This window comes from Vigna umbellata, chromosome 1 (assembly GCF_029865625.1).
Source record: "Vigna umbellata cultivar VRB3 chromosome 1, Vumbellata_1.0, whole genome shotgun sequence".
In the NCBI taxonomy this organism is placed as follows: domain Eukaryota; kingdom Viridiplantae; phylum Streptophyta; class Magnoliopsida; order Fabales; family Fabaceae; genus Vigna; species Vigna umbellata.
Window position 1 is genome coordinate 109,847,772 of NC_142165.1, and position 70,884 is coordinate 109,918,655.

Sequence of the window (70,884 nt, forward strand, 5' to 3'; positions counted from 1 at the left end):
TTTTCATTAATAAATAACTACAAAAAAATTAGTTGAATAGGAAATAGAAAATATTCAATAATATCATAAATAAATAAAGGTACAGTTAAATGATAACGTAAATATTTTTAAGAATTTAGAATTTATTACCTTTTAGAATAAGTTTCTCTAAAATATAATAACTTACAAGAGAGCATGCCGCTATATTTAGTTTAATCGTTTAGTCATTAAGGCTGTGTTCGCATGAATCGAATTTACTGTTCATGCGAATTTGCGAGCGAAGAATTCAGCTCGTTATGCGTTCGGTTGGAGTGAAATGCGCGGACGGATTTGCGATGAAACGCGGGATGGTTGCACTGTTCAGTCACCCGCGGTTGTGAAGAGATTTGCGCGGATTGTGAGCGAAATTTCGCGTGTGCCCTCGGTTAAGAAACGCTGGAAACGCGTAACCGGTTACATGTTCGCGTAACTGGTTACACGTTCGCGTAACCGGTTACGAGTTCACGTAACAGGTTACGCGTTCGTGTAACCGGTTACGCGTTCGCGTAACCGGTTATGCGATTTCCTTTTTTTTTTCAAGTTTTTTTATAATTATTTTAATATTAATAAAATTAGATATATTATATTTTTTAATTTATTTTTAATAAATTGATTATTATATTTTCTAATTTTTTTTAATAAATTGATTATTATATTTTCTAATTTATTAAAAAAAATTGATTATTTAGTTTTTTTAATTTTTAAACATTAATTTTATAAATTATTCATAATTTTTTTTCTTTATAAACATTTTTACAATTAAATATAACATTTATAAATAACATTTTATAACTAGGGACATTTTGGTAATCTTTAATTTATATCAATTAAACTAATTTTTAAAATCTATCACATCAATCAAATCCTACACTAATTCTCACAGACTTTACTTCCAAATCCACTCTCAATTACCCACAAATCCACTCAAAAAAACAACAAAAAAATTACCCTCAAATCCACTCAAATCCACTCAAATCCATTCAAATCATCTCCCCCAAATCATCTCCCCCAAATCACTCCAAACGAACACAGCCTAACTGTCAGTTGGTGTAATAATAACTGTATGTTTTGTTTAATTGTTTTGGTGTACAATTATCTCGAAGTTCTAAAGTATTTTTAATTAATTTGTATTTATCTTGTAATACAAGAGAGTTTTTGCATTGAAAATAGAGAAAAAAAGAATGTAATTTTACACGATGGAAATACATGATATGTTAATTCAATTTGTATTGTTTTATGTGTTTTATGTTAATTCATCTTCCGTAGGTGTGATTTAAAGTCACGTAATGGATTCATTTTGGCACATTGTTCATGATAAAAAAATATTGATAATATACAGGTGGATATAACTCTCATCTTAAAAAGTTTTTATAAGATATAAAATTAGATTTAAACTTTATTTTCTAATGCAATTTCAGTATTATCTTATGAGTAGTTAATAATTCTAGTTAAAGTAAAACTATCTCAAGTTGTCTTTCACTAAACATAACATTGATTTCAATTAAATTAAATTTTCATAAAGCCTACAGGATTAGGAGTATAAAACAAATAAAAAATAAATCGATACAAATAAGAATAAACGTGTTAGAATGTTATGCACAAATTAAATAAAAATAAATGATAAATAAAACTAAATGTTAAACTACTTAAATGTCTATTGTGATAATTATAATAAAGGAAGAAACTTTATAGGTATTTTGGTGTTTTAAAACAAAACAAGGAATATTGTTATGCAATTAAATAAACAAATGGAAAATGGATTAAAAGATTTAATTCGATTATAAATTTGATTTTTTTTTTTTTAAATTGTGATTCTTCATTAATTTGTAAAAGATTGTTACTCAATGTAACTTAAAAACTAGAAAACTTAAATTAAATTAATTAAAGTAAATATTTAATTAATTTTTAAGAACCTTCTTCCTTTTTATATAGTATAAGATTAATAATTCAATTTATACTTTACTCCTACCAATTTTTATATTCTTTATACTTATTTTTTTTTTATTTAGCAATGAGTTGTTAAATATTGAATTAACTAGGATATCATTGATACATTCATTTTAGTTTTCTCACTATGTAATATAGAAATGAAAAAAACTAATAACACTTATTTTGTTTTATCGAATACGAGTGTTCTAATTATCTCAGAATTTATTATTTAAAATTACAAAGAAACCAATTTTAGAGGCTTAACACTCTAAGAAAATGTTACAAAACACGATGAATAAATAATGGCGTGTTTGGACTAAAATAGCTGCGCAAACTACACCTAAGAGAATAGATCATTCAAATACCTCACTTAGGTCTCTCCTTTTATAGGTTGAGTGAGAGACCTATATGCAATTTTTGTAGATAACCTTTAAATGTTTAGAAAATATTCAAAGATTTTTCTGTGCTTTTGGAGATTTGAAAAGATTTAGTCCAGATTCGAAAAAAAATAGCAAATTTTGCTTATATTTTTTAATATAATTTTAAAAAATATTTATGAAGTTAAAAAATTATTTTCAACACATTTTTATATTTCAAACTAAATTAGCTATTTAAAATAATTCCTCGTTAAAATAACATTTTAAAGCAGAAAAATAAAATAAAAAGGATAAATTAAAAATTAAAAGGGTTTAAAAATTTTAGGGATTTTATGGTTTTTAGGGTTCATGGTTTAGGGTTTAAGGTTTGGAGTTTGGGGTATAAGGTTTAGGATATATGGTTTAAGGTTTAGGGTTTAAGGGTTTGGGTTTAAAGTTTAGGGTTTTTAGTTTTGGATATGAGGGTTTTGGGTTTGGGGTTTGGGGTTTGTGATTCGGGGTTTGGGGTTTAAGGTTTTTGGTTGAGGGTTTGGGGTTTTGAGTTTAGAGTTTAGGGTTTAGGGTTCGAGGTTCGGGGTTCAAGGTTTGGGGTATATGGTTTTAGGTTTATGATTTAGGATTTACGATTTAGGGTTTGAAGGTTAGGGATTAGGGACTAAGGTTTGGGGTTCAATGTTTAGGGTTTAGAGTTTAGGGTTTAGGGAATATGATTTAGGGTTTAGGGAATATGATTTAGGGTTTAGGGTTGGGGGTTTAGGATTCGAGGTTCAGGGTTTAAGGTTTATCGTTTAGAGTTTAAGGTTTGGGGTTTGGAGTTTGAGGTTTGAGGTTTAGGGTTTTAGGTTTAGGATTTGAGGTTTGGGGTTTAATGTTTGGGATTTAGGGTTTTGGTTAAGGGTTTTTGTTTAGGGTTTAGGGTGTAGGGTTTATGGGTTAGTGTTTAGGGTTCAGGATTTAAAATTTAGGGTTTAGGTTTGAGGTTTAAGGTTTAAGGTCTAAGGTTTAGGGTATACGTTTAAGGTTTAAGGTTTAGAGTTTAGGGTTTAGGGGTTTTGGGTTTGGGGTTTGGCGTTTAGGGGTTTGGGGTTTAGAGTTTAGGGTTTAAGGTTTATGGTTGAGGGTTTGGGGTTTGGTATTTGGGGTTTAGGGTTTAAAGTTTAGGGTTCAGGGTTTAGGGTTTGAGGTTTGGGGGTTGGGGTTTAGGATATAGGGTATATGGTTTAAGGTTTATGATTTAGAATTTAGTGTTTAGGATTTACGATTTACTATTTAGGGTTTAGGGTTTGGGGTTTGGGGTTTGGGGTTTGGGGTTCAGGTTTTGTGGTTTAGGGTTTAGACTTTAGGAGTATAGTTTAGGGTTTAGGGTTTGGGTTTTGGGGTTCGGGATTCGAGGTTTAAGGTTTAAGGTTTGTCGTTTAGAGTTTAGGGTTTGGGTTTTGGAGTTGGGGTTTGGGGTTTGGGGTTTTGAGTTAGGGTTTAGGGTTTGAGGTTTGGGATTTGAGGTTTAGGGTTTGAGGTTTAAGATTTGTGTTTAAGGTTTAGGGTTTAAGATTTAGGATAAGTGTTTTGGTTCATGGTTTAAAATTTAGGATTTAGGGTTTCGGGTTTGCGATTTTGGGTATAGGGTTTAAGGTATATGTTTAAGGTTTAGAGTTTGGGGGTTTAGGGTTTAGGGTTTTTTCGTTTAGGGATTTTTGGTTTAGGGTTTTTTAGGGGTCTTTGTATGGGGTTTAGGGTTTGGAGTTTATTATTTAGGGTTTGGAGTTTGAGGTTTGGGGATTAGGATTTGGGTTTTGGATTTTTTGGTTTGGGTTTAAAATTGAGGGTTAAGGTTTAGGGGTTGAGGGTTGGGGGTGGGTGGTCTGGGTCTATGGTTTGGGGTTTAGGATCAAGAGTTTAAGATTTAGGATCTAGGGTCGATGGTTTAGGGTCTATGATTAAGGGTTTTTAGAGTTTAGTGTTTTAAATTTTAAGGTTTTACGTCTTTAGGGTTTAAGATTTAAATTGTGTGGTATAGGATTTATGGTGTATGGTGTAAGGTTTATAATGTAGGGTGTAGGGTTTATGGTTTAGGATTTTGAGTGTAGAGTTTAGAGTCTAAGGTTTGAAGTTGGGAGTTTAGGGTTTCAGATTTTGTGGTTTAGGGACTTGAGGCTTGGGTTTATGGTTTACAATTTATAGTTTTTAAGGACTTTGGTGCAGTGTTTTTAGGGTATGGGATTTGGGATTTAGGATTTTTTTAGCGGTCTTTTTTAAGGGTTTTTAGGGCATAGTGTTTTACAATTTAAGATTTTAGGTGTTTAGGGTTTGAGGTTTAATATGTGTGGTATAAGGTTCAGAGTGTGTGGTATAAAGTTTATAATGTAGGGTGCAGGGTTTAGGATGTGGGGTATAAATTTTATAATGTAGGGGTCTAGGGTTTAGGGATTAGAATTTTGAGTGTAAAGTTTAGGGTTTAAGGTTCATAGTTTAGGGTTCAGGAGTTAGTGTTTATGAGTTAGGATTTGTGATTTACAGTTTAAGTGTTTAATATTTTTTTATTTGGTGTTTGGGGTTTGGAGTTTGGGTTTTGGGGTTTGGGGTTTGGGTTTGGGGTTTTGGGTTTGGGGTTTAAGACTTGAGTTTATGGTTTAGGATTTAAGGTTTTTTAAGGATTTTGGTTTAAGATTTGGGGTTTGGTGCATCAAATTTTATGGTTTAGAGTTTTTTAGGGGTCTTTGTTTATGAATTTTAGAGTTTAGGGTTTTTGGTTGGGGTTTATGGTTTTGTATTTTTGGATTTGGGGTTTAAGGCTTAAGATTTATGGTTTAGGATTTGAGGGGTTTTGGTTTAGGGATTTTAGGGTATTGGGTTTGGGGTTTGAAGTTTGGGACTTGAGTTTATGGTTTAAGGTTTATTGTTTTTAAGGTTTTTGGTTTAAAGTTTAGAGTTTTAGAGTTTGGGATTTCAGCCTTAGGTTCATGATTTAGAGTTTTTATGGATCATTGTGTAGGGTTTTTAGGGTTTGGATTTGTGATTTGGAGTTGGGGTTTTGTGATTTAGTGTTTTAGGTTTGAGGTTTGAGGTCTGGGATTTTGGTGGACTAGGGTTTGAGGTTTATAATTTAGGGTTTTTTAGGGGTTTTGGTTTTAGAGTTTGAGGTTTGGGTTTATGATTTAGGATTTATAGTTTTAGGATTTTGGTGTAGGGTTTGTAGAGTTTGGAGTTTGTGGTTTGCTATGAGTTTATGAAACATTAAAAAATAAAAATATAAGATAAATACATAAGTGTAAATACAAATAAAAAATAAAAAAGTAACAAAAATGAATCATTTTCAGTCCATATTGTCTAACTATTGGAGTGCCAATTCAATGAGAAAAGATTGGATTAGATTAAGCCCACGTAACCTAAGCATAAACATTAAAAATATGAAGAAAAAAAAACTGAATTGGGACAAATCTAGTCCATATAACTAAAAATATGAAGAAAAAAAACTGAATTGGGAGAAATCTAGTCCATATAACTAATTTTCAAGGATGCAAACCTAGTAGAAGAAATGATTCAATTAGAGAAATGGAGAGATGAAATGGAGAGATGAAATGGAGAGATTAAATGGGTCAAGCCCAATTTAATTTCTGATTTTTTTTCTATTTTTTATTAATAATAATATTATTATTTACTTATTATTATTATTATTTCTTATTTATTTATCTATTCTGAAAATGGTTCTAAAAAGCAAATATTAATATAAGTTTGGACTTTGTGGTTTGCGATTTGACTTTATGAAACATTAAAAAACCGAAATATAAGATAAATATAAGTGTAAATACAAATAAAAAGTAAAAAAAAAGAAATAGGTCACTTTCAGCTTATATTGTCTAAGTATTGGAGTGGTAATATCACAATTAGATTCAATAAAAAAGGATTGCATTAAATCAAGCCAACCTAAGCATGAAAACATTAAAAGTATGAAAAAAAGAAAACTGAATTGGGTCAAGTCTAGCCCATATAACTAATTTTCAAGGATGCAAACTTAGTAGAAGAAAGGGTGTTTCATCCTCCTCCTCCAAGGACTTCATCATGCACTTCCAAAGTTTTCTTAAATGCCTTTAATGCCCTCCATTAAAATATCATTAATTTTTAATAAAGTGAAAAAAATCTTTGACCAGATTCTTTGACACAATTTTCTCCTTATAAATTATTTCTTGTATTCATCTTTCTGTTTCTGATATCAAGGATGGAAGTCTCTCCTTCCTTTCTCCAATTTTCTCCACTCTTCTCCACTATCTCCATCTTTCTCCAGATAAATCCACATATCATCTTCTTCTGGTTTTATAGTTTAACTTTTTATAGATTTTTAATAAACTTAAAACTACATAAAATATTATTAAAACTTTTCATATTAATTTTAAATATCAATTTAATTCTAATAAATTAAAAAACGTCATACAATATATTTTATAAAAAATTAAAAAAAATTAAAAACTAATAGAATAAGTTAATCATTTATAATTAAATTATAAAATCATAAAATAATACAATAAATTAAACATTTATAAATCATCAAATATACTTAAAAAAACACCAAAATAAAAATACTTAAGATTACCTAAAACAAATTTTAATTTTTTCATATCATTTTTAAATAAATGTATTTTTTTAATAAATTAAATAAATTCATACAAATTATCTAATTAAACATTTAAAAATAATATAATAAAAAAATTAAAATAATCTAATAAAAATTTACAAATAATATATTATAGAATAAATTATTTATTTATAATTAAATTATAAAATATAAACTAATACAATAAATTAAAAATATATAAATAATCTAATATACTTAAAAAAAACACCAAAATAATAATACTTAACACTACCTAAAAAATATTTTTAATTTTTTCATATAAATTTTAAATAAATATACTAATTTTAAAAAAAGTTTAATGAATTAAATAAATTCATACAGATTATCTAATTAAATAAACAAACTTTTAAATTTTAAATCAATATAATATAACATTTTAAAAAAAACAAAGTTTTACATTATAAATAATATAATTAAAACTTTTAAAATAATTTTAGATTTTAAAATAATATAATACAATTATAAATAAAGAAACTTTGAGCAAAAGTATATCCTATCGGATATGGAGATGCGAGACATTTGTCTCGAACAGTGAAATCCGACGAATTGTGCTTCGGATATAGAAATAGAATGGGAAAGCGATCTTGAAATCCGATTTTTCTTTTATCAGATTTCGGCATTTCATAAAAAAAAATCGATTTTGATATTCGATCAGATTTTAATATCCAATTGTTTACATATTTTCATATTTCACTACAATATACGAGTTTAAAAGTAAATATATACATCTGTTTCCAGAATCTTAAAAACATAATTTCTCTTTTCAAATGCCAATTACCACCACCTTTATCTATCTCGAACCACCATCTCTAGCTACTTAAAATACGAACAAGCTCAACAAAAAACCCTTTCAATTTCTCTAAGGCCTTGTTCACTTGAGTGGATTTGAGAGAGAGTAATTGAAGGGATTTGAGAGGATTTGAAAATAAATTTTTTTGTTGTTTATTTGAGTCAATTTGGAGGTAAGTGAGAATGAATTTGGAAGTAAAGATTGTGACAATTAGTGTAGGATTAGATTGATGTGACAGATTAAAAAAATTTACTTCCAGTTTTTATTCTAGAGTTATTATTCTCCCAGTGAAGGCACGAGAATGAAGAAAAAGTATATATTTCATGTTGCTTCAATTCATGTATCATTGAGTTCATCAATCATTTCAATCAAATTAACTCAATACACAACAACCTAATTAATTATGAGGATATTTATTTATGGATTTTGGAGGCGTAGGATGAAACCTTTAGAGGTTTTTGGAAATGTAGGATGTAACCTTTGAAGGTGCAGGTGAAACACTATAGAAGAAATGATTCAACCAGATAAGAGTGTTTCATCTTCCACCTCCAAGCCTTTCATCCTGCACCTCCAAATATTTTCATAATACCAACATTACCCATACTTAAAACACCATTAATATTTAAAACAATTAAATGGTCAAAGATTCTCTCCCAGTTTTTATTCTAGAGTTATTATTCTCCTGCTCATTTGAAAGTCATTCAGCTCATTGTCTCACTTTCTCTCTTTCTTTCCTCCCTCTCTCTTTCGCATCTCATTTTCCAGGTGCCACACACACCATAGTTCGTCTTCTTCCACTGCTTCCACGCACACACAGACACCACAGTACCACAGCTTCGTCTTCTCAAGTAGTAGAGGTTCGTCTTTGCCATTTTGGTGTTGTTACGGTCGACGCTCGCTTCATCTCACTGGTCAAAGGTTGGTGGATTCCTCTACCATATTTATTTTGGTATTTTCATGGTTGATCTATGCTTAATCGAATACGCAAACGCGAAGGGGGTTGAATCGGATCTGGATATTCTATTGAGCCTACATCGGATGTCCATATCCGATGTAGGCTAAATCGAATATCTAGATCCGATTCATCCCCCATCGCGTTTGCATATCCGATTCACAACCTCTTAATTTTTTTTTAATGATTTAATGGTTCCCTTTGGTTCTGCCTATATTTTTGCCATAATTTAAATCAGGTTTCTGTCCTTTTAGGTTGGCAGGGCAAGTCTAGCTTTAATAGAAGAGCAGAAAATAAAGCTTTCTATTGCAAGAGTTGTGCTTTTAAATCCATCCATTCTTCTTCTTGACGAGGTTACTGGTGGACTTGATTTTGAGGCTGAGAGAGGTCTGTTCAGGAAGCTCTGGACCTGCTAATGTTGGGACGGTCAACGATAATAATTGCTTGAAGGCTTAGTCTTATAAAGAATATTGATTGTATACCTCTCATGGAGGGTGGTCAACTTGTTGAAATGGGTACACATGATGAGTTACCGACCTTGGATGGCTTATACTCAGAGCTCCTACCCTACTATGTGAAGAAGCCATAAAACTTCCCAAGAGGTTTATTACCACCTCAAATCACAGTTCAACTTTTGTCATGCACTTTTTTGTGTTTGTGAAGAATACAACATGACTTTTAAGATACAAATATTATGACTATTAAGGTGACAATAAGTTTGTTAATGTTTTACTATAATAATAAACTAATAATTGTTACACAATGGTTGATTTCACTGTTTTTTTTTATAATTTGAAAGATTTCATCATTTGCTTATGAAAAATCACCTTTTCTTTGGTCATCTAGGATGCCTGTTCGAAACTATAAGGAGACTGTAACTTTCCAAATTGAGAAGGATTCTTCAGAGAGTCACAGCTTCAAAGAACCTTCATCTCTTAAAATGATAAAGTCACCCTATCTTCAAAGAGTTTCTGCCCTTTTTCGGCCTTCGGGTGGCTTTTTTAATTCACAAGAATCACCAAAATTTCGGAGCACACCATCAGAGAAGATAATGGAAAATGGACAGTCTTTAGATTCAGCAGACACAGAACCATCAATTAAAAGGCAGAATAGTTTTGAAACGAGACTACCAGAGTTATACAAGATTGATGTTCAATGTGTGCATAGACAAAAGTCAAATGGTTTTGTCCTAGAATCTCCTGTTTCACCTCTTTTCACATCTGATCCTAAAAATGAACGCTCTCATTCACAGACTTTTAGTAGGCTGATAGTCATTCTGGTGATCTTTCGATGAAAATGATTTTTGGTGATCTTTCGGTGAAAATGACTGAAACAAAGGAAAAATAACAATGTTTCACCTTGTGTATCAGCTTATATCTCTATTACCCTTTTTTGTATTATTCATTTGTGTATATTTCACTGTGAAATTAAAAACAATGTTTCACGTGTATTTGTTTGTGCTTGAGTAATCAATGGGCTATAATTATTGTAATCTGACAGTGTCTTTGCAGGATAAACAATACAATTAAGTAGAATCGAATATGGAGATCCGATAGAGTCCGTTTCGAATTTTGATATCTGATGTGCACATATTTATATCTCATGGTGTGCATGAGGTGTAGTTAATGGTTAGCACAAATTTTTTAATAAATATTAAATTAATAGATAACCACCTTATTAATTAGGGATATTTTAGGAAATTAGAGGTATAGGATGAAAAGCTTGGAGGTGCAGGATGAAACATTCCCAGATAGGGATGACAACGGGTCGGATCGAGCATGGGTAGTGCCTACTCGCAACCCGACCTGCCGGATAAAATCGTATCCGTTACCCAACCTGCTACCCACCGGGTACCTGCGGATACCCACAAAAAATAAAAAGAAATTATTTAATATATTTTAAAAATAAATATACAAATATATATATATATATATATATAATATAAATTAAATTAAATGTAAATTAAAATTTAATTTTAATTAAATTTAAACTAATAAAATATAATTTTATGTTATTTTTAATTAAATTTAATTAAAAATATATAAATTATTTTTTTTAATTTTTTGTGGGTAACGGGTACCCGCGAAGCGAGTAGTATACTACCCGTACCTGACCCATTTAGAAGCAGGTATTAAAATACCCGCTACCCGTTAATTACTACTCGCCGCGAATTTTACCCGCAGATAGTCGTGTCCACGGGTAAAATTGTCATCCCTACTCCCAGACAAATGGAGAGATTAAATGGATAAAGTCCAATTTAATTTCTGATTTTTATTTTTTTTATTAATAATATTATTATTATTTACTTATTATTATTATTATTATTATTATTATTATTATTATTTCTTATTTATTTATCCCTATTCCGAAAATGATTCTAAAAAACCCTGGTAGCACACATCTCATCCTCCATTAACCTCATCAGCCGTCACAAGCCACGGTCAACCTCTCTTCGCGAACCAGCACCGCAAAAACCTTCAGACCACCATAGACCGCCATGAAAACCCTCGCGCCACCGCAAGAAGAAGCCAAGTTACCTTCAACCTCAGCCAAATCGTCCAAACCCAAATCACAACACAAAACGCGAACCACCAACTGCGCAACCAACGCACCACCATTAACGAACTTGACTTCTTCTCCATAGCAACGACCGTGACCACCTGCAGAGTAAAACCCCCAAATCGCGAATCCTAAATTGCATCTTTATCTTCCTCTTTGTAACCGCGAGCTTCCATATGCCTTGGAACCGCAACCTAGAGCTTCCTCAAGAAGCTCAACCTACAAATAATTCAAAAAACAGTGGACTTGTGAAGTTCAATAAAAAAACAAAGAAATTAAAAAAATAGCCTAATAATTTTTAATTAAGTTTTCATTTTTTTTAATTTCCTTTATGATTTTTAAAATTTCTAACTAATTTGCAAAATTGACATTTTTTTCACTAGTTTTTTTTAATTTTTAGTGAAGTTTTCATTGCACTTATTATTATTATTATTATTATTATTATTATTATTATTATTATTATTATTACTTTTATTATTTTAATTTTTAATTTTTATATTTTCTCTGTTTATGTAATTTTATCTTTTATTCGTTTGTGTAATTTTTCTAAAAAAAACATTTTCTTCAGGAAATATTGAGATTATTGAGATTTTTATATCTGTGGGTACCGCTTTCATTTACATGTCTAACAAACTTATTTTCGTGTCCTTTTGAATTGTAAACATACGAATTAAATAAGATTTTACGGAACATTCAACTATGATTAAAAAAAAATGGACCTATAAAACCAAAATTAAAAAGAAGTAAAGAAAACAAAAGAATTAAAAAAAATGCCCTAATAATTTTTAATTAATTTTTCATTTTACGTTTTTTTTAATTTCCTTTATGCATTTTTTAAATTTTTAACTAATTCGAAAAGTCGATATATTTTCTTTTCATTAATTTTCTTTAATTTTAAAAATTTACATTGCACTTATTACTATTATCTTACTTTTTAATTTTACTTTTTTTATTTTTTCTTTTATTTTTATTTTTACTACTTTGATATTTTTTCAGTCGAATAAAATTGGACGTTGGCATAAGGTTTTAGGGGGTGTAGGGTGCAGTTCAAAGTATATTTATTTTATATTTTCGCTCTTTGTATAATGTTTTCAAAAAAACCATTTTTTCCAAAACCTAAAAGGAAAGCTTATATAATACTCATATTTTTTCTCTCTGTCGATACCCTTTCATTTCCTTATGTCACGTTTCCATTCTTAACAAATTGTCTAACCAACTTATTCACGTGTTTCTTTTTGAATTGCAAACACATGAACCAAATAAGATTTTGTTAAGGAAAGAAAAAACCAAACGCTACATTTAATTGTGACTGAAAAATAAAAGGACCTATGAAGCCCAAATAAGAAAAAAAACAAGAAAAGAAACACATGCAAAGGGTGTAAGTGTAGGAAAAATGTAGGAAGGAAGGTGTAAGAAGGACATGCGAAGGGTGTAAGGTTGGGTAGGGTAGGGTGGGGTGGGATTGGTAAGGTTTTGTTTGGGTCGGTGGAGTTAGAATGGATTGGGTTGCGTTGGGTGGAGTTAGGTTAGGTGGGGTTGGGGTGGCTTTTTTTCAGTCGGATAGGATAAGTCGTGTTAGGTTGGATTGGGTTTGTTTGGGTCGAGTCGAATTGGATTTAGTTTGATTGGATATGGTTTGATTGGGTGAGGTGGGATGAGTGGGGTTGGCTTAGGTTGAGGTGGGTTAGGTGGGATGAGGCAACCCAATCCAACAGAATTCAACCACTCTTCACTCAATCTTAAAATAATATTATTCAAAAAATAATATATTTATTAATAATACTGTGAAATAAAAAATTACTTCTTGTATGAATTTTGTTCTTAATTAACTTAAATCATGATAAGTATTCCTAAAAATTAGTTACACTTAGGGTTAAGATTATTATTAGGGTTATGATTATGGTTAGAAATAAAGTTGGGACTAAGATTATGGTTATAGTTAGTTGTTAGGATTATGATGAGGGGTGAGGGTGAGGATAAGGTCGATAGTTATAGAGTTAGGGTTAGGATTAGTAGTAGGGTTATGGTTATATATAGAGTTATGATTAGGGTTAGAGTAAGGATTATGATTAGAGTCATGGATATGATTAAGGATTAAGTAGAAAAATTGTTACATGAGCACAAATGTTGCAACTTTTCTCACGTCAAAGCTTTTGAGATAATTGTTGCTTTTGAGATAATTGTTGCTTTTGAGATAATTGTTCCTTGATAGCAGCAACTCTTTCTACAAATGATAAAAGTTAATTTTAATTACATTTGAGTATAAGCATGAACATGATGTAAAAACAAGATAACAAAGGGGTGGCATACCCAAGATATCGTATAACGAAGGGGTGGCATACTCAAGGTATCGTATAACGAAGGGGTGGCATACTCAACAACATACTTTTTAAGACCCCCCAATGCCATCATCACAGTAAACTCTGAAACCATTAGAACTAGTTTAATCATTTAAACAAGAAAAGCAAAAGCTTTCAGCTGTCATACCCATTCAATACACCAACCAAGAGCACTAGCAAGGAAAATCTCGTCATCATTTAATGCATGTCCTTCTTTCAACAGTCTGTAGCTGTCAATGACTGAGAGTCCCCGGTTCAACTTTCCTGCTGTTATAATCCATCTTTTTATCAATACTCTATCTCTTTTAAAGAGTGCTTCAGAACATTCGAAATGAATCAAATAGATAATAAAAAAATTACATTTAAGTGATAACTCTTTAGAAACATATCTAACTTTCAATCCAGAAGGAGGTCAAAAGAAAAGATGTGATTTCAAACTGAATAACACATTACATGCATTTTATTATCTGTTTTCTAGTTTAATCAGAAAAGTATTAAAGATTCTAGCAGTCTAAAATACTGAGCAACTGATAGCTATTTGGCACCAGTGTTTCTAAGAAAAGTTAGAATATGAAGAGAAATAGGTTTAAGATGAAGAGAAAACAAATTAACAAAACATTAAATTAATTAATACCTTGCCATCTCTGTCTGCGACTGTTGCCAAAATGTCAAAAAAGCCGGATAACTGTTTATTATATTGAAGCTTGTATGGGCTTATGGCATACTGTCATATAAATTAAGGAATTGTCAAGTGCATGTAGAAAAAAATTTCAGATTTTTTTGTTATCAAACCTTTAAACATACATTGATATTAATATATATAAAAAATAGCTTAATATAAATTCAACAAGAAAAAAATTAATTTATCAATATATTTTAAAATAATGAATAGAGAGGCAACACCATACACTAAAAAAAATCAAATTTGTAAGAAAAAAAACTCACTATATATAATAATTGAAGCCTCAAACAATATAACAAGGTAATTCACAACACAAACTCACTATATGATTGTGCAGGACAAGACACTCTGACATCAGCAGTTGAAACAAATCTGAAGGAAATCTATAGAAGAAAAAGAAGAGGTTAAACTTAATCTTTTATTCTAACAAAATGAAATAACATATCAATGAATTTGTTGAAAAGAATACTTGTAAATTATCAACTGAAGCATTTACAAGTTTATAGAAGTTCATGTTCTGTTCTTTCAATGCTTCTTCTGATATTGAAAATTTATAAAACTTACCTTTGATATAGACTTCCTTCTTCAAGTGAATTAATCCACATTTGAAGATAACTTGGTAAACTCGATGCGTTGAATGGTTCAAGAACATCAGCTTGCTGTTTCCAAGGAAAACCAGAAACATGAATACAACACACCACAAAAATATAAAAAAAATCAAGAGAGGATATTAACTTGTGTGAGTAATTTTACAATAATTTAAGAAATAGAAAAAAAAACAGACAGAATTAATGATAATGAATAGTTGAAGAAAATAATTAAATATATTTTTCATCGTTAAACTATCTTCAAATATGTGTTTAGTATCTAAACTAACCTAAATATATATTTTCGTTCATACATTTTATGAAAATAATATAAAGTATTATTTTCAAATATGTTTTCCATGTAACAAATAAAGTTTTACATTATATCAGTGATGAAACTGAAAGGTTTTCCAAAATCGATGATTTGGACAAAAATTTTAGACAAAACTATCCCATAGACAAAAATTTTAGGTTTAAACCCTCCCTTGGTCCTCAAGTTTGTATGAAAATCTCATTTGGGTCCTCAAGTTTTTTTTCTGTCTCAATTGGGTCATATTTTTTGTAAAAGTGAGCACATTGTACCATAACCGTTAAGTGGTGTGAGACGGCGTTAAATTGGTGTGAGCTGGTGCACAGAGAATGTGGTGATGTGTTTAGGGTTTCTTACGTAGACTGTTTTGTTTAAAAAAATAGTGTTGATGTGGCATAAATACCACCACTCATGTTAAAAAGAAAAAGAAAAACATGTTTTTTACGTGGACTGTTTCTCTCCTTACAAAAATACCACCACTCATGTTAAAAAGAAAAAGAAAAACATGTTTTTTTGCCAAAAACCCCAGAAAACAAAACTGATGGCAACCTTTTGGTTGTTGGCATAGAATTACAAGACGAGAATGGTGTCTGAATCAAAGAGCAACAAGAGGATCCCAAACAAACAAATCCCCAATGTCTTGGAAATTATCGCACTCTCTTTGCCAACTCGTAAACCCAAAACCAAAACCCAAATCTAAATTCTCTTTCTCACTAACAAAGCATCCACTCAAATCAAAATCATCTCCCAAGAATATACCACTGCTCTCTGCAACGTTGTTATCACACTCGTCAAACATATCCAAAGTGCTTTCAAATCCGAATACAACGTCCTCAGGAATACCAAACACTGACTCATCTTTCAACTTACTATCCTCTGAAAACCATGAATGTTCGCACTCGCTCGCCGGACCAACCGCGTCGTTTGCGGTTACCGATTCAGCTTCCTCGCAACAACCAAATTAAATCCCCAATTCCAATTTTCAAATCCCTAATTCTGATATACCTACTTATGCCACATCAGCACTATTTTTTTAAACAAAACAGTCCACGTAAGAAACCCTAAACACATCACCACATTCTCTGTGCACCAGCTCACACCAATTTAACGTCGTCTCACACCACTTAACGGTTATGGTACAATGTGCTCACTTTTACAAAAAATATGACCCAATTGAGACAGAAAAAAACTTGAGGACCCAAATGAGATTTTCATACAAACTTAAGGACCAAGGGAGGGTTTAAACCAAAATTTTAACGTTCAGCGGATGATAACAAAAAATCACAAGGCCAAGGCCTAAACCTTCTTTAGGGTTTTCTGAATTGGAAGTGGGCTCAAGGCCCAACTAGGAGAAAAAAAAACAAAGGAAATCAGAGGAGTGCATGAGGAAAGATGCTCCCTCCACCACCACTACCTTCTTCCAGCACCTCCTCAATTTATTTTTTTTTTCAAAATTATCCTTAAGTTAATTTTTCTTTTTACTTTTAAATTAACTTTTTATATTTTTAATTTAAAACCCTGATTTTGTACCCTGATTCCAGCACACACCACACCCCACCTCTCTCTTCTCTTTCTCTTTTCCATTTCCGTCACCCACCACCTTCCCTTCCCTCTTCTCCTTTTCTTTTCCATTTTCCTCACTCACCCTCACACCTCACATCGAAAAAAAACTCAGTTGGCGAAGAAAACGTAGAAATAAATGATAGATATGGAGACTTAAACGCATATCCGTTTGGCTTGGCCTACGGACGTTGGATCTTTCATTTCAGTTTATTTTTTTAATTTTTTAATTATGAGGAAGAAATTTGTGGTGGTGTAGCAACACCCGTGCATGAGTCGAAGCAGTGCTTCAAACACAAAGGAAAAAGGCAGCCCACGAGCTACACCCAAAGCCCTTATCCCCTAACTCAGAAACCCATTCAGGGTTCAACCATCTTCATTCCATTTGTGCTCATCGAGACTAAAGTCTCTTCTCCTAAACCAGGGAACCCTATGGAGGGTTTGCCTCCCATTGCATGCGTGCCACCGCCCCCACCGACACTGGCTACCGCGAGCCGCGGCCCATGGCGTCGCCAGTGACGACGCCAGCCGCCGGAGCCGTCGCCGGCCACAGCACCAGACTCTCTCTTCCTGCTATGCGTCTTGCGCGAGAGAGAAAAAAAAAACTCTCGCCTCTCCGCGCCGCGTCGTCTGCTTTCAAGAATTAGCCACCTGAAGCAGAACGAGCTCCGCCTTCAGATCCTTCAACTGGTTCAGCAACTCCGCCTTCGCCTTGTTCCTCAGCTTGCACACCTTTATCCTCGCCATTTCGTATATCGACGCGCAGCTCTTCCGAAACCTTAAAGTCGAGGGCTCACCGCCCTTGCTGCCAAGATCGCCGTTGGCCCAGGATTACGAGTTTGAAACTGGGCTAATCACAGTTTGCTAATTGAGCAAAGTCATAACAGAGAGGGGGTTGAAATTATTAATGTTCTTTGTTACTTGGGCAAGGAACGGGTATTTGATGAATCCGTTTTGGTGTTCTGCAGCAATGGCTGGGTGTTGATGAATCGGTTTTACGAATGGCTAGGGGTTTTTTATTTCAGGTTCTTTGGGATGATGGAAACATGAAGAGAAACTCAGAATCTGTTTTGTCTCTGCCTGAGTGGTTCATCTCTGTTTTTCAGGTGATGGAATTGGTTCCTTTTTAGCGAAGATAAGAACGAAAGATCGAGCAAAAACCTCCTCTTCTCATGGAGAGGGTGATCAAGAGATGATTGTGATAGGGATGTTATGAAGCCAATGCAGCAACAAAATGAAAATAGCAATGCAGAAACATCTATTCGTGCACGCAAGAGAAAATGAGACTAGCAAGCAGCCATCGTAGCAAATCTTTGATTCATACACAAGATCAAATAAGCTAGCTAAGCTAGAATAGAAGACTCACCTTGAGAAACTGTTTTTTTGTTTGGTTTTCTTTCTGCGATTGTAGATTCGGATGCTTTCTTTGTCTCTTCTAGGTGAAAGGTAGTTGCAGCAACAGGGGATTGATGATGTTGAAAGTGAGTAATGGTTGATGGAAGACGCCAGAGGTGAACGGAGTTGAAAGGAGAATAATCCTTTTCTTCTAGCTCCCGTAGTGAGGTGTGAGAGCGATCAGTGGAAGCAAGAAGATCCCTTGAAATTGGGTGGGGGAATGGGTTTTTTTGTTTGTCATGTCGTGATGGAAAAAAAATGGGTTTCTGTTGAGTGAATCCTGTTGGTGCAACCGATTCCGTTTTGTTATTATTTTTATTTTTATTCATTTTTTTAATTATTATTATTTTAAAAAAAAGTAATGTAAGAAACAAATTAAAAGGAAAAGCAGATGCTAATAAAAACACAATAAAAAACAATAAAACAAAAACAAATGTAAAAGCATGAATAGATAAAGAAGAAGAAAATAAAGACCTAATAAAATAAAGATAACAATAAAAAATAGGAAAAGAAAAAAAAACTCTTTCAAAAGATAATGATAAAAAATTATGTGAAAACGCGATATTATATATATATATATATATATATATATATATATATATATATATATATATATATATATTATCTCTTTATTTTTCTATCAATTGGTATTAACCGGGTGTAAGATTTAAGGTGTTGGGTTTTTGAGTTATGGTTTAAGTTGTAGGGTGTAAAGTTTAAGGTTAAGAGTTTAAGATTCAGGGTTAAGGGTTTATGATGTAGGGATTAGGGTTTTGGGTTTAAGGATTAAAGGTTAGGGTTGAGGTTTTAAGGTTTAGGATTTTTGGTGTAGGGTGTAGGATGTAGTGTTAGGGATTTAGGGTTTACGATTTAGGTTTAAAGTTGTATGGTTTAAAGCACAATTAAGGGTTTGGTGTTTGGGGTTTGTGGTTCACGGTTAAAGGTTTAAGGGTGTATGAGTTTAGGATTTAGGGTTTATGGGTGATTTAGGGTTTAAGGTGTATGATTTACGTTGTAAAGTTTAGGGTTTATAATTTAGGGTTTAGGGTTTATGATTTATAGTGTAGGGTTTAGGGTTTACAATTTATGGTTTTGGGTTTAGGATTGTATGGTTTAAGGGATGTGTTTAGAGTTTAAGGCGTAGGGTTTATTCTTTAGGGTTTTGTTTATATTGTTTAAGGTTTAGCGTTGAGGTATTAGGGTTTATGGTGTAAGGTGTAGGATGTAAGGTTTAAGGTTTTAGGTTTAAGGGTGTGCGGTTTAAGGCACAATTTTGGGTTTAGAGTTTATGATTTATGGTCTATGGTTGTGAAGGGTTGGGATATAACTTTTATATATGTTTGTTGTTACATGTAAGGGGAGTAACTTGAAGTATATTTTGTGAGGGATGGAGGTTGAGTTTCATTTTTTAGCATGTATGAAATATGTTTTTGCATGGGTATATGTTTTGTGAAGGGGTGGGGTATAATGTTGATATATGTTTTGCATGGGTTTTATTCTTCTTTTGAATTATTTACTTTACATGAAATAGGGAAAGGGTTGTTGAGGGGCACATTTCTACACTCTCTAACCAAGAGTGTGTGGTGGGTGTAGAGCTTGGGAATGTGTCTTCCTTTAGCGGAAGAAAAGCATGAGGGTGAGGAATCTATAAAAAGAGGTTAAGCGGTGCATGAGAGGAGTAGCCGAACGGTAAGACAAAAGTGTATTACCGAACGATTTAGTGTGAGGATGCATGACCAAACAGTTAAGTATGTGATGGTGTAGGACCAAACGGTTTAGTGTGTGAGGATGCATGACGAAATGGTTAAGTGTGTGAGGGTGTAGAACCGAACGCTTTAGTGTGTGAGGAGGCATGACCGAATGGTTAAGTGTGTGAGGATGTATAACCGAACGATTTAATGTGTGAGCATGAATGACCGAACGGTTAAGTCTGTGAGGGTGTAGGACCGAACGGTTTAGTATGTGAAGATGCATGACTGAATGGTTAAGTGTGTGAGGGTGTAAGACCGAACGATTTAGTGTGTGAGGATGCATGACCGAATGGTTAAGTGTGTGAGGGTGTAGGACCGAACGGTTTAGTGTGTGAGGATGCATGACCGAATGGTTAAGTGTGTGAGGGTGTAGGACCGAACGGTTTATTGTGTGAAGATGCATGACCGAATGGTTAAGTGTGTGAGGATGTATAACCGAACGATTTAGTTTGTAAGGATGCATGACCGAATGGTTAAGTGTGTGAGGGTGTAGGACCGAATTGTGTAGTGTGTGAGGATGCATGATCGAATGATTAAGTGTGTGAGGATGCATGACCGAATGGTTAAGTGTGTGAGGGTGTATGACTGAACGATTTAATGTGTGAGGATGCATGACCGAATGGTTAAGTGTGTGAGAATGGTACCGAATGACATTAATAGGGGGAAGTGAACCGAATAGTATTAACAGGGTGAAGTGGGTCGAGCGATAATAAAAGGAAAGTGAGCCGAATGATATTAATTGAGGAGAGTGAAAGGCCAAACAATATAACTGAAAGACCGAGGGTGTAAACTTTTTAAGTCTGTGATTGAGCACGATTAATTTGTTGGTCTACGCTGTTGGTTGGTTTATACATGTTATTGAAAACATGTATAAATTTGTGATTCAGCACAGTTATTTCGTAAGGCCTACTTTTAGTAGAATTATACATATTATTTCGGTAGGGATTTGTAAGTGTCGCAACCGAAATCGCGACGGAACAACGAACCAAAAACATTGGGTTTGAAAAAGAGATTTGGAGTCGTCACCATAGTTTATTATGGAAAACTACGGAAAAACCATAAAATAAGACACGGTTTGCGAAAACCGGATTATAGGTTCGGGAGTTGGTTACGTGTAGGGAAGATATTAGCATACCTACAACGCCTGCCCGAAGACAATACCTTTAATTAAATACGCGAATGTGATGTGGTTTTAAAAATGTTTAATTATCTCCAAAAAAGATACTGTAAAGAAGCAAAATATATTTTTTAAGTTTTTTAAACTCGACAAAGATTGACCTTACTCCTATGTATTTTCATTTAGAATGAGAAATCAAGGTTGTGTAGTCCTTTCGGGAACTGTTTGAAAAAATTATTTGGAAAATGACTTGGAATAAATTTGGATTTTTGGGAAATGAACCTGACAAAGACTAGCCTTGCTCATACGTATCTTCACTCGCTATCAAGAATCACGTAGTTCTGGCTGAAAGATTGTTTGTGTGAAGATTTGAATGTTTTTAGTTTTTTTTGAAGATTTTTGCATTTTTTGGTATTTTTGAGAAAGAGAAGGTAATGAGTACTTGGCCGACGCAGACGGTCACACGAATACTCATAATTTTAGAAAGACATTTGAATATTCTTAATTATTTTTAAAAAGATAAAGAAAAAAATTAAGCATTAGAACGATGCGGACGATCACACGAGTGCTCAACCTTTAAAATGATATTTAAATATTTTTTGATTATTGTTAAAAGAGGAAGAAAAGTGTTAAGCACTAGGAGGATGGAGAGATCACACAAATGCTCAAACTTTAAAACGATATTTAATTTTATTTTATCATTTTTCAAAGAGAAAGAAAATGTGTGAAGCACCAAAGACACGACACATGAGGGCTCAACCTTTAAAATGATATTAAATTATTTTTAAAGAAAAAGAAAAGGTATTAGGAATTAGGATGATGCAAGCGGTCATGCTGGCGATCGCACGAGCACTCATCCCATTATTTGTTGAGAGTATTAACTATTAAGCTGATGCAGACGATCACATACTTATATCTCTTTTAAAATATTAGAAAATCATTGTAATTTTATAATTTTATCTTCTTTTTTACTTTATATCTTTTATATATACTTTTTATTGTTTTGTAAACTTTTATTGAATATTTTTTATTAGAAAAAGTAGTGTATAAGCAACAAATAAAATTAAACATGCAAACCCAATGAATAAAAATGAACATAAGATTAATGCAAGAAACCTAATGAAAAAAACAAAAGCATGAAAATAAATATTTATTGTAGGGGTGCAGGAATAAACCAGGGGGTGCGGAAAAGAAATAGGCTTTTTGTTTGGGCCAAAGTGCTTTTTCATCATCTTTGTTTCTGCCAGGGTGTAAGGATGAAATTGAAGGTGCATCCCGAAATGCGCCCAATTCCCGAACCTCTTTTTTTGTTTGCAGTTACAGAATGGGCTTGAACCCAAACTTACTACGTTTTTTAATTCTGTAAAACACGGAATTAGGTCACGTATATTGGATTTCTGGGAAATGCCAGGGGTGCAAAAAGAGGTTGGTTGACCAGAATCCTTTGGGTCTAGGCCCTAAATCCCTTTTTTTCGGAACCCGTTTTTGCAACTCCACCCGATCCGTGAGATCCTCTCATTCGCACAAGGTAAAGCAACGAGGCAGCAGTTCCTGTCAGTCGCGCATTATCTGCTTTGGACCAATCGCCCAGCCGCCGCAAGCCGCCGCAAGCCGCCAATCAGCCAAATGTGTCGCCGGCGATGGCACTTGTCGCCGGACCCATCGCCAGCCACCGCAAGAGCCCTCTGCTCCTTCATCTCTTCGCGCGAGAGAAAAGCTCTTGCTTGTGAACGACGCCGGCCGTTCGTCGACGCAACGTTATCGCTGCCACCAAGTTAGGGCCATCACTCTCTGTCGAGCTCTCTCCACCACCTTCCGGTCACAGCAAAACAGAAGACACGCCCGCTTGAGTGACAAATCCGGAAAAGCCCTAAAATGGTCCGTTTCCACCTCCTCTCTGGGTTGAAGAAGCACCGTGAGTTTCCCCTTCCACCTAAGGTGGCTACTGTATGTGACGGTGTTCAACAGCCTTCAGATGCCATTATAGCCAATCTGGTCCTCGAATCAGACCCACTCAGTCTCTCCGAGACCCTATTCATGCCTATAATCCAATGGACACCTGAGCTCGTGAATAAGGTTCTGAAGCGCCTCTGGAACCACGGGCCCAAGGCCCTTCAATTCTTCAAACACCTGGACTGCCACCCTGCCTACATCCACTGCGCCTCGTCGTTCGACCACGCCATCGACATCGCGGCCCGCACGCACGACTACAACGCTGCATGGGCCTTAGTGGGCCGCATGCGATCTCTCCGCCGCGGCCCAACTCCCCGAACCTTCGCCATCCTCGCCGAGCGCTACGCCGCAAACGGAAAACCCCACCGCGCCGTCAGAACCTTCCTCTCCATGCACGAGCACGGTTGCCGCCAGGACCTGAACTCATTCAACACCGTCCTCGATATCCTCTGCAAATCGAAGCGCGTGGAAATGGCGCACACCTTGCTCAAAACGTTCCGATCCAGATTCAAACTCGATTGCGTAAGCTACAACATAATCGGAAACGGTTATTGCTTAATCAAACGCATGCCAATGGCGTTGCAAGTTCTGAAGGAAATGGTGCAGCAAGGGATAAACCCTACGATGGTCACCTACAACACATTGCTGAAAGGGTATTTTCGGAGTAATCAGATAAAGGAGGCTTGGGAGTTTTACTTGGAGATGAAGAAGAGGAAGTGCGAGATTGATGTTGTGACTTACACGACTGTGATTCATGGGTTTGGGGTGGTGGGTGAGGTTAAGAAATCTCGTAGAGTTTTTGATGAGATGATGAAAGAGGGCGTGGCTCCTAGTGTCGCCACTTATAATGCGTTGATTCAGGTTTTGTGTAAGAAGGATAGCGTGGAGAATGCGGTGGTGGTTTTTGAGGAGATGATGAGGAAGGGGCTGTGTGTGCCAAATGTGGTTACTTACAACGTTGTCATCAGAGGTTTTTGTCATGTTGGAGACATGGAGAGGGCATTTTGGTTTATGGGAAGAATGGGGGAACATGGTTTGAGGTGTTCTGTTCAGACATATAATGTTGTGATTAGGTACTTTTGTGATGCTGGGGAGATTGAGAAGGGTTTGGAGATGTTTGAGAAGATGAGGGATGAGCCTTGCTTGCCCAATTTGGATACCTACAATATTCTGATCAGTGCCATGTTTTTGAGGAAGAAATCGGCAGATTTGGCGGTGGCTGGGAAATTGTTGATGGAGATGGTTGATAGAGGGTTCTTGCCACGGAAGTTTACTTTCAATAGGGTGTTGAATGGACTTGTTATTACTGGGAATCAGGATTTTGCCAAGGAGATTCTGAGAATGCAGAGTAGGTGTGGCCGTATTGTTCGGCGTTTGAAATTGTGAGATTTTCAATAGTTGGATTTGGTAAGCTGTTGTTTCCTTTTCTGGCGTTATTGTTTTTTGTTCTTGAGATCATATTGATCTATGCTCATTTGCTTCATCTGTGCTGATGTGTGCTGATGTGTAGTGTATGTACTTGCAGGAACACAACCCACATGGTTTTTCAGCGGTTGAAAGTGCATGGTGCATGGTATAAGAGAGCACGTTCCTCATTCTGTAATTTGGACATGTTGCAGTTCTTGGTGGTCTTATGGAACATTCTTTAATGAATTGATCATCTTTTATGCAGTAACTGTAGAACATTTTAAGACAATGTGAAGCACGTCCAAATTCTTCGCAACAGAAACTTTGGACAGCACTTCAGTATCATTGTTTAGGCTTTCCTTGTGTTGCATATGCTGATGGAAGAGAGACAAATTTCTGCTTTTCATGGATGTTTTAGTTTGGAAACATTCTTCTAGAAGCTCATTCAGGCATGCATCCAATGATGGGGTAGGAACTCTATTCAAACACCCTCAAAATTGGATCTCAGTTTCATAAGAAATTGATCTGTTTAGTAGTTTCATGAACATGTTGCTCTATACTTTCACCATCATTTTAGAAATCTTCATATACAATGTCAGTGTTTTTGGCCCAAAGATCCATAAATGAGAAAGGAATTCAAAAATTGAAAGACTATCCTGCTGTAATATGGTGACTTCATGTTCTAATTGGAACCTTTTAGCAATATTATTGTGGCTGTATATCGTTAGATAGGCCCACATCTTGGCTGCAACATTGAATAGTCGGGGATTGGGAACAATATTAGGATCAACAAAGACTATGATAGATCCATGTCTTTAGTTGAGCATCTTTAACTTCCTGCTGGACATGTTCCTCCTGTTGATTTTCTGTTAGGAACAGAACTGGTGCCATCAACATGACCTCAAAAGTTCTTATCTTCTATCAATATCTGGAACTGAAAAACCGAGGTTTAATAACTCTTGCCATTAAGGTAAACAAATAAGATATCATACTTGTCACTAGATATGAAGTTGACGAATAAAAGACATGAAAAAAATCGTACTAGATAGAGAAAAACAAGGATAGTCTTGCAGAACCTAGAGGCTGAGAATTTTGGACAGAACTAAAATAGGAGTACAGCCAAGTGTTATACCATATTAGACTTTGAAAAATTGCATATCAATAATGTGTTCTCCTCTGGAGAATTCTCCATTCGACTTGAAAGTGACTATTGTGCAATAAATGCTACCTTGCAGCTGATGGGCTAACTAATTATCAAGATAACATAAATGTAGCTGTACAATCATGCATAAATTGTTGACAAGTAAATCTGTTCCAATAATAATAAATATTCTGTAATCACGAATTAATAACAAATATTGTGCTAGTCAATTCTTGGGCATGGTTATCATTTGAAGTATCTGTGCTTCTCTGGTAGTAGTGAGATGTTCTCATCAAGCTTTTATTTGTATGTAGTTCTATTTTGCTTTATTTTTCATTCTAAGTATCAAACCTTGTAGATTTCATTGCTCAGTTTCTGTAGGTTTAGAAGCTACACGGTTTTATTGTGGCTCTTTTGTACAGCTTGTAACATAAGATAATTTCAGAACTTGATGAAAGGATGCGGGATTTGAGAAACGAGCTACAGTCATTTGAAGGTAAATAATATGATGAAAGTCATAAGAAAAAGGCCTTAGAAGCTTTGAAACGGATGGAGAGCTGGAATCTATTCAGTGACACGCATTAGGTCAGCCAGTTGATCTCTGTTAATTTAGTAAATTACTATAATAAAATGTATGCCCACAAATTTTTCGTAGTTTAAATTTCTGGTTGGACCTCTTCATTCAAGGATTTACCCTTTGCAGGAATTCCAAAATTACACAGTTGCACGTGATTCTTTTCTTGCACATCTAGGTGCAATGCTGTGGGGATCTATGAGACATATTGTGTCACCTTCGGTTGCTGATGGTGCCTTCCATTATTATGAGAAGATATCCTTTCAGTTGTTTTTCGTGACACAGGAGGTAAGATGTCTGTTTGATCACTTGAAAAGGCTTGCAACAGCTGAATATTGACTTTGCCCTTGTATTATTTTTTTCAGAAAGTTAAGCACATTTATAAAGGGCAGCCTTTCCTCATTGACAGTTCCTTCTCAGAAACCAATGTTCAGTCAGCACATGTATGTCATGAATTTTTAATTCTAACCTTTCTTTACCCTACCTTCAATTAGGCATTTGGTTGGTGAAATGTTTTCTTAAGACAATGTTGTGTGTCTGATGTATCACATTCCTATAAATTGTGTCCCTAATTTTCTACTTACATTACTATCACTTCAGGTTGCCACTGTCGGAGGATCCTGCCTTAGCAAATGGCCTTTGCAGTTGCACGACGAGCAGCTGCTGTACCTTTACTGCTTATCAATGGAACCTACCGAAAGACAGTTCGAACATATCTTGATTCTTCTATTCTGTAATATCAATTGCAAAGGCTGAATAAACATGGTTCTCTTAAAGGTCATTCCTATATCCTTAAGTCCTGTTTTAGAGTGCCATTTGTATGTACATTGAAAAATGAGAATAAGTTGCAGACATCTTGAAGTTGAGTGTAAAAAAAGGGTGAAAGGAAAATTTATTTCATCTGATGATTAGTGTATATTTTACTCAATCTATTTTCATCCATTGCACATTTTTATTCAAAGCAAATTTGGTGGAATTTTATTTTGAAATCTTTATTCAATTAAATAAATAATTAAGTCAGAATTAGAAATGAGTTTAAGACAACCTTTGCACACATTCTATAAGATGCTTGATGTTATGCCTCAACTGTTGAATAGGAATTGTGGCATACCTGATTTAGGATGATAGTAGCATCAATCCTAAATATTACATTAGTTTTAGTGTATCTTCAACTTTTTATAGCTCAGACTTTGAAGCTCATAGTGTTTGCTTCACTAAGTTGCCAAAAGTCTGCCGTGGACTATGTATAATGAATTGGGTTTGTGCAGTTACTTTTGAATAAACTGGGGCATTGAAGTATTTGGGGCACAATTATATGCTCCACATACTGTAGTGTTGAGTTTAAGGATTTAAGAGAAAATAAAACTGAGTTTTGTATTGATTCTGAAACCTGAAAAATTGCGTGTAGAGGGATGTGAATATATTACATCTGTCCAGCTGTACCAAACTGATTAATTCTTTACATGTCTGAACAGAAAAAAGTTATAGTGAGGTCAAGTGTATGCTGGGTTTCAATAAACCCAGGTTTATTCTAAATTAATACTCCTCGCAAGCTAATGGTGGGTGAGAGCTATGAATAGAAGATAGTTTACACACTCTAAAGCTTGATTCATATAAACTCTAAACTGCTAGGGAACGAGCCTTTGTGAAGACGAATGTTGTCAAACTCAAGCATCATAAGAGGGTCTGAAGGTCCTTATTTATTTTATTCAATTTGGTCTCACTATTAATAAAAATCCCAATCTAGTCCCTCAACTTTTATAAATGTAACAACAATGTGATCACTTTCTATACAATTAGTCATAAAATCATTGACAAACAAATATTGATTGTTTTAGTTTATACTTAATATAATTTATAACTAATGCATAGTGACAATTTATAAAACCAACCACATCATTTTCAACGAACAAAGGGGTCACACTGTTGCTATTTTAAAAATTGAGGGACTTGATTTAACCTTGGAAGAGTTACACTGTTACATTTTTAAAATTGAGGGATTTGATTGAATATTATATTAATAGAGGGACCCAATTGAGCAAAATAAATAAATAAAAGGACCATAAAGAAATTAAACCTATTGCATTCATCATGCAATATAAATATACTAAGGGACAACATGGCAATCAACTCACTACTATCCTACAATAGTAACAAGTGGTAGGTAATTACAATTAGATCTTGCACTTTAGGCTTTTTCAGCACTTTATCATTTGCGTGTGTAATGTTGGTGATGTCTTTGAAGACTTTTCTTATTATATTCATCAACTTTCTTGCATGACCATTGAAGGATGTGTACCTTTGGAGTCATTGCTTGTTAGATCTTTTCTTGGAGAGTGATGACTCTCTTCTCACTTACTTTGACTGGTAGTAGTACTTTGACGTGATTGAAACATACTCCTTTACTTTACAGTTGACTTTGTGCCCCTAACGATACCAAAAAGGACTTTTGCTCATTTATAGTTAGTATCTGTGTCTTCATCTTTGAGATAGATGTTGTGAGTCAGCTGTAGGGATTTAGACGTTATGAAATCCTGCAGATGTGTCTAGTTCAAAGCACTCTTCAGATTGCATTTATTCCATTTGACTTGAGTCATCAAACAATTGATGCTGGCATAGGAGACATCTTTTGATAGGTGCTACATCAAGGATGTCTAATCTTGGTTCTCTGCAGATTACATCAATCCAAGAATACTCTTGGGCAACCTCTCTTGATCTTCTTCTTTCTTCTCTATCTTGCATGCTTTTGATGCTTCAAGATGGAAGTTTTTTCTAACATGCCCTGAGGAATATGGTCATATATAGGTGACATTACGGTCTAGCGCTTCTTGCTACTTGTAGTGTAGTCTAATACTTTTGGAAAGCTTCTTCTATTCTAGTAGCATCCGTCTTCTTCTTTGTGAGGTCATCTAACATGGCCTCATTCACTTGTCTTTTGCGCTTTAATCATGACTTGTATCTTGAAACAAAGTTGCTCTCGATCATGACTAAGCTTGTTGCACACAAGATAAATATATTAGAAATACCAAAGTTGTCTTGTTTGTTATGATCAAAACTTAGATGTCAAATGGAAAATCATAGGATATGTAGAAGTGTAAAATAGTAGGGACTAACAAGGACTTTCTATGTCTAGCATGTTAGGGTTGCATGTTCTGGTTGGACGTAATTTTATGACTTGATTTATTTTGTTCATTTCACTAAATATAAGTTTAAAATAAAGTTCTCTTTTATTCTTGATATTCTTGTTATTGACAAATATGAGTATTTATGAATGGTGCAGATAGGCATACACATTCCAGGTCTGTGCTCGAGGTTCCAATCTTTTGGTTCATCTACAGTGAACCACTTTTACTAGACAAATATTTTCAGGCAAAAGCTCTCTCTGACATGATTATTGTTGTTCAGTCTGGGTCCTCCTTGTGGGAAAGCCTACATTGTAATGGGCATTCACTTCTATTGGACTTGAGATAAGATTGAGAAACCTATCTTCCAACTTTCCAAAATTGCTTATTCATCTTTCTTGCAATCGTATTTTATTGATTTCATTGGGAAAGGTTAGGGGAAGAGGTGAACTTTTATAAAAAGTTATATCGAACAATTGTGATATTACCATTACACGCATGTGTGTTCATTTTCTTTTTATGATGACAAAAAAGAATAAAATTATTATTATTATTATTGTAACTATAAAACTAAATATAATAATTTTTATAATTTTATTATAAATATTTTTAATTTATTTTATAGGTAATTTTTTTATTATAGATAATTATTTTAGTTTAAAACTGGTTAAATTTAAAAAAATGTTCAAATCGAAAAAATAGTTAAATTTAAAAGGAGGGTTGTTTAGAGGGTAAAATTGGTAAGATAATTATTTAAATATAAAGGATGTTTACTGTAAGGATAAAATTGAAAAAAAAAATGTGTACCCCAAAAGGGAGAATCTCTTTTATATATTAGTATAGGTCAAAAATCTACTCATTAGTTCTTTCATGATTTCATCCTCTATGGGGACGATAAAGGCAGCCTATAAAAGCTGCAGTTGTTGCCACTGCTGAGCATCTTGCTGGTTTGCTTCCCCTTCATCTTGTGTATGGTCAGGCCCATGAGACCGCTATTGAGGTGCATTTTATGTCCAATATTTGGAATCCAGTCTACTTTGATGCATTTAGTGTTTTACGTATAGTAAATCTGGATATCTTTCGTTTGTTGAGGTTCAGTTCTTGTGCATTGATTGTATGGGACTATGTTACTCTTCTTTGGGAATACCTACCTCAACCCTAAACCCCAAACCCTGTAGGGTGTGGGGTGTGGGGTGTGGGGTGTGGGGTGTAGGGTTTCGGGTCTAGGGTTTCGGGACTAGGGTCTAGGGTTTCGGGACTAGGATTTCGGGTCAAGGGTTTCGGGTCTCGGGTTTCGGGTCTCGGGTTTCGCGTTTCGGGGTTTCGGGTTTCGGGGTTTCGGGGTTTCGAGGTTTCGGGGTTTCGGGGTTTCGAGTTTCGGGGTTTCGGGTTTCGGGGTTAGGGTTTGGGGGTAGGATTTTCGGGTTAGGGTTTTCGGGTTAGGGTTTTCGGGTTAGGGTTTCGGGTTTAGGGGTTTCGGGACTAGGGGTTTCGGGATTAGGGTTTGGGGTTAGGGTTTGGGGTTCGGGGTCCCCGGACCCCGGGGTTTGGGGGTTTGGCGTTCGGGGGTCGGGGTCGGGGTCGAAGTCGGGGTTTCGGGGTTTCGGGTTTCGGGTTTCGGGTTAAGGGTTAAGGGTTAAGGGTTAAGGGTTTAGGGTTAAGGGTTTAGGGTTTTTTAGCGTTTTGGGTGGTTTAAGGTTTAGGGGTTAGGGGTTAGGGTTTGGGGTTTAGGGTTAGGGTTAAGGTTATGGTTAGGGTTAGGGTTAGGGTTTGGGTTAGGGTTTTGGGTTAGGGTTTTAGGTTTAGGGGTTAGGGTTTTAGGGGTTTTGGGTTTCGGGTTTCGGTTTCGGTTTCGGGGTCGGGGTTACGGGGTTAGGGGGTTAGGGGGTTGGGGGATTGGGGGGTTGGGGGGTTGGGGGGTTGGGGTTAGGGAATGGTTTAGGGTTCCGCGTTGTGGAAAAAGTCAAACTGAAAGTCAAAGTCAATGTCAGAGGGTTGACTTTGACTCGTGGTAGGATGAACAGTGTTGAGGATACATTGAACAATGTTCAGTGAGTTTAGGAGTCAGTGTTATTGAAAAAGTCAAAGTCAAAGTCAAAGTCAAAGTCAAAGGGTTGCTTTGACTTGTGGTGGGATGAAGGGGTATAGTGAACAGTGTTCAATGGGTTAGGAGTCAGTGTTGTTGAAAAAGTCAAAGTCAAAGGGTTGACTTTTACTTGTGGAGGGATGAACAATGTTGGGGTACAGTGTTCAGTGGGTTAGGGTTCCGCGTTGTGGAAAAAGTCAAAGTCAAAGTCAAAGTCAGAGTCAAAGTCAAAAGTCAAAGGGTTGACTTTGACCCGTGGTAGGATGAACAGTGTTGAGGGTACATTGAATGGGTTAGGAGTCAGTGTTGTTGAAAAAGTCAAAGTCAAAGTCGAAGTTAGAGGGTTGACTTTGACTTGTGGTGGGATGAATAATTTTGAGGGTACAATGAACAGTGTTCAGTGGGTTAGGAATCCGTGTTCTGGAAAAAGTCAAAGTCAGAGGGTTGACTTTTACTTCAGAGGGTTGACTTTTACTCGTGGTGGGATGAACAGTGTTGGTGGTACAGTGTACAGAGGGTTAGGAGTCAGTGTTGTTGAAAAAGTGAAAGTCAAAGACTTTCTTACACCATTTATACACTCCTTTAACTTCTTCCTGCATAATTTTACATCATTCTTACAACTTTCTTACACCATTCGTACTCACTTCCTATAACTTTCCCACACCTTTCTACACTCTTTCTACTCCCTTTCTACACCCTTTTTACATCATTCGTAGAATCTTTTTACACCCGTCATACACACTTTATACAGTTCTTTTACCCCTTTTTACACTCTTTCTACAACCTTGCTACAACCTAATACATCCTGGCAACACCCTTTCTACACCTTTTATATACCATTTCTACATCTTTCTACACCATTTCTTCAAAGGTACATCCTTTCTACACCATTTCTAAATCTTTTCTACTCTGCTTTTATATTCTTTCTACGCTCTTTCTACCCCCATTCTACAACGTCTCTACACCATTTCTACACCCTTTTTACACTCTTTCTACTCCCTTTCTACACACTTCCTACACTCTTTCTAGATCCTTTTTACACAATTTTTATATACTTTTTACACACCCTTTATACAACCTTCCTACCCTTATCTACACTCTTGCTATAAACTTTGTATACCCTTTCTTCAATCTAATACACTCTGGCTACACTCTTCCTACATTATTCTTACAACCTTCCTACACACTTCTCACATCATTCAAACATTTTTTCTACACCCTTTCTATAATCTTTCTAAACCTTTTATACACTCTTTCTACACAATTCGTACACCCTTTCTACACAATTCTTACACCCTTTTGTACACCATTTCTACACCATTTTTACACCTCTATTTACATATTTTCGACACCCTTTCTACATCTTTCTACATCATTTCTTTAACATTTATACAACCATTTTACATTCTTTCTAAACCCTAAATCCTAAACCCTTGTATACCCTGTCTACACCCTTTGTTCGAAGGTTGTAAAGATGATTTGGGAATAATGTAGCCAAAGTGTATTGGGTTGTAGAATGGGTGTAGAAAGTGTGTAGAAACAATGTGGAAAAGGGCTAAAAAGGTTGTATAAAATGTGTAGGAAAAGTGTAAAAAGAGTGTAAACAATGTGTAGAAAGGGTGTAGGAAGGGTGTAAAAAGAGTCATAAATGGTGTAATAAGGGTGTAAAAATGTTGTGGAAAAGGGATAGAAAAACTGTAGAAAGGGTGTACAAAAGGTGTACAAAGGGTGAACAAAGGTTGTACTGCCTTTTTACATCTTTCTACAAAACGATATGAAAATGGTGCAGAAAGGGTGTACAAATTGTGTAGAAGAGATGTACAAAGGTTGTACAAAACAGTGTACAAAAAGTTTATAAAGGGTGTTCAATGGGTGTACAAATGGTGTACAACGTGTGTACACCCATTCTACATCTTTCTATAAAATATGTAGAGAGTGTTTGAAAGGGTGTAGAAATGTGTAGAGAAACAACGTAGAAAGATGTAGAAAGGGTATAAAAAGATTGTAGAAAAAGTATACAAAAAGTGTTGAAAAGGTGTACAACTTTCCTAAATCTTTCTACACCTTTTCTATACGCTTTCTACACTATTTCTACATTTTTCGACACAATTTCTACATTCTTTCTACACACTTTCTACCCCTTTCTACACCCTTTCAACACTCTTTCTACACACCCACTACACTTGCTATATAACCCTTTTACCTCTTTCTACAACCTTCCAAAAACCTTCTTATACAATTCTTACATTCTTTGTAAACCATTTTTACATTCTTCCTACATTCTTTCTACCCCTTTGCTACACCATTTATCACCCATCTCACTATTCCTAGATCATTTAAGATCCTTCTTACAACCTTCTTACACTCTTCTTACACCATTTTGAATCACTTCAAACAACTTTCTACATCATTCTACATCCTTTCAACACACTTTCTACATCTTTTCTACAACCTTTCTACACCCTTTCTAAACCTATTTTCCATCGTTCTCTACACCTTCTCTACGCATTTTCTACACCCCTTTTACACCTTTTTTACAACATTCCTACACGCTTTATACAACCCTTTTACCTTCTTTTTACACTCTTTCTACACCATTTCTACAACCTCATACGGCCTAGCAACACTTTTCCCACATTACTCTTACAACCTTCCTACACACTTATATTTTTTCTAAATTATTTTTACATCATTTCTACACCCGTCCTACACCATTTATACACCCCTTTAACTTCTTCCTGCATAATTTTACATCCTTCTTACAACTTTCTTACACCATTCGTACTCACTTCCTACAACTTTCCCACACCTTTCTACACCCTTCCTACTCCCTTTCTACACCCTTTTTTACATCATTCGTAGAATCTTTTTACACCCTTCATACACACTTTATACAGTTCTTTCACCCCTTTTTACACTCTTTCTACAACCTTGCTACAACCTAATACATCCTGGCAATACCCTTTCTTCACCTTTTATACACCATTTCTACATCTTTCTACACCATTTCTTCAAAGGTACATCCTTTCTACACCATTTCTAAATCTTTTCTACTCTGCTTTTATATTCTTTCTATGCTCTTTCTACCCCCATTCTACGTCTCTACACCATTTCTACACCATTTTTACACTCTTTCTACTCCCTTTCTACACACTTCCTACACTCTTTCTAGATCCTTTTTACACACTTTTTATATACTTTTTACACACCCTTTATACAACCTTCCTACCCTTATCTACACTCTTGCTACAAACTTTGTATACCCTTTCTTCAATCTAATACACCCTGGCTACACTCTTCCTACATTATTCTTACAACCTTCCTACACACTTCTCACATCATTCAAACATTTTTTCTACATTCTTTCTATAATCTTTCTAAACCTTTTATACACCCTTTCTACACAATTCGTACACCCTTTCTACACAATTCTTACACCCTTTTGTACACCATTTCTACACCGTTTTTACACCTTTTTTTACATATTTTCGACACCCTTTCTACATCTTTCTACATCATTTCTTTAACATTTATACAACCATTTTACATTCTTTCTAAATCCTAAACCCTAAACCCTTGTATACCCTGTCTACACCCTTTGTTCGAAGATTGTAAAAATGATTTGGGAATAATGTAGCCAAAGTATATTGGGTTGTAGAATGGGTGTAGAAAGTGTGTAGAAACAATGTGGAAAAGGGCTAAAAAGGTTGTATAAAATGTGTAGGAAAAGTGTAAAAAGAGTGTAAACAATGTGTAGAAAGGGTGTAGGAAAGGTGTAAAAAGAGTCATAAATGGTGTAATAAGGGTGTAAAAATGTTGTGGAAAAGGGATAGAAAAACTGTAGAAAGGGTGTACAAAAGGTGTACAAAGGTTGTACTGCCTTTTTACATCTTTCTACAAAATATATGAAAATGGTGCAGAAAGGATGTACAAATTGTGTAGAAGAGGTGTACAAAGGTTGTACAAAACAGTGTACAAAAAGTTTATAAAGGGTGTTCAATGGGTGTACAAATGGTGTACAACGTGTGTACACCCATTCTACATCTTTCTATAAAATATGTAGAGAGTGTTTGAAAGGGTGTAGAAATGTGCAGAGAAGGTGTAGACAGGTTATAGAAATAGTAGAGAAACAACGTAGAAAGATGTAGAAAGGGTATAGAAAGATTGTAGAAAAGGTATACAAAAAGTGTTGAAAAGGTGTAACCTTTCCTAAATCTTTCTACAGCCTTTCTATACGCTTTCTACACTATTTCTACATTTTTCGACACAATTTCTACATTCTTTCGACACAATTTCTACCCCTTTCTACACCCTTTCAACACTCTTTCTACACCCTTTCTACACACTCACTACACTTGCTATATAACCCTTTTACCTCTTTCTACAACCTTCTAAAAACCTTCTTATACATTTCTTACATTCTTTGTAAACCATTTTTACATTCTTCCTACATTCTTTCTACCCCTTTGCTACACCATTTATCACCCATCTCACTATTCCTACATCATTTAAGATCCTTCTTACAACCTTCTTACACTCTTCTTACACCATTTTGAATCACTTCAAACAACTTTCTACATCATTCTACATCATTAGGGTTTAAGGGTTAGGGTTTAGGGTTTCGGGTTTAGGGTTTCGGGTTTAGGATTTCGGGTTTACGGTTTCGGGTTTATGATTTCGGGTTTACGGTTTCGGGTTTACGGTTTAGGGCTATAGGGGTTTAGGGTTAGGGGGTTAGGGTTTAGGGTTTAGGGCTTATGGATTAGGGTTTAGAGCTTAGGGTTTAGGGCTTCGGGCTTAGGGCTTCGGGCTTAGGGCTTCGGGCTTAGGGCTTCGGGCTTAGGGTTTAAGGTTTAGGGTTTTAGGGGTTTAGGGTTCAGTGGTTTAGGGTTCAGGGGTTTAGGGTTAGGGTTTAGGGTTTAGGGGTTAGGGGTTAGGGGTTAGGGGTTAGGGTTTTGGGGTTAGGGGTTAGGGTTTTGGGGTTAGGGTTAGGGGTTAGGGGTTAGGGGTTAGGGGTTAGGGGTTAGGGGTTAGGGGTTAGGGGTTAGGGGTTAGGGGTTAGGGGTTAGGGGTTAGGGGTTAGGGGTTAGGGGTTAGGGGTTAGGGGTTACGGGTTAGGGGGTTGGGGGTTGGGGGTTTTGGGGTTTTGGGGTTGGGGGTTGGGGGTTGGGGGTTGGGGGTTGGGGGTTGGGGGTTGGGGGTTGGGGGTTGGGGGTTAGGGGGTAGGGGTTAGGGGGTTAGGGGTTAGGGGCTTTAGGGTTTAGGGTTTAGGGTTTTAGGGTTTTAGGGGTTTAGGGGTTTAGGGGTTTAGGGGTTTAGGGGTTAGGGTTTAGGGTTTAGGGGTTAGGGGTTTAGGGGTTTTAGGGTTTAGGGGTTTTAGGGTTTAGGGGTTTTAGGGTTTAGGGTTAAAGTCAAAGTCAAGGTCAAAGGGTTGACTTTAACTAGGGTTTTGGTAAAAGTCAAAGTCAAAGTAAAAAGGTTTACTTTGACTAGGGTTTAGGGTTTAGGGTTTTGGTAAAAATCAAAGTCAAATTCAAAGTATTGACTTTGACTAGGGTTTAGGGTTTTGGTAAAAGTCAAAGTCAAAGGGTTGACTTTGACTAGGGTGTAGGGTTTTGGTAAAAGTCAAAGTCAAAGTATTGACTTTGACTAGGGTTTAGGGTTTTGGTAAATTAATTTTGCAAAGTCAAAGTCAAAGTAAAAAGGTTGACTTTGACTTGGGTTTAGGGTTTAAGGTTTTGGTAAAAGTCAAAGCAAATTCAAAGTGTTGACTTTGACTAGGGTTTAGGGTTTTGATAAAAGTTAAAGCAAAAGGTTGACTTTGACTAGGGTTTAGGGTTTTGGTAAAAGTCAAAGTCAAAGTGTTGACTTTGACTAGGGTTTAGGGTTTAGACTTTGACTTTGACTGTTTAATTTTTAATAATTTTGTACAGTAATTAATTTTGTCTATATTAGTGATATAATTATGGTTGTAGGTTTTTAAATTTCTTTTAGGATTAAATGGGTATTAATAAAACTTGGGGTGCAAGTTGAAGAAAGAGAGTGTGGGAAGAACACCCTAGTGGAAAATGACAAATCAAATTTTAATTTCAACGTGTTGGCCCAAGAGACACACGCCGCTACTAAGTAAGCACCACGTATAAAACCGTAACATTGTATTTTCTTCGTTCACCCTCTCAGTCACTCACTCTTCTCTTACCGTTTCGTTGGATTCGATTACAATGGTGTCCGAAGGCATTCTTCTCGGCATGGGAAATCCTCTCCTCGACATCTCCGCCATCGTCGACCCTGAGTTCTTGAAAAAGTATATCACTCTCGCCACCTTTCTCTTTTGCATGCCGTTATTTCCTCCATTATCGTTACTTTTAATTTCCTGAGATAACGATTATCCTCGTTTCTTGGATGGTGAAACGACGTCGTAAATCGTGTGGTTTGCTTCTGAGTGTTCTTTCTTTTGTTTTTCTGTCTGACATGACAGGTACTCTCTCACCTTGAACAATGCCATTCTTGCGCATGACAAGCACAAACCTATGTAAGATTTCTCCGTTTACGCGGCGCTGTGTTGATCGCCCTCTAACGCCTTCGTTTTGTTTGGTTGAGTTTGCGGTTTGTTGATTTGCTTTGGCGACTGAGGTTTTTTTATCATTGGAACGTTGAATTTTGTGTCATTACAAGCACTGCAGTCCTTTACACTTTGGAGCGTGATGTTGTATATAGCTTTTGACTGTGTTCTTGGGATATCAGAAACGTGCTAGTTTGATGCGGTTCTTGGGTTGCGTGGGCTTATTCTTATTAGGACAAAACTTAGATACTGTTATATGGTAAATAGTTGCTTGGGTGATTTTATATATATATATATATATATATATATATATATTTTTTTTTTTTTAAAATTATAATCAAAGATTTACTTTAACAATCAGACCAAAGGTCTGCATTAAAAGATTTACGGTGAAATCTCAACTCTAATTGAAATACAACACAAGAAAATGTTTACAGAACTGGATCTAAGTTTTATATTAATTATTGAAGGAATATTCAGATTCTGGTATGTCTTCCCTTATATACCTGGTAATTGGTATCCCTGTGTGTATTTTTGCATTGTAAAGACTTGTTGCAATAGTGCATATGGTATTCAGACTCATATTTTAATAAGATTTTGGATCTCTCTCTGCTCATCTTTAATTGCAGATTATTTTATGGTTACTTGTTAAAACATATATTTTTAGTTAATTTGGTAAGATGCCCCATTTCAGATATGAAGAGTTGGTTGAGAAATATGACGTGGAGTACATTGCTGGAGGTATTTCACTAGATCTGGAGTATTGCATAATATCAAAAGCGAATTGAATAAAAGAAAGAAAGAAATCGATTAGCAGTGGAAAAACATAGTTGGTAATGACAGTTGCTACAATTTATTTTTTTTGCTGGCAGGTTCTACTCAAAATTCAATCAAGGTTGCTCAGGTATGTATCTCTATAGTTAGTTAGTAATTCTCTAGATGTGTAGTAGCTTTGGTTAAAGTAATTTACCATTACTTCTTGTAGTGGATGCTCCAAGTTCCTGGTGCAACAAGTTTCATGGGTGGCATTGGAAAGGATAAGTTTGGCGAAGAGATGAAGAAGAGCACAAAGCTTGCTGGTGTAAAAGTAGGTTTAATCACTCATCTTCTCCTCTCATTCTGACGTGCTTCTCTACACTGGCATAAAAATTATCTTATTTTTCATTCACCAGGCTCACTATCATGAAGATGAATCCTCACCTACTGGAACTTGTGCTGTTTGTATAATTGGTGGCGAAAGGTCAAACAATAACAAATTTCTGTATTTTTTTGCTTCAGTGTTTTTTTATAATTGAAATTATTTTATGCCGTTTATAAATAAAGTATGTCCTTCAGCCTGACTTCTACTTGATTGCAAATTTTTGGAAGCCTTACATTTTGATCACCTCTGCTCTGAATACAGGTCGCTTGTTGCAAACTTAGCAGCTGCAAATTGCTACAAGTCTGGGCATTTGAAGAAACCAGAGAATTGGGCACTAGGTACTTTGTTGTTGGTCTATGCAGGCTCCTTTTTTTTTCTTAATTTCTTCATGGCTGTGTAATTCATAATTCAAACTTCAGTTGACTGACATATTTTACTGTGCAATTTTCCCTCACAGTTGAAAAGGCTAAATATATTTATATTGCTGGCTTTTTCCTCACTGTATCACCAGATTCTATCCTGTTAGTTGCTGAGCATGCTGCTGCAAATAACAAGGTTAAATATGATTGAAAATTTTGTTTTTTGTTTTCTTTTGAAGGAGGTTTCGGATGATTAATTTTATTTATGTATGCAGATCTTCTCGATGAACCTTTCTGCCCCTTTCATCTGTGAGATATTCAAGGAGAGACTGGAGAAAGCTCTACCGTAAGGATTCATCTCTGATAAATAAAAATGATTGAAATGCTACATATTTCTTCTTAAGAATGTCCATTATGTTATTCAGGTATACAGATTTTGTTTTTGGAAATGAGACTGAAGCAAAAATATTTTCTAAAATTCAAGGCTGGGAGGTAACCCTTGATATCATATATTTAGGCAAGTTGTGGTTTTGGATGTAGAATGTTAAACCATTACATTTATTGGTCTTTTTTTCCTAGACTGAAAATGTCGAGGAGATAGCTCTAAAGATTTCCCAATGGCCAAAGGCATCAGGAACGCACAAAAGGATAACAGTTATCACACAGGGTGCGGATCCTGTATGTGTTGCTGAGGATGGGAAGGTGAAAAAGTTCCCCGTGGAACTTTTGCCTAAAGAGAAGCTAGTTGATACAAACGGAGCAGGTGCTGTGCTACTAGTTTTAAGAGTTCAAATGCAGTTATTTTACGTATTTATTTATGTAAATAAATCTCGTAATGGTCTTTCATGTGATAAGCGGATACATAGGGCTGAGTGGATTAGTTGGAGAATAGCCCTATAGTTAGAGGTGCATAATCATTAGTTTAGGAATGGCTTAGATCTAATGGGGAATTAATTTTCTGATTATGTAGTTCATAATGAAAAACATAACATTGTTTGACTCAATATAGTGAGGAAAGGCTCCACTTTTTATAATTATTTAAAATAGTATCATTATTTTTGCATCTGTCATAACTATTATAATATTAACAATTTACGTATTTTGAGATTATGTTCTTATTGTTCTATTTAAAGGCTTAATACTTTTAATAAACATGTAAGTTTAAGTTTAGTAGCCTATTTACTGGTGGGTTTTTTACCTATTTAAAAGAGTTCTTTACCAAATAGACTTTAGACTAGACTATGTTTTAAAAAAGTGCTAAACGGCCTTTTTAGTTAAATAAATCAGCTTAAATATGAGAATTAGGTCAAGCTTAGGCTTTATGTAGCAAGCCTATTTTCACATGTTGCTGTTGACGTCAATTGTGATATGCTCTAAATCCATGCTGGCTATAAATTCTGTCATACACATACATACAATACATAATTCCTCTCTGCACTTCTTTTAAATGCATTGGATATTATTCTCATACAACATTGCCTACCAACATGGAAAGATCGTGACATTATTTATGATTTTTAAGGCACCAACATTGGTAGTTTACAAGCAAGATGTGGATTTAGTTTCATCCCTCTTATTTTTTCTCTGTAGGAGATGCATTTGTTGGAGGATTTCTTTCACAATTGGTTCAGGAGAAGCCCATTGAAGAATGTGTGAGAGCTGGCTGTTATGCAGCAAACGTTATCATCCAAAGATCTGGTTGTACTTACCCAGAGAAGCCTAATTTCCATTGACTGATTTCTCTCAGTTCTGTTGCCTTTATGAACTTTTGATTGTCATCAGGAAACATCTTGTTGTATTATGATAGTTGCTGTTAAGTGCTTTTATTTTTCATCCCTTGGGTGAATCAGGAAAAGTTTCACTGGAAGGAAACGGACAATTGAATTATTATATGGCAGTCTTATTTTTTGTCAAGTTTCTTATCAAGTGTTTTTTTATTTGACATTGAACAATGTTAGCGTGCTTAGGAAGGGAGTAGGCTTACTTGCCACTTTGTCTGCGAGTATCAATCGCCTGACCCGATTGATTAATTCTTTTCACATTGGCAAAATTTCCTAAAACACGATTTACTGGGTTGAATTTTTAGATATTTAAAATTGTCCTCCCCTAAAATGATTTTTAATATGAACATTGAATTTGATGAGTTTGTTCAGCTGCTTTACTAGTTCATCTTGTAAAAATGTTAAATTGCCATCTTAATATGCCTTGGATTTCTAAATATTTTAATTCAATTTAAATTCTGTTTCCCTCGTCAAGAGTACAGGGTCTCCGAAGTGTAAATAGTTTACTATATTTACAATTCAAAATCTGTCAATAAATTTTATTTGAAAATTGTAAGCAATGTGATGGTTTTTATATGGACATAATTTATCGGACAAGAATGAGACAAAAAGGTGACGAAGTATTTGATTATCGTGTAAGAGGCGATTATGCCTTTGCTTAGACCATATTACCAATTGATTGGTTCTCTTCTGCTGAAACGGCTTGCTTGGAACAAGGACAGCTTTGTGCAGCTGGATCGCTGAAACGCTCTTTTCTTTTGCTACCGACCAATGCTTTTGCTATCAGAAACAAATTTGTTTTGTTTAGCTAGCAAATTAAGGACATTCCAGAGCTTCAGTTAATATTTTATGACCATTACTTTCATCAGTATTCACTGTTCAATCTAATTCGAAATCTAAGTCCTTAAAATAATACAATTTTGGTAGTTCATTTTTTGTTTTTTAAAAATTCACATGTAATGAAATTGGTCAATAAATATTTTTTTTAAATTTAATTAAAATTTAAATTGGTAATAAATTATAGTTTTTAATTAAATTTTTATTATTTAAATTTTTTGCTAACATAGTAATATAATTGATATCATATCACTTTGTTTAATGAATTATTTTGTATTGATGATAAACGACTTAGTTTTGTTTACTCTTGTCAAACAATAAAAATAAAATATTATGTTAATCACAAATTTAGACAAAATAATACATAAAAAAAATTAAGGTGATTAAACAAAATATTAACCACGTCAATTAATGAATATAAAGTTTTTAAATACTGATGACAAATAAAAAATATTAAAAATAATCAAATTTATTAATAACATGAAATTTAGTTAAATTATGTAAGTTAAATCATATAACTCAAATAATTTAAGACATAGAGAGTTATTTGCAACAGCGGTAGTTTCATTTTAACGATTTTGTTTTATCCTGATAAAGTAAGGCTTCTGAAGTGGAAGCCCAAATCAAGATCTCGACGACTCATCTTTTTATTTTCATAATCTCATCTTCTCATCTCGTATCGTCACCTAGAGCGTTGAATGCATGGCCATACCAAAGCGCGTGAGGAAAACTCCTAGAGTCATAGCCAGCCAGCGACCACCACCTTCTCTTACCTTTGTTGAAAGAAAATCGCAAGAAAGGAAATCACAACGTAACTAAAGAAACAAATCGGAGGCATTATTTGAATCGCCATGAGCGACCACCACCCACGGCTGCACCACCTTCGCTCCACATCGTACCTATTGAAGGAATCTCTGTCATCGTTCTCATCCAATTTCATCACATTCCTTTTCCTCTCTCTCCTAACCCTCTCCTTCCGAACCCTCGTCGAGACAGGCACCGCCCATGTCACCTCCTTCATCGACCGCGACCCTTCTCTCCGGGCCCTCCTCTCCCGCCTCGACCTCGCCGGAAACGCCCACCATCACGGCCACGGCCACGGCCACGACCTCCCATCCACAGCTGCCAACCACGCCCTCCGCCACCGACGCCGCCCCTTCCTCCACCTCACCCGCGTCGGAACCCTAGACGATGACTTCTTCTCCGGCGACGATGACGACGACCGCTCCCTCTTCGGCTCAATCCCCAAATCCCCCGCCAACGCCACCCTTCTCACTCTCTTCCCCTTCTCCCCCACCTCAGCCTTCTCCGATCTCCTCGCCGACGACGGAGTTAGGGTTTCTCAAGTCATCCGCTCTGGAACCACCTTCAATACCCTGGGATTGTCCTCCCTGTCGTCGCGAACGCCTCGCGACGACGATAGCGGCGACAGCGAGGAGGAGAAGCGGGACGAGAACGCGGAGAGGAAGGAGGGCGTGGATTTGCAGTTTTTCGTGAAGGGGATCGAGGTGGGTCGTCGGGACGCGGCGGCGCTGTTTTTTCTGGTGAGTTTCCTCTCCGCCGCCTATGGATGGGTGATTCTCGTTTTTCTCGTGACGTATTCGTGGGTGTTGGGTGTTGTGTTCGTCTCCGTTGTGAATGATCTGTTGGGGAGGTTTAGCTCCGTTACGGTTTTGGTTTGGGATGGTTCGAGGTTAGGTCTGAAGAGGCTTTCGGGGTTTATTCTGATGCGTTGGGCTGTGAGGGACGCGTTGACTCAGCTTCTGGGGTTGTGGTACTTCGGAGAAATTGAGGATCAGTACTCGTTTTTCAAGCTCTTTGTGAGGTTGAAATTGATGCCCTTCTCTGTTATGTCTCCTTGGGTTAGGGGCTTTGAGAGAGAGATTTCTGGGTTCTTGTTTACTTGGTTTCTGGTGGATACTTTTGTTGCTTTTATATTCTCCGTGGATGCTTGGGTTGCCATTGTGGACTCAAGGAAGAGTGGGAGGGAGATTGTGAAGGAAGGGTGCTATTTGATATCTACTATGTTCAACCAGGCTATTCAGGTTAAGTGCTTGGAGGCTATACTTTGTGGGTCCTTTGTCAGGTGGGGTTTGGGCCGGGTTTGCGGGAGGTCCTTCGCCAAGATGTTTCAGTCCACCATGGAGGTTTACTTCATGGTTACTTGGCTTTTGTTTTACTTTGCGGCAAAGTGTAGGGACGCCGATCTTCATGGTAGGAGGTTTGGACAGAGGGAATTAGAGGGCTTGGTTGAAGGTCTCAGATGATATTTGAGGGTGGTTGAACTTGGATGGATGAATGTGGTTTTTTCTTTCTTTTTTCTTATTGTGATGCACAAGTAGCAGCAGCAATGTTTCAAAGGTTCTTTGTGTCTCCCACATTTGCCGTCGCTGTTGCCGCCATTCTCTAGTTTTGTCACCAGCTATGTGTCAAATGTGTACTTCACCAAAAGGCTGATTACTTCTCGTGTATATTCTGAATGAGGGTAGTTCTTATGTATATTATTCATGGAATTGTTGAATTAGTTCACTCAAATATGTGCTGGTGATGATAGTCACAAATTACAGGGTTTGGGTAATGAAGAATGGTAATGATTTTTGTCCATGCAACTTGGGCTTATGTTGTGATGACAAAAGTAACTGCATAGCCTTCTGTTTGTTTGGAATGATGCTCCATTTATTAGGGAAATTTGGTGGCATGACTTGGACATAATCACAAACAATGAAAAGCACTTTAATCTGCTACATAGAACAGGGAAAATTATTAGTTTGAGTTATGCATTGTGTCCCCCTTTTAGAAATTCTCCAGGAAGGCTGTTCATGCTAATACTTTTTTGTTCTGTATGATTATCAAATCCTTTTCATAAGCAAGCCTTCACATTTGCTGTATGTATATAATCATCTTGTAGAAAGTTCATAAAACTTGTTTTGCATCATGGAATTACTCGACTAAGTTTGAATGAGAGGAAATTTTGGCTGATAGCAAAAAAAACTAGGGCTACATCAAGGGGCATTCCAAGTTTTTAGTTATTTCTTGGAGAGCTTTGTGTGTACTTCTGCTAGACTGTTTTTTAATATTCAGAGTAAACAGTTCATGTTTTCTGTCTGGTGTTTTGTATGTTTACTTTATAATAATTTGTCTTCCTGAATTTGCAATCCTTTCCCTTTGACTAGCATCGAGGAATGCGATTTTTTATGTATAAATGTTTTGTTAGAGTAATGGAATTTACCTGAAGATGAATTGTGATATAAACTGTTTGTAAAAGCAACTAGATTGCAATTTAATGAAATGTACTGTTTCTCCTGGCTGTTTGTGAAACGAAAGTTCTTTGAAGGGTTCCCCTTCTCACCTATTGCTGATAACAATCCCATTACTATGAAATACATGAAGCACTTCTTCATGAAAAATAAGTGAGCAGCAGTCTTAGGATTTCTGTTTTTATACGGTTTCACTTGGTTAGCTTATTTGGTCTTCTCTGATAGTCCACTCCATCCAGCCCGGGGACATGGAATGCTGTTTTTCAACCAGATAGCTTCGGAATTGACCTAAAAGAAGGGCCATTACGAGGGAGGGGAGTTTGTCTATTAATTTTTCTCATATTGGACAGTTTTTCTGTTTTGATATATAACCTAAATGCACTTACTTGATCTCATGCCCTTTTTTTGTAAAGCTGCAAGAAGACCAAATACGAGATAATTTCTTTGAATTGCTGTAAAAAAACTGGAGGAGATAATTTTGAAGTGTGCATTGAATAAAAAAAATAGAAGGAAGCAAAAGCATAAAAAAATGTTTTTCAAAGTGAACCTTGCTTTCTTTTCATTATATTAAAAACTTGAACTAAATGAAAAATATTGCATGATTACTTGTATTTGTTTATATCCTCTTTTGAACAAACCTTAATAATTGTGAGTGTTTATATCCTCTTTTGAAATCCTAAGGAGAGCAGTTTTCGAAAGCAAACTTGAAGCAAAAAAAATGGAGACAGCTTTAAGAACAAAGGGTGAGTTTTCAAATTTTATTAGAGAAAAACGGGGAAGGAGGCAGCGACTAAGCAGCAGTTCTAGTTGTGTGGTGTGGACAAACCAAAGTATGAAAGTAAAAAAAACATTGTGTTTGTGTGTAATGGTGAGACAAGACACTCACCATCCTGAACTTATCCAAAACAATCAGATTGATTACTAGTTCAACATTTTTTTCACTCGAGAAAACATCAAACTTGAAATGGAATATATTATATAGAGATAATAGAGGTAGCCAAGATGAACGTGCGATTTGAGAAAGTAGCCAAGGGTCTCCGAGGCCCAGACAATTGCATTCATTCGTGCTAAAATAATAATATAAATTAAAAGCACTCGTAAAATTCACACATTCCATCCGTACATGATGTTCCTTCATAATTGCTCTCAATTCAGAAAACAAAAAGTTAGATACATTCAATCTTTGTCTTTCGAAATCAAGGCATCAAGGCATGAGATCCACGGATCCGGACGACCAATCATATGTATATAAACATATTTTTATTAAGTGAATGATATCATTTTAATAAATTAAAAATGAAAACAAGTTTTTCATTAATGATTTGTTAACTTGTGAAAGGTATGCGATCTCATTTTTATTATCATCTTTTTTTTTTTTTCAATTTTGAGGCTTAATCTGATATATTTTATAATAATACATTGAAATGTGTTAATTTTTAAAACAGAAGCGAGATATGCCGGAAGAAAAATAGTATATAATAGTAGTTAAATATCTATAACAATGTGGATTAGAAATTCCTTGTTTTCATACACATTTTATATTATTATTATATCCTTAATCATATTTTAAAATCTTAATATTTTTAAATTTTAAATTATTATTCTGATTATATATATATGGGTTTGCTAACGTTTACCTCTGTTTTTCACTTGATACATTTTAGAATTTTAGTAGAGAAAAATACTCTTATATATCATAAATTCTAAGTCTTAAGATTAAGGGTATTTTAATAATTTTCATAAAAAAAAAACCCTTGCTCACTTTCCTGTTAAACAATTTCTTACAAAAAAAAATGATTTTATAATGAGTTTTCATTTTATAATTTTCGTCTTATCTAATTTTATCTAATTTTCACAAGCATACATCAAATGAATTGGTAATTGGCCTGGAAACTCTTGGCCTAGAGGGTTTTTTTAGACATCTTGAATGACATTATAGAGGTTAATAAAGATGGTGAAATTGAAGAGATCTTGAATGAACCTTTGTCCGAAGCAATGACTCAACTCTTCACAAAGACAAATTATTTAACATTATTTAATTTTTTACAAAGGCAATTTTATCAAATTGTTAACATTCTTATCTAATGAGGCAAAAAAAAAATTATAAATTGTTTATCATGTTGATCCATCCCATCCCATCCTACAACCTGTATTTTTTTTTTAATTTTGTATTCTTGTGCGTTGAAAATAACTAAATACTCTCTTCATTAATATCAAATATTTATAAGTACTGTTTTTTATAGCAGATTTTCTTATTTACTTGTAAATAATAAATAATTAATCCATAAGTGTTATATTGATCTAAGAAAATATTTCAATAAGATACTCAAGTTTATGATTAAAAAATTATAAATAAATTTAGAAATTTATGATTAAAAATTATAAAACAAAAATTGCAAATTGTTTTCAATTTATTCTAGGCAACTCCTTCTTGCACCTATATAGTTTAGCTTGCATCCATGTAAACTTCAAAATTCCAAATTATCATTTAAAATTTTCCTCTTTTGGATTGTTTCATATAGATAAGGACAAATAGATCATTTCACTACCCATGACAGAGCAAGTTGAAATATACGGAGGTGGTGTATGAAGAAACACCCTTATTTTAGTGTAGAATCTTAACCCATATTTTTGAAAAATAAAAAAGATATATTCATAATTTATAAATTTAATTATTGTTACTGATACAATAAAAATGAATGCATATTTTAGTATAACTATAACTATAATGGTAGTTTGAGGTTGTAATTAATATGCTTTAATAAGTTTTTATCATTTCATAAATTTTATTCATTGAATATTTGAGAACGTTTTCCTAAATCATGTTTTATAGAATTAATATGAGACAATATTCACTTTTAATTCTTTAAATACTAAGAAGAAACTATGCATTATTTGTCCAAAATCTTAAAACAATGAATTTTTTTATTTTTATATAGTGTTCTACTTTCTCATTTCTATCTAATGTGGTTTGGATTCTCAACAATACTCTCAAGGGTGAGTTCCTTCTATATTGGTATAGTCCTCTTCTAACGGAAGCATTCACGGATTTGCTTTTACTACTATTCCAAAAAACCTTTTACCTATTGAGGTATCTTATATATATATATAAACTCATATCTATCTCTTATTTTATCTGGACCGGTATTATTTTTAAGACAAGTTTAAAGTTACACTAGAGTTGCTTTTGAAACTTAAGTTGCAGAAGAAGTTCATTTGAACTTATTTTTCCAAACTTTAATCCAAAACAGCACATAGTTAATCGAAACCTTGTGTTCGAAGTCATTTAGATATGAAAAATAAAAACATTTTCCTTGACAATGATTTTGATGGCTCCAACAGATGAAGACGGAGGAAAATCTAGGTCAAGCAGTGCAAATATCTTTAGGTTAGGCCCAATGGTTCTGCTATCATTTGCAGAAGGACAGAATGTGTTGGATGAGAAGACAAAACTTGTGTCCATTAACTGAGTATGACATGGTCTCACAGGGATCACCAGAGCTAACTCTCAATAATTCAGCTTCCCAAAAGTTAGAGGTGAAAACTCATTATTTTCGTTCCGGTAATACTTCACCTTATTCACAAGTTCATACTTAGATCTAATTTAAATATACTTTTCTTCTTTAATTCTTATATACATTTTTTAAAGATAAAATTATAATATAACTGAGTTCTAAAGAAAATGGTTCAAGAGACTACTTTATTATCTCTACTTTCCTCTTTATATGTTCTTGTACGGTTTCCAAACACATCCTTATCCCAATATAAATGCTATACATAGTTTATTTATATGCATGTAGAGTATCAGATCTACCTTGGACTTTGGTGGGCACACATGTCTCCACAAACTTTTAACTTTTCTTCATGTTTGTAAGTACCTTAAAATGTGTGTTTGTGTGCACATGTATATGTATATGTATATGTATATAATACTGTAAAACTTAAGTTTTCTGCATATTACTACACTACAGTTAATTTTCTTATTGCTACCAAGAGATCCTCATCATCCTTAAGTAATCCAATCCAAGGATCAAGTAATTAACATATATTGAAAACTAATGAACTTCCCTTAATTTGCTCAATGCGCTAATTAACTCTGCATGTTCCCTGATAAGAGAAAAATCACAGATAACAAGAACCTCGATCTACAACATAATATTTTATGGCTACATATATATATATGTGTGGTGGTAGTTGTTAGAGGTAAATAATGACTCAGACGCAGAGAGAGAGTCGTTGATTATGTGGAGAGGTTGCACAGCGAAGGACAGTGAGGAAAAGATGCTCAGTGCAAGGAATATAGAGCTTTGAATCTGCAATGAAATCGTACTCATCCTGAGCCTGATCCAGCAAGGTCTTGAAGAGAGGATGATGGAGCAACGTGATCTTTATCACATATCTCTTGTGGTGTTCTCCCACGTACACAACCAAATGACCCTTTGGCACATCGTTCGGAATATCAGATTCTCCTTCATTCTGCATCCATGGCCACACTTCCCACTCGCAGCAGTAACCGTAGGCACCACACTGGATCACTCGACTCCCCACTTTCTTCCACTTGTTAAGACAACCTCTCAGAAACTTCCCCTTCATTATTCTTCTCTTCAAGCTTCTAAATGTGTTTGTGAGAGAGAGAGAGAGAGAGAAAGAGGGAGAAAAAGTACGTGGAGTACTCCGAACATGAAAATGTTTATATAATTGCGGCATGGCAAGTACAAATGTTCCAGAACATTATGGGATGCATTTGCTTTTCTAAGTCAGATACTTATTTTTTTTTCTCCTTGTTTGATATAAAAGTCGTGTTTTTTTTTTACCTACTATATAATCTTTTAGATTTTTGTTTTCAGTGTGACATGCAAAACTTTCATTTTAAGAATGGTCTTTCTAATTACTCATTAATTACTGAATATTCTGATGATCCTCTCTCTATATAGATAGTTCTTTCCCTAATAAAAACATCTACCAACAAGCATGGCAGAAGACTCCAATCTGAAAACATTTTAAGAATGTGAAACATTTTATTTAGGATTTGTGTTACATTCGGCTAGGTTTTACTTGAGCTAAAAACCAAAGATACAGTAAATGGTTGACATGATACATCGTAGCTTTTGCCTATACAATTATTGCGGAAACATCAATATCCAATTAGTGTGTCAGATACTTGGATACATCAAAATCTAATATATATTATAATATTATTCTAAAGCGTGTCACAGATACTTAGCTGACTTTGCTTTTTAGCAGCTTCTTTGTAGCATTGCACCTTGTCAAATTATACCAGCATGCAATGCCAGAGTAATTGCTTAGAAATAGTAGATTAATCTCAGTTATAATACAGTCAAAATAACTTTTATGTTAGCTCTCGCTAGATCGATAGATATACATGTCATTTACACGGTTTTTGGCTTATAGCTGTAAATTTAATTTTAGAATGTTTTGAATTTTAAGTTAAAGGTGACTTTTAACTAAGTAAACATATTGAAAAATCTAGGTTTTGTGTGATCTTTTATAATGGTACTTACAATTACATTTACTTTTGAATTAGTAGAATCAGGCCAAAATGTCAACTATATACTAGCAGTTAAAATGAGGAATCATATTTACATAACTTTTTATAAAAGTTATACAGAAGAGAATGAAATATATGATAAAATAATTAACATGATTAAGAGAGATAGAGCACAAACAGTAACACTGCAAATAAATAATAAAAGACTGCTGCATTGACAATATGCAGACATACCAGTTAAATTTGCTCATAAAAGCCACTTGACAGTAAATTTAATGTGCTAATTTAATTAATATCTATCCCAAGATGTAAGGATAGTGTCTTTCTCTGTAATTCTTAAAGGTCGGTGCCTGATAGAGTGACCTTTCGAAGTTCTTAACATTCAGACCCCACAACTTGGTTAGGAAAAGATAAGATATGAATGAGGGATGGGAAAAAGCTTTTTGGGTGAAGTGCAAAACCGCTTATTTCTCTTGAATTTTCATATTTTTATATTCCTTTCTATTTTACAATGCATATTTAGTAAGCTTTATATAGTGATAATAAATTCTAGTATAATTATTGCTGTGTATTTTATCCTTGTATCACGGATAAATAAACATGAGCAGCCACAAACATGTGTCTCAAGAGGATGTGATACCCACATCTGTTTATTTTCTTTAGTGCATTTAGACCTACTCAGACATTTTTACTGTAGAACATTGGTGTCTTTGTCACTTTTTAAGCACGTATTGATGTGAATTTATTGTTCTTATTTGGACTTGTTTCAGATACAAAAACCTTGAATTTCTGCATAACGGCCAAGGCTTTTACTTTTTCATGGTACTATCCGTACAAAAATGTTATTCAGTCCTTTAAGAAAAGGAGTTTGTGATTAGTTTCATTGTTCCTACTTACGTATTTAGGAATGGGTTATCCTATGTTTCCTCGTAACTGTTTCTACGGTCAGAGAAGTTTTAGGAGGAAATGTGTATAAGATAACTTATAAAATGAATGATGTGATGAAAATAAATAAGTAAAAAAACTTGCAGAAAATTGTTATAATAAAATATCTCTTTTATGGGCTATACATTGAATAAGGGATGGAAGAAAACATGTAGACAAAAGAATGACTCTCACAGTTCTTTACCCTGCTGAAATCCTTGCCTTGGTATATGTGACATGTTTGACTTGATTCCCGCAATCCGGTTTCTCATACAAAATTCATTGGTTTTCAAGTTTCAGTTATTTATTGGTCTTAATCTTATCATTGAAGCACATGAAACTTTTTTAGAAGGAAGGTGAACAATTTTTACCAAGAAAGATAATTTTGTAATAAGAAAGTATACTATACAGATAAACTGAAAGTGTAACCAAAAATATAAACTAAAAAGATCAAAGAACCAAACAATTTGTATCAAGACAGATGCTTTTGCCACTCTATTTTGGTTGAGATGTTGAGGAAAAAGTGGGGTAGTTCTTAAAATCTTACCTTTTCATACTATAATTAGAAAGCTATAAGGGAGCTGGAAACACTATTTTCTACGAAAGAAAAACTTTTAGCTCTTTTATTGAAAATAATTGACGACGATGGGGTTTATGATCCTTTTTTTGTGGTCTGTTCTTCATAGACAGATGCTCAGAGACCACTGAGACTCAGCGTGCTAACCCTAGACAAAAGTGGGTCGTGCTGGGTTGTATGAAAAGAATAGCATGTTTATTTTGACACAACCTGCAACAGTTTTCCAGATATGAGAGGGACCATGCCAAGTATATGTTATGGAAAAGCCTTTTTGTGGATTTTTTGAAATTAATTTCGCAATGGAAATACTATTTATGCAAGAAGATTAGTTCAAAAATGAACCTGGACAATTATTTCCATAGAAATTGCCATGTCAAATAACCAAATATAGCAAATCTGTGTAGAAAAGGAAAATTCACGAACTGTCACAAATGAAAGTCAAACTTCCATTTTCAGAAGATTTGATCATGTAGTTAATGCTTCTTGATCTCTTGTTTTCACACTAATTTAGTCTCCTCTTCCAACAGCTGTTATCTTTAGTTTGTGTTATGATGATCATTTTGTAGCAACATCGTTACTGCAAATTGAAATGGATCATATATCTGTGCAAACTTATTGATGTAACAGCTATTCATTCACCCAAATCCAATGACTACTTGTCCAAAACATAAGATGAAATAGGGTTTTCAAGGCTAAACGAGGTAGTTGTTCAAATTGAGATATGATAAGATTCATAGTGCAAGTGATATTCTGTGTTTGTAGAATGAGAAGTGGAATTACAGGAACTTGGTTACTATAAGCACTAACACAATTGCAATCACCATCCATTTTGTGCACTGAAATTATTTGATTTGGATTAGTTTGCTCCCATTCCACGTGCATTTTCTGTTCACATGAGCTGGTGCTACAGGCCACTTTATCACTTTGTTATTACTTCTTCCTAAGTGGCCCACCTACATCCCTCCATTAATTCCTATCCATGCTTCCGTTTAGGGAGCAATGCCTCTCTGTATACTTACTGTGGGGATTTTATTATGTCAGAATCGTGTGTGAAATTTAAAATTTAGTGTCGGTTGAGTCCGTGGAAACCTTGGTTTTGAGAAGTAATACCTACTATTTTCTATGGAAGAAAAAAAAGGTCCATAGTCTTTAGTTGTCATTCCATATATAAGAGTTTTAAATAATGTTTTAGAGTTTGATTGTCAGAAATAAGGTTTGCAGAATGTCCTAAAATGGAAGACAGAATTATAGGCAACAGCAGATTCTATCTTCTTATTTTGGACTTCAAATTACATAAGTAGATGTTATGCATTATCAGCATTATCCTACTTGAAGCTAACATTGTTCATAAGAATGACATTCTTGTTTTCTTCTCACTATGATTGGATTCAAATTTGAAAATTGTTTTTTACAATTTCAGTACACAGTTACAAGTTTTGATGTACAAATAAATTTATGTTTTTTGAACTTTCTTAGCTTTAATTCAGACATGTAATTTTAAACTTATTTCCTGAAAGAATGAGGTTTTACCCAGTTCAGGATAAAACTTACATATGCAGCTCTTTATGTATTTCTGGTATTGTTTTCCATTAGAATCAGTTTTACCTTACTATCCAAACTTATATTCTTCAATGTAAATTTTCATTATGATCATTATTAAAGTTATACTTCAATTGTGATGAAAAACAACAGTGAAGAACATCTAAGTTTTGCTAAACTAATCGTAAATAAGCTGCTGACATGTGTCCTTCATCTTCCTCGGGCCCTCTCACACAATCATTTTGACATGAAAATGTATATCTATGGTACAACAAGCGGGTACTGTTGTTAAAATGTGATGTGATGTGTGTATTACAGCGTTCGTTTCTTTGTTTTAAAGTTAAACAGAACAGATGTTAGATAGAACTGTCATAAGCTAGTAAACATAATTAAGAAGTGTGATTAAACTAATTTCATTTCTCTAGTGAGAAAACTTGGTTCTTTACCTGAAATAAACAGATCTTCAGTCTCTTACTCATTTGCATGCATAGTTTAATTGGATTTATTAATGTTAACAGCTTTGTCTGATATTTTCTTGTGTGAAATGAAATGATTATCTTACTCTAGCAATCGCAATTCAGGTACTCTAAAAGCATTTTATGAAAGAAACTTTATGGTTTTCATGCAAAGAAAAACTTTTAAAAAAATCATAGAAGCAACCCGAAAGATAAGCCATGAGCCGTCAAATTATTTCTGTATCTGATATGACAGAGGTAGGGAAAACTGAAATCAAAGAGGAGATACCATTATCCTTTGCACGAGATTCAAAAATTAAATCTTAGTGAAATGGCGTTGAAATAGGGTAAAAGTGATAGAAACGTTGAAAAAGAAAAGACCAATATCTATGATGTAACACAGAAAGCAAACTACCATGACAAGCCTAAAGAAAAGTACAAGGATGTAGCAGGGATTTTGAAGATGGTGGAAATAGAAAAGAAGATGGCCAGTTCATGCATGATGTGGATAGAAATAGCATGCATAGGTTGCATGTGATGATATTATATATGGTTTTTCTTAGTTGGTGCTGGCAAGTAAGTTCAATCTATCGCTTATAGGTTACGTTGTTGGTTCAGGATGAGATTTATTAGAAAGATGAGTAATCACACAAAAAAAATTGATATTATTCTTTATCTAAAATTTTAAGAAAATGAATTTTTCAACTTTATACAATAACTTTATCATTTCTATTTAACGTGACTCACCCTTATAATCTCGTCCTTGTATACGGTAACATAACACAAAATATAAGAATTGCTGACAAATAACATAACAGGGAACATAGTTGGGTTCCTTAGTTTTTTTTTGGAGTAGAGTCCTGTTTTTTCTTTTTTGTGATTTTAGTTATGTTTTAAATAATCTTACAAAAATTTCTAATTTCCAATTTTATTTACACTTTAATTTATTGCCTATTATTTGATTACACTTCAAACCAAACATGTTTTAAAATACAATAAAAAACATACTTTCATTTATGAAAATGTAAAAGAACAACAAATCAAAATTATAATTTTTCTAAAAGAGAAAGATTAAAAAAATAAAGAGATGAAAATCCCTAGTCAATAGTTGAAAAAGTGTCAGTTTTAATATTTAACAAAAAGAAAAATTACTATTTGCTTCGCGTTTCATTCAAGATTAGCATGTACAAAACTCACTACTAAAAATATTTGTTAACTAATACAACAAAATCAAAAGCCTACAAAAATTATAAAATTTTAATTTAACAGGTTAAATTTGAGATTACTATTGTTTAAATTTTGAAGACTTCACTTTGTGATGCGATGGCATATAAACTGCATTTAGGCATTGTCTAAATTTGTCATCATATAATATATATATATATAATTTTATCATGTTCTTTTTTTCATATACACATCTTTTTTCAATGTTTACTTTTTATAATATATTGGATATTTACGTCATTGTTATTTAGAAATCTATTTTTATATTTATAACTTTTCATTTTTTCAAATTAGATTTTAAACATATTATAACTTTTGGCCATTGTTTTTATTGATTTAAATAAATTAGGCACCAATTATTTTTATAATATTATTCTTCAATGATGGGAATATGATTTTCAGTTAGTGGTCTCTTGGTGTATCAGGAAAAGATGAAAGTTTTATTCGATTGTGTAATATTTTTAATTCTAAAATTTCTCATTTTTAGAGAGAAAAACGTGCTACGACTAAGTTGGTGTGAATAGATGTTATTTCTTCACATAAATTTTGATTTTAGAAATATATTTTATGTCATAATATAGATTCTCTTAGATTTTGATTTAACCTGTTGTATTTTTTTTTGTTGAATTATATGTACTAGAGAAACAAGTGATTGATGAGATATAAGAAATGAACCTAAATGAGATTTTATATTGTCGTAATAATACTTCTTTAAGTAATAACTAATTAACAAGAATTAGTTAATATTCAAATAAATATAAATATAGACACAAATATCACAATACCATTGCTTTAACAAAAACAAAAATAAAAGCTAAAATCCAAATGAGCATCTAGAATAGATGTTAACTTTTACAGAAAAATAGAGACAATTATAATCAAAGTCAGACCGGTTATCCCTACACCAATTTAAGCTTATACGTAGCGTGTTACTTGTTAAGAAATAAACGAATTACCTCCTTGATTCTCACTTTCATGTCTCCTGGATTCCTTAATTAATATCAATTTATAGCAGGAAATTACTTCATTCAGTTCATTGATTACCAAAGACGTGAGAGATTAAAAAAAAACTATTCCATTTAGAACATTGTGAAAACACCTGGTTGTGGTGGTGGTGGTGATTGTGGCATTGGTGGTATTGTTGGTGGTCGTGTTGGTATTCGAGGTGCTGGTGTTGGTTGTGGTGGTGGTGGTGAATGTGGTAGGTAGTGGTATTGGTGTTGATAGTGGTGGTGGTTGTGGTATTGGCATTGGTGGTGGTGGTGGTTGTAGAGGTGGTGGTGGTGGTTGTAGAGGTGGTGGTGGCGGTGATGGAAAAGTTCAGTTACAGCTAAAGAGAAAGTCCAGCAGCCTATCAAACTATTTAAGGTGCATAATTGTTGAGCAGTCGGTAAAGCTCCATGTCGTAAGTTCTCTCGTTTTAGCTTAACAGCTATCACAACAAACGATTGTCCTTTGGTTCCTTGATCTCCAGGTCTCCAATTAGCTCACCATTCGGTGTCAAACCCCGAATTTTAACATCATAATAAACTTCTTCTACTTTTCTTAGGTCATACTTCATGCCTGCCATGTTAAAGGTTGAAAGATATCATGCAAACGGACGGTATCAGTCAACTCCTCTAGAAAAAGTAATATATGCAAACAGTGCAGGTATCTTTGGTGCACGTGTTTTGGGAATGGAGAGTGAGACATATCTGTTATATATATGTATGTGTGTGTGTGTGTCAACATTGAGAATACAAAGACAGTACTATCATTAGGTAGTGTGATGACAATAGAAAGGAAAAGAAAGAAGGCATGGACAAGGTACAAGTAATAACATACCATCAAACTTCTTTCGCAAAAGATCATTGCGAAGATTAAGCATACGAAATGCAGCATGGAGGTCTGTCAAGAACTTTAAGACCTTCTTTGGACAATCGTAATTCCCAGCTGTCACTTGATTCACCACATACCTTGGCTGCAATGTCAAATGAATTGTAAATTAGGTTGCAATAGTCATGATATTTTTTCCTTAAACATACAGAAGTTTGATAATCTGTTGTGTATGTGTAGGTGCATATGGTTAAAAACAGTGTATAGTGAATATCTCCACTATTTTGTGCAGTATGATACGTAAACGTTCAGAGGAAATGAGTTCTTACCAATTCATTAGACATAAAACAGACACCTGCATGATAAAAAATGAATCAATACACATACGACAAAACTATGAAATCGTAATCCGCAAAAACTAGACCTATGGCTCAAATCAAAAGATGGAGTTGGAAGATTTTGGTTGACTAATGTAATCAGGAAAAAAATTAAGAATCATCAGTACTAATGAGATGAGTAATGACTAAATATTGTTAGCTGTTGTAATTCAAACCTCTTTCTGTTTTAGTTAGTTTCTGTTTAGTTGCTCTGTTTCTGTATAAACCTTCTGCATGCCTATATATTCCATGCAGACGTCTCTGTAAAACTCTCTCGTTTTGCTTTATCTTTCTCTTTGCAAACCCTTTGTGTTTTGTGTCATTTTACGTATGTTCCAATAGTGGTATCCAGAGCCAAGGTTCCCTTACCTTGGGCGTGTGGGCTTTTCGTTGTTTCTCTCCAGGCTTCTGTTGTGTCTGGTGGTGTCTTTGTTGTTGTTCAAGATTGTTGTTCTTGGCTCGTGAGAATGGCTGCTGATCTTTCATCATCACAACTTCCAATTTTAACAGATAAAAATTGGAACCGCTGGAGCACCCAGATGAGGGTGGTGTTCCGTGTGCAAGGTGTAAGTGGAGTCATTGAGAAGACAGAGGATGATTCTTCCGACAGAGAAGGACAAGAAAAGGAGTTCAAGCAGAAAGATGATAAAGCGTTGATGCTCATTCATCAATGTGTTGATGACGTCCATTTTGAAAAGATTCAGAACGCGTCTACAGCTAAAGAAGCATGGGGCATCTTGATGCGATGTTATTCGGGAGGAGAAAAAGTTAAGGTGCGACTCCAAGCACTCAGAAGACAGTACGAGCATTTGGAATTGGAGGAAGGTGAACGAATAAATGAGTTTTTCAGTCAAGTCATAACGATCAAGAATCAAATGAAAGCCTGTGGTGAAGAGATTACAGACACGATGGTCATCGAAAAAATCATGAGGTCGTTACCAGAAATGTTTGACCACATAGTTGTTGCCATTGAGGAATCAAGGGACGTTTCTAAACTCAAGATTGAGGAACTTCAAAGTTCTTTAGAAGCCTATGAAATGAGGAAGATTGAAAGGAAGTCTAAACGTGATGATCAAGCTCTGAAAGTCAGATACGTAAAAGGAGAAGAGAAAAGGAAGATCAAGAAATGGGAAGGAAAACCAAGAAAAGGGAAGTGGAAGAAAGAAGGAAACAACGTTGATAATGAAGAACCAGATGAGAAATCCGATACCAGTACATCTGATTCCAAAGACAAGAAAGGTTACAAGAAAGGCTGGAAAAAGAAGAAAGATAAAAGGAATATAGAATGCTTCAATTGTCATAAGTATGGTCACTTTGCGTCTGAGTGTTTTCCAGAGAAATCCAAAGAGAAGAAGAGCAAGGAGAAAGAAGCGCATGTTGCTGAAGAAGACTCGGACACAGAGACAACACTAACTCTGATGGTGTTGACAGCAACAGAATGTACAAATTCTTTAAACAAGACCTGGTATCTCGACTCTTGGATGTTCAAATCACATGACATGCAACAAGGAGTGGCTCGTCAATTTTAATCAGACCAAGAAGAGCAAAGTTAAATTCGCTGATAATAGCACATTAAAGGTTGAAGGTGCAGGAGATGTGGTGATTAATAGAAGGAATGGTTCTCAGGTAGTTATCTCAAATGTGTTGTATGTTCCTGATATGAAATGCAACCTCCTTAGCATTGGGCAATTGGTTGAGAAAGGTTTTACTGTGTTTATGGGCAATCAAAATAAGGTTGAGCTATACGACAGCAAGAATAGATTAGTCTTGATTAGCAATATCTCTCAGAATAGAACATTTCAAGTATGTTTCGATGGAACCGAGAATATACAATGTCTATCAGCAGTGAAGAACGAGGAAAGTTGGAAGTGGCACTTACGATATGGACATTTAAATTTCAGAGACTTGAAAAGGCTCGAAGAAAAGGATATGGTAACAGGTATGCCACATATTTCCATACCAGATGATGCCTGTAAGTCTTGTTTGGCAGGCAAGCAACCCAGAAAAGTTTTTCGATCTGAAATAGAGATGAGATCAAAAGGATGCCTTGATATCATACATGCGGACATTTGTGGTCCTTTAGATACACCATCTCTTGGTGGAAATAGGTATTTTATCGTGTTCGTGGATGAATTCAGCAGAATGTGTTGGGTTTATATGATCAAATTGAAAGGAGAAGCTCTTGATGTGTTCAAGAAGTATATTGTTGGTGTGGAAAGAGAAAGTGGAAAGACGTTGAAGGTTCTTAGAATTGATGGTGGAGGTGAGTTTACCTCTTATGCGTTTGAAGATTTCTGCCAAAAGAAAGGTATAAGTCATGAAGTTACTGCTCCATATACCCCACAACATAATGCTCTGGTAGAAAGGAGAAACCGCACTATCCTGAATACTGCAAGATGTTTGATGAAAGAAAAGAACGTGCCACGTGATTTCTGGGCAGAGGCAGTAGCTACAGCTGTATACCTCTTAAACAGATGTCCTACAAAGCGTATCAAAGGAAAGGTGCCTCTCGAAGTATGGACAGGTAACACACCTTCTGTAAAGCATTTAAAAATCTTTGGTTCCCTTGCGTTTGTTCATGTTGCAGATCAGAAACGTACCAAACTTGAAGACAAGAGTGAACCTATGGTGTTCATGGGATATCATCCCACTGGAGCGTACAAGCTCTACAATCCAAGGAAGCAAAAAATGGTCATCAGCAGGGATGTGCTTGTGTTAGAAAAGGAAACCTGGGACTGGAGCTGCATGCATAAGAATCCTAAAAGAATCTTGATACGAGAAATTCTCGAAAATCATGAAGAAGAAGAAGGAACAAAGGTTGTACCTGAAACTGAGGATGACTCTGCTGAGAACATCAGTGTTGAAGTTGGTAATCAACGACCCAGAAGGCAGATTGTGAGATCCTCAAGATTTTCCGATTATGAGACGTACTCAGATTCTGCTATTGATGAGGAAGGGAGTCTAATCCACATAGCTCTAATGGCAGAGGCAGAGCCTGTGAGTGTTGATGATGCGCTGAAACAACCTGTTTGGAAGAATGCAATGATGGAAGAACTGAACTCCATTGAAAGGAACAACACGTGGCGCTTAGTTGATCTCCCACCTGGAAAATGTAGCATTGGTGTCAAATGGATATTCAAGAGAAAGCTAAATCCAGATGGCTCGGTGTCAAAGTATAAGGCACGTCTCGTTGCCAGGGGATTTTTGCAGAAGAAGGGCATTGATTTTGACGAGGTTTTCGCGCCAGTGGCGAGATTGGAAACCATTCGTGTGGTGGTGGCAATTGCTTGTGCTCGAAGATGGCAGATCTATCAGCTTGATGTCAAGTCTGCCTTTCTTCATGGAGTGTTGGAAGAAGAGGTTTACGTACAACAACCTCCAGGCTTTAAGATTAAGAATGATGAGAGAAAGGTTTATAGGTTGCAGAAAGCCTTGTATGGTCTGCGCCAAGCACCCAGAGCTTGGAATAAGAGGATTGACTCTTCTCTGATAAATCAAGGATTTGAAAAATGCAAGGTTGAACACAGTGTCTACGTGAAAGAAACATCAAAAGGTAATATGTTAATTGTTTGTTTATACGTAGATGACTTACTTGTTATGAGAAATAGAGAAGATTGGGAGAAAATATCCCTTGTGTGTTTTGCATACACATAGGGTAATTTATTTATATTGTAAGATATGGGCCAATGCCCTTAATACAGAATAGACTAAGCCCAAATAACAGAAACACACATCTTAACATCTAACACTTGTAACAGGATCAAGGCTGGAGGATGTAGATGAATTCAAGATGAACATGAAAAGAGACTTCGATATGACAGATTTGGGAGAACTCTATTATTTCCTCGAAATGGAGTTCACACGGTCTGAAAGAGGTATTGTTATGCACCAACAGAAGTATGCAAATGAAATACTTGAGAGATTTCAAATGCACCAGTGCAATGCAGCTCAAAGTCCTTTAGAGGCAAATATAAAACTTGGGAATAACGATGCTGAAGAGTATGCAGATGCCACAAAATACAAACAGGTTGTTGGGTCGTTAAGATTTTTGTGTAATAGTAGATCTGATTTAATGTTTAGTGTAGGCTTGATAAGCAGGTTCATGTGCCAACCAAGGAAAAGTCATATGGACTCTACCAAGCGTATTCTCAGATATGTCAAAGGCACCACTGGCTATGGAATATTGTTTCCCTTTGGAAACCAGGAAAGTTGTTTGAAGATCACAGGTTTTTGCGATTCTGACTATGGTGGTGACACTGTTGAGAGGAGAAGTACTTCCGGGTTCATATACTTCATTAATGGAGCACCCATCTCATGGTCATCCAAGAAGCAAACGGTCGTTGCTCTGTCCAGTTGCGAAGCCGAGTATGTTGCAGGTTGCTATGCTGCATGCCAAGGAGTTTGGCTTGAAGAATTATTGTCTGAGCTGAGAATTGTTTTGGAGGAACCTGTGGAGCTGAGAATGGACAATACTTCGGCCATAAACCTTGCCAGGAATCCTGTCAGCCACGGGAGGAGCAAACACATTGAAGTGAAATTTCACTTCTTACGTGATGTTGTTAACAAGGAAAGGATCAAGTTGACATACTGCAAGACTTTGGAACAATTGGCAGATCTATGTACCAAGTCTTTAGCCATTGATAAGTTCGTGAATATGCGATCAAAAATTGGAATGGTGTCCTTCGAGAATTTGAATTAAGGGAGAGTGTTAGCTGTTGTAATTCAAACCTCTTTCTGTTTTAGTTAGTTTCTGTTTAGTTGCTCTGTTTCTGTATAAACCTTCTGCATGCCTATATATTCCATGCAGACGTCTCTGTAAAACTCTCTCGTTTTGCTTTATCTTTCTCTTTGCAAACCCTTTGTGTTTTGTGTCATTTTACGTATGTTCCAATAAATATAACACTAACGTACACATTTGGTTATTGATCCGTTGTCCCGGAAATCCCACTTATTATAACCGCCATACCCGTGTTTTTTTAAAATTATAACCATATTTAAGTTGACCACGCCCCCTGAAGGAAGCTAGCCCGAGAAAATGCGCAATAGGATCATATTCATCTCCAGAAACGATTATTACACAGTTAATGCTAAACAAGTACATGTTTTAAAAGACTCACCTATTAAGTAGTCTTCAACGTCTAGACCGAAGTCTGAACCCACTGCAAAACAACAATTAGATACAGAATTACTAAATCTCAGTGACTAGGAATGAATGGTAAGTAGTTGACATCATGGCAAAGAAACAGGGAGGAAAAAATAACACAATTTGCATCCACTTATTCTGAGTGACAAAAGACAATTGCGGTATGGCGCATATAGAAGATAAGTAGACAAATTCCCATAAACTATCGACCATACAAGATTACCACAATCCTAAGTTAAATGCGTCTTAGAATTTAAAAAAGCGTTGCAAAAGGTTCGAAAATTTAACTGTCCAAAAGATGCTTAGTTCTCTGATTTAGATGTTAAAACCCCGTGTTATTGGAAATCTACACAAGGCAAGACACTTATATATAAAACAAAGAATTCAATGGCATTTGAGGCTATAAAACCTTTGATTGAATGGAAGCATCTGGCACTTCTAACATATATAGGGCATACTTCAAATTTGAAAGAGTATTAAGACATACACCCAAGTTTTTCCTCAGCCTCTTTGTGCTCGAGAAGGCTTCCTGTTTCTAGCCAGTGCATGAACGTAAGCATCGAAACTACAGTCTGTGTTTCACTCTTCCAATCACCATGATACCTACATTACACAAGAAAAAGGCAAAATTACAAAGACACAAAAAAATAAAACATAAATAAAAGATTAATAGTTCCTCCGAATTTAATCACCTATAGTATTGCCCAGAGCTTCCTCCAAGAACTTCAGCAAGCTCCTTATACTGTTCCTTTAACACATTGACCTGAGACTTGGCCTTCTCTAAAAGCCCTGTTCGAACCCAAAAAATCAAATATTCATGAGATAATGACAGAATGCATTGCCTTGCTACAATGAACTAAACCATAAACAACTATAAACTTAACACACTTCAACCCTCAAAATTCATCTCAAACTTGCAATGGATAACAAAAAAGTCTCTTTGTATGAAACCAGAAATTGCGGAATACATGTTTAAGTCTTGACGCTTTCTATTTAACACTCGAGCCATAAAAAACAAATCCATTTGCAAGTGCGTGAAAGAGATGGGGATACTAATGTAGTTAGGGCTAAGAAAAGCAGAGGAGCACAGTGTGTTCGGTAGTACCGGGTGTGGGGCGAGATTGATGAACGAGAAGAAGAGTGGCATAGATGAGCCTAGTGGAAGACTCAATCTCCGAAACGACGCTTCGAATTCTGTCCCGGAGCGTTCCAGATTGTTCCAGCTGAACCCTAAACGAGTCGAATTGCTTCTCTAGCGACGACTGAGGCTCCGCCATTGAGGAGGAGAAGCATGAAACGGGGACTGAAAGGCGAAACGTTTCGGGTCTCCAAAACGGAGATACGAGAAGGAGAGGATCAGGGTTTAAGGAACGAGAAAAGACGTGGCAGTAGGGAGCCACGTTTCGAAACGCCGGTTTCATATATTGCATGGTATTAATGTGAAGGTTTCCGTTTTCCCTTTTCTTTTTGTGCATGCGTAGTGGCGCTCTCCTATATGTTCAAATTTGTTATTTACATTTTTTTTTCTTTTCAATTCAACTCAAAATTGTTAATTGCATAAAAAACGTTACATTGAATTTGGATTATTTTAACTAAAATATTAACATGTCCTAAGTGACATATGTTACATTTTTATATCAAAGTTGTCACAACATTACATAAGTTTCAAGAGTTTGACACAAAATAAATCACTCCAAATTAAACTAGTTTTAATACAATATTATTTTAAAACAAAAATTCTTAAACTTTGTAAATAACTTGTTTTATGCATAACTTGTTTAATTTACGGTCATTTATTTTGAAAGAAAAGTATCATTTCAATGTATTGATGATATTTTTTTTAATTTAAAAATTTTAAAAATAGTTTAGATAAAACAACAATTAAAGAAGTAGGGCATTAATAACTCAAAACAAACAATCTAGAATAATGATAATCTTGCATTAGTTTAAATGTATTAGACTATTATGTATGAAGTTCATGAAGTAGGAAGAATGTTTAAGAAGGGAATAACTTAAAATGGAATAACAAACTACACATGCATATGTAAATAAACTTATAGCAAATTTAGGACTTCAAATATCATTTCATAATCAAGCAATTCATTCAATTGTATTTTAATAGAAGAAATTATAAACAACTCATTATTTTACATGTTGTTTTATTTAAACTTAGTTATAATATATAATAAAAAGTGTGAAGATAATAATTTTTATTTGTAAAAATTACATAGGCAGCTCAAATTTCTTTTATGCAAATTTCGGTTCGGATTACTGGTACCCACCCCCAACAACAACCTTACGAGCCTCCTTGATAGTTAGTGTTTTCATAATTTCATTGTCTTGCTTAACATCTTTGTCTCTTCTTTTTTTCGCAAAAAAGTAGTTAGTGCTTAGAACATAAGAGGTGTTAATTTTTGATGGGCCACTTCTACTCCATCTTTTATTAAGATTCTGTTGTAGAGACTCCCAAACGAGGGACCAATAAAAAGTCTCAATTTCCGAGATTCATTCTCAAATGAGTTAGGATTATGATCAAGAGGTAAGTTTGGTTTCGACAAAATATTTTAATTAAATTTTAAAAATAATATTATAAGTTTTTGTCAAAGATCGAGTAGAGTCTTTTCAAGTTGATCCGAATTAAAGATCAAAATGGACTGGCTCAGAAGGCTAAGATGGATTGGCATGGGTCAACGACTAAGACAGACCAGATTAGATTGATTGTTGAGATGTGCAAGCCTTGATTAAAGGTTTATACGATCTGACCTAGGCCAAACACCACTATGGATGGACTCGGGTCATAGGCTAAGATGGGTTAGTTTGAGTCGAAGGTCAAGACATGTTGATCAGGGGCCGAAGGTTGAGACATGCTATCCTAAAACGAAGGTCAAGACGAGCCGATTCGAACTAAAGGCCAAGATGGGTGGCTTCATGCCAAAGGTCGAGATGAGTCAAATAAGATCAAAGGTTAAGATGGGATCCCTCAGTTTGAAAGTGAAGATATGCCAACTTGGATCGAAGGCCAATATAGACCGATTCGATTTAAAGGCCAAGAAAAATCGTACATGAACGATTATCAAGACGGACAAACTCATGTCTAAAGTCCAGATGGCTTAAAGGCCAACCACGATCAAAGGCCGAAACAGGTTGACCAAGACCAAATGTAGGGATAGGCCGATGAAGATTGAGACGGACTAACACGATAAAGGATGATAAGGGTCGACAGATTCTGAAGGCCGTGATTGGACGACATGGGTTGAAAGTCAAGACTAATAGGCTCAAACCAAAATCCAAGACAAGTCGACCCGGGCCGAAAGTCAAGACGGACTGGTTCGAGCTGAACTTCCAAACTTCCTGGCCCTAAGTCGAAGGCTGAGACGGACTAGCCTATACTAAAGATTGAGACTGGCTGACTTAAACCAAAGGTCGAGACTAGCCTCCGAAGCAATTATCGAGACATGTTGACTCAGTCATGTATTAACAAATATCAATCCTCAATTATTTGGTTGAATGTTATTTAGTTGAATGTTGTAATATATTTTAAAAGATAATTTATACTTTTTGTTTAGAAAAAGAGAGTCTATGATATGATTCAGAAAGATTCTGTAATATCTTTTATCCCATCAACTTTTTAATGGAATGTTTTTTAATTATCTAGATTTTTTTAACCCTAATTAACGTAGGTCAAGACAAATTAACAGTTTTGAATCATATGTTAAGAGAAATCACAACCTCAAAAAAAAAATTTATCAAACCAATAGACTGGTAATAAGAATTTTCAAAATATCATGATATTAAAAACGATATTTAGTTCATCCAACTTAGACAATAAATGAGTTTTTTTTTATATAGTTTATCAATATTTATGTAACTGTGATTACGGGCATTTTGGGTTCAATATAAGGGGAATTCCCCCAAAACTTTTGATTATGGGCAGAACTTAAGTTTTGACAAAAATACTTTTCAAGACTTTATGTACACAATGATGGAAACAAAATAGGCAACCCTCAATTGTTGACAATTGATGTTCATGAACTTCTATTTGAGATTTTAAACTAAAAAAAGAAAAAAACATTACAGGTCTAAGCAATTTCAGAGTATATAAAATATGAAATGTTGGATAAGATCCAACTGTGTAAGTGTAGTTAGGCAGAGGTGATGCTCATTGGCCTTGTTATTTGTTTTTAAAAACGATAAGGGGGAGAATTTGCCTTATTACTTACTTTATACTTGTTTAAAAAGTACCAATGATTTCTTTTATTTTAAAATATAAAAAAAATAATAAATTTGACCTTAAAATAAAAATATTAATATAAAGAAGTTACATAACAAAATATCAATTTCAACAAATTAAAATGATTTTAATTTCATAAGTCAAAAAATACAAATATATAAAATTAATTTTTATACTTCTTTTAATTGTTAATATTTTCTAACTAATTGTCAATTGATTTAAAAGAAATCGATAAAAATCGCATGAAAGGGGTATAATTTGGAAAATCAATTTGGAATAAATTTATTTTTACTATTTTCTCTTATAAAGATTATATTTTAAAAATATTACACCTTGTTTTCTTTGTAACACGACTGGAATTATCTTTATGAACAAGATACACTCTTTGCAATGTCTCTGCAGAAAAATAGTAAATTAATTACTCTGCCATTTATGCAGTCAAACACTAAAGACTTTAACATGAAAGGAAGAAGAGTGGTGGAAGGTTCACCATGACATGACTATGACGAAGAAATGAAATTGCATTAATTTGATTGTTGCTATCTTAACTTTTTCTATTTTATTCGTTTTCATTCAGTTGTGCTTCTTCCACGTTCCTTCCAAAGTTACATTTTCTTTTCTTTGACGTTTTGGATAAGTTATTTCATTTCGTCCAAATTCTGCGTATATTCAGTTATCCACTTCACTATCCACTGTTCTTTTGATTAGTTTAAGAGAACTGTATGGACCCGAATATTTACAAAAAAATATGTTCTCTCAAGTTATTGTGATTTTCACACTTTATTTAATGCATTCTGCTTACAATTTTATAAACAGTGTTAAAAATTATATTAATTAATGTATTACTAACGTTTTTGTTATATTTTAAATACATGTATCACTTTATGACAACAGGGAACTTAAGTTTGATGATACAGGCTGTTTCTTCCTTCTCTTACGGCACCATTATGAGTATTATAAAAGAGTGTTACAGGAGTCTGTTTTTATTATATTTACTTTACAACATTGTTTTTTTTTTCAATGTAAGAAATTTATAATTTTTTTTATAATTTAAGCATTATATTAGAATTAAATTTTAATTTTGATTTTAAAACTCATTGTTTCAACATTTAGGTTCTTAAATTCAAGAGTCACTCTTCTCAAAGCTCATAGATTACACCAGGAATGGTTACTATTATAGTCAAATCCAAAACAACACCCTTTTCACACTATTTTTTTCTTCTCAACATGTTTAGTACTTACTTTATTAGGCTGAACTTTTGTTCGGTAAACTAAGGTGACCAAGCCAGCAGCTGCTGCCGTGTGTAAAACTTCTCTTATACACTTTCTTTCTCCTTTCACTCTCTAAAGTCTCCACTTTTGGAGGCAAATGAAATGGTGCTGGTCCTCTTCGGAATCTTGACCCAAAGGGGACTGCCAACGTCTCACTTCTGTTAGATCAAAAGTTTCCTTTTTGCACCAACCGGAGGTGAGTTTCACCCCCAAAAATCTCTCCTTTTCTAGTTTTTCCTTTTGTATAAGGGTGCATGCAACTGATCCCATATGATCCTTAATACGATTCAAACGGTGCTGGGCTTCTACACTTTCAGATTGTGATATGGATGACCAATTTGGACGCTTTCTATTCTAATCTTATTTCCCAAAAAGAAAATTTTGTTTTCATTACCAATTTTTAATCTTTTGTAGTTTCAAATTTTGACTTATCTGGTACGGGTTGATGGTTTCTGTCAGTATTTCTGAGAATATGGAGATTTGGTACGCCCCAAAGACAAAAAATTGAAAATTCATTATGTATTTCCCAAAAGTAAAACTTAGTTTTTGTTAGTATTTATGGTCAATTGGGCTACTTCCTAGATTGTGATTGGTTATCTGAAACCTTCTGACTTGTTTAACTTTTGTTGAGGGTAAAAGAAACATGGAACATTGATTAAAAACGTTTATATGTGGATTATCTGAAATTGGAGACGTTGATGACTGGGGGAATTAGGCCGACATGGATTTTTTAGAAGGTGTTTGATGATATGGTTATTTGAAGGAATTTTTTTTCTTTCTGAATTCAATTTGAGGATTCTTCATCATATATGTCTTTACATTGGATGCGATGTTGCTTCTAAATGAATATCGAAATCTCAACATTCTCTTCTGAAAATGAAAATGCAGTCTAGTCAGCAGCCATGAAGTGTTTTACATTCTCCTATGGAGAGAAAAAAGAAGAGCCAAAAGGCTTGCCGTCAACATCGAGCCGGTCAGAGAATTCCATGTATGGTGATATTAGAAGATCTGGTTCTGAGTTAAATTCTCAGGAAGTTTCAGACAATGGCAGCACAGAATCTCTCAGGAGGAATGCAATATCCAGTTTGTCCCAGAGGTCCAGCAACCTCAGAGTGTTTACTGTTTCTGAACTGAAATCAGCCACAAGGAATTTCAGTCGCTCTGTTATGATCGGAGAGGGCGGCTTTGGGTGTGTCTACCTGGGATTGATTAAAAGTGTGGAGGTCCCCTCTGGAAGAATTGAAGTTGCTGTTAAACAGCTTAGTAAAAGGGGAATGCAGGTGAGGGTGTAGCTTTTTTTTTATTTTTATCTTAGGTCCTCTCCAATGTAAGGTCATCTTACTGTATGTTTTCATCGCATACTTTAAATTTTCTTGGGAGAAAAACCTTCAAATTCTTACATTTTGTTATCCCTAGTTGAGGCTGGAAGATTTCTGTTGTCAAGTAAGTGGTTGTTTGATTTTTGCATTGCATACATCCGATGCACATATTTAATGTTAACTACAGAAGCCATGAAGAGTAGCTTCTCTGTTGATATAAATTTGATGTGCGTTCCCAAATACACTGACATGCTATGGTTGCTACTGAAGATATGAATTATTTGTTTCTATGTATTGTTTTCTCCGCTTTAATTTTTGGTACTCTACTTTTGGCTTGTAGGGGCACAGGGAATGGGTGACAGAAGTGAATGTTCTGGGTGTTGTTGAGCATCCGAATCTTGTGAAACTAGTGGGTTATTGTGCAGATGATGATGAAAGAGGAATCCAGCGGCTTCTGATTTATGAATACATGCCTAACAGAAGTGTGGAACACCATTTATCCCATCGATCAGAAGCTCCTCTCTCATGGAGTAGGAGATTGAAAATAGCACGAGATGCAGCTCGTGGATTAACATACCTGCATGAAGAAATGGGTTTTCAGGTATAGGTTTGTGGCACAAGTTTCATAAATTCCTATTCAATTTAATAAGCCTTTGTCTACAAATCTTTTGCTGCACATTTATATAACCCAGATGGCCACATCCCCAAAGGAAAAAGGTGAATTACTCTGTCCTCACCGAAAAGATGCTAACACTATACTTTCCTCTCACACTCTTTTATGTTAACATTTAAACTCCCTCCCTTATGACATGAAATGTGTTAGTCCATTTAATGCAAACAACTACTAATGAGTTTCCCACGGACATTTTTCCTCTGTAAAACTTTAGCTAGTTTTGAGCATCCTATCATCGCCTTTACACGGACTTTAGGACTTTAAATGATGAAGTGATGTTTTTAGACACCCTTGTTAATGGCTTTGGAACTTAAAATCTTTATTTCATCTTCTAGCATTCCAGAGTCTACCTACTAAGCTAAAAGGTTGTTTGTTATCTGATACATTTTTTCATATATGGGAATCATGAATCGTAGGAATTATAATACTCATGAATGACTAAATTCTATTTGGTTAATAAAAAATATTGCTAGAAATATTCATGCTGTGTTTCTAGAAATTTCCTAAACTCTTTAATTCATTACTGTGTTAAATGATGTAATAAGGCTAACATGGTGTTTTTCTCATTAAAATTTTTATTTAATTCAGAAAAGTTAGCTTCCTACCTTCT

The 70,884-nt window shown here is 34.9% G+C and overlaps 6 protein-coding genes and 1 long non-coding RNA gene across 10 annotated transcripts in view; 4 read left to right on the forward strand and 3 right to left on the reverse strand.

Moving 5' to 3' along the window:
• Window positions 1-13,355: 13,355 nt before the first annotated feature.
• On the reverse strand, window positions 13,356-18,680 carry LOC124840088 (uncharacterized). Of its 2 annotated transcripts, XR_015786883.1 has the most exons (7): window positions 18,100-18,680; window positions 14,841-14,935; window positions 14,599-14,659; window positions 14,229-14,318; window positions 13,743-13,861; window positions 13,566-13,678; window positions 13,356-13,479 (listed from the first exon to the last, which is right to left on the reverse strand). It is a non-coding gene; the product is annotated as an uncharacterized LOC124840088 (long non-coding RNA). The 2 variants fall into 2 exon arrangements; XR_015786882.1 differs by having other exon boundaries at window positions 13,566-13,861.
• A 3,836-nt stretch (window positions 18,681-22,516) lies between these two features.
• On the forward strand, window positions 22,517-29,686 carry LOC124840087 (pentatricopeptide repeat-containing protein At1g74900, mitochondrial-like). 3 transcript variants are annotated; one of them, XM_088105574.1, is made up of 8 exons: window positions 22,517-24,356; window positions 24,475-24,522; window positions 24,622-24,824; window positions 25,870-26,082; window positions 26,201-26,359; window positions 26,437-26,514; window positions 26,672-26,848; window positions 29,352-29,686. In XM_088105574.1, exon 1 carries the CDS (start codon window positions 22,872-22,874, stop codon window positions 24,333-24,335), a length of 1,464 nt encoding a protein of 487 aa, XP_087961700.1. In that variant the 5' UTR covers window positions 22,517-22,871; the 3' UTR covers window positions 24,336-24,356; window positions 24,475-24,522; window positions 24,622-24,824; window positions 25,870-26,082; window positions 26,201-26,359; window positions 26,437-26,514; window positions 26,672-26,848; window positions 29,352-29,686. The 3 variants fall into 3 exon arrangements, with proteins under 3 accessions (XP_087961700.1, XP_087961699.1, XP_087961698.1); XM_088105573.1 differs by having other exon boundaries at window positions 25,920-26,082; XM_088105572.1 differs by having other exon boundaries at window positions 25,943-26,082.
• A 7,746-nt stretch (window positions 29,687-37,432) lies between these two features.
• Window positions 37,433-41,255, forward strand: LOC148207095 (adenosine kinase 2-like). Its single transcript, XM_088105575.1, has 12 exons — window positions 37,433-37,583; window positions 37,758-37,811; window positions 38,536-38,582; window positions 38,714-38,745; window positions 38,827-38,928; window positions 39,014-39,081; window positions 39,244-39,320; window positions 39,440-39,537; window positions 39,617-39,687; window positions 39,767-39,833; window positions 39,921-40,104; window positions 40,932-41,255. Exons 1-12 carry the CDS (start codon window positions 37,501-37,503, stop codon window positions 41,072-41,074), a joined length of 1,026 nt encoding a protein of 341 aa, XP_087961701.1. The 5' UTR covers window positions 37,433-37,500; the 3' UTR covers window positions 41,075-41,255.
• A 1,446-nt stretch (window positions 41,256-42,701) lies between these two features.
• On the forward strand, window positions 42,702-45,060 carry LOC148207096 (uncharacterized). Its single transcript, XM_088105576.1, has one exon. The coding sequence runs from the start codon at window positions 42,811-42,813 to the stop codon at window positions 44,224-44,226; it is 1,416 nt and encodes a 471-aa protein (XP_087961702.1). The 5' UTR covers window positions 42,702-42,810; the 3' UTR covers window positions 44,227-45,060.
• Window positions 45,061-49,290: 4,230 nt separating this feature from the next.
• Window positions 49,291-50,024, reverse strand: LOC148207097 (protein SMALL AUXIN UP-REGULATED RNA 54-like). Its single transcript, XM_088116374.1, has one exon. The coding sequence runs from the start codon at window positions 49,921-49,923 to the stop codon at window positions 49,432-49,434; it is 492 nt and encodes a 163-aa protein (XP_087972500.1). The 5' UTR covers window positions 49,924-50,024; the 3' UTR covers window positions 49,291-49,431.
• A 6,184-nt stretch (window positions 50,025-56,208) lies between these two features.
• LOC124834456 (uncharacterized) lies at window positions 56,209-64,249 on the reverse strand. Its single transcript, XM_088105577.1, has 7 exons — window positions 63,885-64,249; window positions 63,472-63,568; window positions 63,267-63,382; window positions 62,754-62,795; window positions 57,589-57,614; window positions 57,269-57,404; window positions 56,209-57,007 (listed from the first exon to the last, which is right to left on the reverse strand). Exons 1-7 carry the CDS (start codon window positions 64,207-64,209, stop codon window positions 56,880-56,882), a joined length of 870 nt encoding a protein of 289 aa, XP_087961703.1. The 5' UTR covers window positions 64,210-64,249; the 3' UTR covers window positions 56,209-56,879.
• A 3,923-nt stretch (window positions 64,250-68,172) lies between these two features.
• LOC124825053 (serine/threonine-protein kinase PCRK1-like) overlaps window positions 68,173-70,884 on the forward strand; it is a 4,113-nt gene continuing 1,401 nt past the window's right edge. The window contains exons 1-3 of the mRNA XM_088105578.1: window positions 68,173-68,478; window positions 69,171-69,562; window positions 69,942-70,202. Of these exons, the coding sequence (XP_087961704.1) occupies window positions 69,185-69,562; window positions 69,942-70,202 (639 nt within the window). The 5' untranslated portion in view covers window positions 68,173-68,478; window positions 69,171-69,184. The remainder of the gene's footprint in view (window positions 68,479-69,170; window positions 69,563-69,941; window positions 70,203-70,884) is intronic.

Excerpts from the sequence above, each read along its gene's own strand:
- LOC124840087 (XM_088105574.1), top strand. The coding sequence starts at position 22,872 with ATGGTCCGTTTCCACCTCCTCTCTGGGTTGAAGAAGCACCGTGAGTTT.
- LOC148207095 (XM_088105575.1), top strand. The coding sequence starts at position 37,501 with ATGGTGTCCGAAGGCATTCTTCTCGGCATGGGAAATCCTCTCCTCGAC. Across the intron at positions 37,584-37,757 it reads GACCCTGAGTTCTTGAAAAA|GTACTCTCTCACCTTGAACA; the intron begins GTATATCACTCT and ends CTGACATGACAG. Across the intron at positions 39,082-39,243 it reads TGTATAATTGGTGGCGAAAG|GTCGCTTGTTGCAAACTTAG; the intron begins GTCAAACAATAA and ends CTCTGAATACAG.
- LOC148207096 (XM_088105576.1), top strand. The coding sequence starts at position 42,811 with ATGAGCGACCACCACCCACGGCTGCACCACCTTCGCTCCACATCGTAC.
- LOC148207097 (XM_088116374.1), bottom strand. The coding sequence starts at position 49,923 with ATGCCGCAATTATATAAACATTTTCATGTTCGGAGTACTCCACGTACT.
- LOC124834456 (XM_088105577.1), bottom strand. The coding sequence starts at position 64,209 with ATGCAATATATGAAACCGGCGTTTCGAAACGTGGCTCCCTACTGCCAC. Across the intron at positions 63,569-63,884 it reads TCAATCTCGCCCCACACCCG|GGCTTTTAGAGAAGGCCAAG; the intron begins GTACTACCGAAC and ends GGGTTCGAACAG. Across the intron at positions 63,383-63,471 it reads AGCTCTGGGCAATACTATAG|GTATCATGGTGATTGGAAGA; the intron begins GTGATTAAATTC and ends TGTGTAATGTAG.